General features: G+C 39.6%; 3 protein-coding genes and 2 non-coding genes across 6 annotated transcripts; 3 read left to right on the top strand and 2 right to left on the bottom strand.

The window, feature by feature from the left end:
- The first annotated feature begins 24,988 nt into the window (after positions 1–24,988).
- Positions 24,989–28,065, top strand: LOC121983618. The gene is made up of 6 exons (XM_042536354.1): positions 24,989–25,451; positions 25,669–25,914; positions 26,500–26,673; positions 26,749–26,855; positions 27,051–27,376; positions 27,664–28,065. The coding sequence occupies exons 1-6, from the start codon at positions 25,308–25,310 to the stop codon at positions 27,915–27,917; spliced, it is 1,251 nt and encodes a 416-aa protein (XP_042392288.1). The 5' UTR covers positions 24,989–25,307; the 3' UTR covers positions 27,918–28,065.
- Positions 27,905–34,029, bottom strand: LOC121983634 (calcineurin subunit B-like). 2 transcript variants are annotated; one of them, XM_042536355.1, is made up of 6 exons: positions 33,831–34,029; positions 33,597–33,721; positions 33,251–33,347; positions 33,058–33,167; positions 29,076–29,262; positions 27,905–28,200 (listed from the first exon to the last, which is right to left on the bottom strand). In XM_042536355.1, exons 1-5 carry the CDS (start codon positions 33,898–33,900, stop codon positions 29,119–29,121), a joined length of 546 nt encoding a protein of 181 aa, XP_042392289.1. In that variant the 5' UTR covers positions 33,901–34,029; the 3' UTR covers positions 27,905–28,200; positions 29,076–29,118. The 2 variants fall into 2 exon arrangements, with proteins under 2 accessions (XP_042392289.1, XP_042392290.1); XM_042536356.1 differs by having other exon boundaries at positions 29,188–29,262; positions 33,831–34,026.
- A 1,973-nt stretch (positions 34,030–36,002) lies between these two features.
- On the top strand, positions 36,003–36,075 carry TRNAR-ACG. Its single transcript has one exon. It is a non-coding gene; the product is annotated as a tRNA-Arg (tRNA).
- A 376-nt stretch (positions 36,076–36,451) lies between these two features.
- Positions 36,452–40,726, bottom strand: LOC121983602. Its single transcript, XM_042536353.1, has 5 exons — positions 40,513–40,726; positions 40,351–40,424; positions 37,925–38,060; positions 37,314–37,625; positions 36,452–36,926 (listed from the first exon to the last, which is right to left on the bottom strand). The coding sequence occupies exons 1-5, from the start codon at positions 40,630–40,632 to the stop codon at positions 36,654–36,656; spliced, it is 915 nt and encodes a 304-aa protein (XP_042392287.1). The 5' UTR covers positions 40,633–40,726; the 3' UTR covers positions 36,452–36,653.
- A 24,056-nt stretch (positions 40,727–64,782) lies between these two features.
- On the top strand, positions 64,783–64,888 carry LOC121994876. The gene has a single exon (XR_006115814.1). It is a non-coding gene; the product is annotated as a small nucleolar RNA R71 (small nucleolar RNA).
- The last annotated feature ends 7,201 nt before the right edge of the window (positions 64,889–72,089 follow it).

Genomic DNA, 72,089 nt, shown 5'->3' with positions numbered 1-72,089 from the left:
AGTGAAATATTTTATATCGTTGAAAATTGGCATCTATTAAAACAATCACTTATGCAATTGAGGAACCATTTTATGCCTGGGATGAACTAAGACAAAGAGGTGCCCTTTGCTTATATGCAATATGAGGCCAATGAACCTCATCATATTGTTAAACTAGTTAAATTAGTTAAATTGTTGATCCTGGAGAATCTGAGAACTCTCTACTCGTGTTCAAGCTTGCTTAGCTCCCTATTCAGGCTCAGGTGTTAATTCGAGCACGAGAGTGCCCACGTCTGTTCTTCTAGCATCGATGTATATGTGGGAAATCGCATTCTTTTGAATATTCCACCTGTCTCTATTTTTTTTCTTTTTTAATTAGCACCCGCTATTCAATTTATATCGATTGATCTTAAATTAGCAGCTCAATCTTATCAAAATTTCTTATTAATTATTAGGATAAATTCAGAAATATTCATAGTGGGTAGTCCATCAACCTATTATTTATAAGTAAACTATCTATTAAGAAAATATTTCACCTCATCTTATAATAAAAGATGATTGTGCACACCCTAAGTGTCCCTCATAGTTCATCTCTAGATCATGTGAAGGAAGATGAATTACAAGGTCAATTTATAATCGACCGTCAAGTTAATTAGGTGGCGAAAGAAGTTTTTTTTCTCAAAGACATGAGATAGTTAAAAATTAATCTCTTAGTCCTATTTTATAACAAGTACGCTACTTTTTAATGGGGCATCTTTACTCTCTTAAATTGCTTTTTGATATATAGTAACTAAGTTTAATATAATTGAACCAAATATCATTTAAATTAAATGATCTTAAAATGCAAAGATTATCTAGAAAAGAAAAGGAAGGAAAAGGAATGTTCAATTTACACTTGGAAGTATGAATATTTTTTTCCTTTCCCTCCCTTCTTTTCCTATTTTTCTTCTCCTCTCCTAGTGTCTTGGCTCGATCAGTCTCGCTTCTCCTTCTACGGAGTATATTTGGAGCCACTTCTTTCTTTCTCTCACCTTTTTCTTTCTCACATCTATGATCCACTTGCTTCTCCTTCTATTGAGTATATTTGGAGCCATTTCTTTCTCACACCCTTATGCTTTTTGTTAGAAATGTGAATGAAAATATGAGAGCAGATGGAAAAGCCTCTCACATGCATGGGAATTTAGTCGGGGAAAGAGTGGTTTTAGGATTGATTATAATGTATTATAATCATTAAAGTTGTGAACATGTATGGAGAGACTCCTCCTTACACGTAAGTCAGTAAGGATGTAAATTTAAGGCTTGAATTATTCTGAACCAAGATGACTCATGTGTGAGCGCAATCTGCGCGTGTCGAATATCAAATTGATTGGGGCAAAATTTGCTCAAGCAAATCAACCTATGTTTTGCCACTCAAATCAATTTTGCTATATGCTCAAGTGCGTAATGGATGTATTAATGTGTCAGATCTCAAACGGTCGAATGATAATGGCATATATGTAACCGTCTGAGTGAAACGATCGACCATTAATGGTATGCGGTAGATGTTTCGAGCTAGATGGGTAAAGACAACTGACCATTTAATACTGTCAAGGGTTGGTGCTCCTATATAAGGAGGGTGTGACCTTTCTTGGGACCTTGATGTCCGGCTAGAGGGGGTGAATAGCCGATCACCCACTTTAATCGCTTCCTACAACTTATTAGTACGCAGTGGAAATACAAACAATACTAACAAGAAGAAAGCTAATCTAAAAGACAATGAACAAGAGGAAAACACACAAACCTAACACGTTTTTATAATGTAGCTTAGAGATAACTTATTCCTACTCCACGACTTGTTCGTGAGGTGGACGATCCCGATCTGTCGGTGGATGACTCTCCGAAAAATCTCGGCTAGCTCAAACCTCCTTTTCGGTGAAGAAACCTCACCACACCTTGATCCAAAAATCCTTAGATCACAAGAAGAGCTTGGAGCACTTAGGAGACTTCTAATAGACTTTAACCAAGTTTATTTCGTCAACCCAAACCAAGCTCCAAAGCCTTCGTTATATAGGCTACAGGTTGAAAAATCCCGTCTACCAGTCAACTGCCCTCTATAGAATTAGACCGTTACATGCCAACGGCTCAATACCAATCTACTGCTATAGTAACTGCTATAGTACTTATTTAATTGCTAGAGTCCCAGTCGACTTCTACAGTACCGGTTGATTAGTTTTCACAGTTGTCGGGCACAGAAATATTCTGTGCCCTGACTCAGTCGACTAGCCCAGTTGCCAGTTAACTAGTAAAACTCTCATGTACTTGTCCTTGCTCGCACAACCTCGACCTTGTCTTTTAGCCTCCTCCATCAGTCTTGCATTCCTTAAATATCTCCCATCCTTCACGCCTCACCTTCAGGAGCTTCCTTTGGTCTTATCCTTGTTGTCGGTCTTCCATTGTCAAGAGACCCCTCATCTTCGGGACTTCAACCTTGCCAAACCACACTTGGACTTACGTTGCCAAGATTACATACTTGGACTTACATCATCAAGACTCCACTTGGACTTTCACCTTTGCCAAGATTCCACTTGGAGTTTGCCTTTGCCAAGATCACACTTAGACTTTGCCTTTGTTGAACTTGTATCCTGCATACTCACAACACATATCAAATACAACAATAATTTTAACTTAAACCTTTGCCCAAATATCAAAACCTAAGGTCACATAGGTTGCTACAACAACCTTAAGCAAAAAGACAGACACAGAATCTACCTTTATTCATTCCCTTCATTCTTTCTCTCTATCGTGCGCTGTGCTCGACAACTTTTTTTGTGATAATGTTGAGGTATCATGAGCAATCATTGTTTGGTTGTATATGTGGGCTTTTCATTGTATCATAGGAAACAAATAGAGCCAGATTTAACATAGGATCGGGGGTGGGGGAGGCCGAAGGAGCAGTGCGAGGTCGACTCCCTCGTGAGTTGATGCAGGTTCTCCACCACCAGTACGTCCAGGGACCAAGGTCGTCCCTCCTCACCTACGAGGCTACAAATCAAACGCAGACCTCGCCCCCATCTTTCGTTTCCTCCTTGATCCCGTGGAAATTCTCTTCCCCGATATTCTCAAGGTCGTCACACCTCGCTTGCTGCCCCCACCTTCTCATCTCTAGCATTCTCGACCGGCTCCTCCCCACACTCAACTTCCTCCGCCATCTGGGTTTCGTCGACCGCCACAGCATCACTTGTCGCACAACTATCCTCCTTGTGTCTAGCAGTGAGGATACCTTCATCCCCAAGCTTGAATACCTCCATGGCCTTGGATTCTCCCATTGGGAAATCTGAAGCATGGTGATTCGCTCGCCCGATTTGCTTACCTTCAACATCGAGAGCAATTTCCAGCCCAAGGTTGAGTTTTTGCGCCACGAAATGGGCAGAGATCTCTCCGAACTCAAGGACTTTCCACAGTGTTGGATCGTGAAACGTCGATAGAGGGGGGGTGAATATCGATTCGAAAAATAGTGTTAAAGAGAGTTAAACGCAGCGGAATTTAAAAACAATAGACACAGTAATTTTTACTTCGTTCGGAGCCTGTGACGACTCCTACTCGAAGGCCCGTACTCCGTGAGTACTTTCGTTGGGCAATTCACTAGAAATTCGAAATAATGATTACAAAAACAGTACAATGAATGCTAATGAAAGTTAAAACAAATACCGACAAGAATTTAATAAAAAAGGAAAGGAGCGTATTGTCGGAGCTTTGTTAGCGTCGCAGAAGCGCAGAGCAGTAGAGCAAGCAGTAGAAGACTTTCTTTTTGTTGTTGTTCTGAAGCTCCCCTATTGACCCTCCTTTTATATGAGGCTCGGGGCGCCCCGGATCCCTTCCGGGCACCCTGGTGGGATGTGGCAGGTCCAACCAGCAAGCTCCACGTGGCGACGCGCGAGTTTGGATAAAACTTACCTCCGGGCGCCCGGATCCCTTCTGGGCGCCCGGACCTCCTATTTCCAGGAACTCCTTCTCCTGCAAAATAGAGTTAGTCCGAGGCAAATATATATCCTGTAAAACAGATTGTTAGCACAGTTAAAGTTCAACAAAGTAATAGAAAAGAGTATGACTTAGATTCCGTCTTTCCGAGACCGGAATCTAGTCACGATCTCGACTTAGATATCCGAAATAGATCTAAGTCGGATCGACGCCTAATGTTTCCTTCCCGGGAACGTGTCCTCGCAGTCACTCCCCTCCAGTGACTTACCTCACTTACCTCCCAGACGTCCGGTCAGCCCGTCGACCCGTCTGGATTTCGTGCCAGCTATCCGGTCAGCCCGTCGACCTAGCTGGACTTCGTGCCTAAGCATCCGGTCAGCCCGTCGACCCGCTTGGACTTCGTGCCAGCTATCCGGTCAGCCCGTCGACCTAGCTGGGTTTCGTGCCAGACATCCGGTCAGCCCGTCGACCTGTCTGGACTTTTCCTGCACACTCGATCAAAGTGTCAGACAACAACAAACTAACTTAACCTGATTTGTCATTCATCAAAACCTGGGTTAAATCGTTAGTGCTAACCGCACCAACAATCTCCCCCTTTTTAATGGAATGGCAACCTGGTTAAGTTAGTGAAAACATATGCAAGAAACAACATGCATTTATGTGGTTTTAAAGTTAGTTTGTATTTTCAAATTGGTTTAGCTAACTTAACCACCTAACCCTCCCCCTTTGGCATTCATCAAAAGTAAGCATGGATAAAGCAAGCATAGATACAGACCTCAGACAAAGTAAGAAATAATGTCAAGTTAATCTGGGGGAGTTTAGAACATAGATTATTTAACTTTTATTTCTTAAAAAAACTAAATCTTGAAAGATAGCTGATTTTTCAAGTATAGTTTATAAGGTCAAAGTTTAAAAGTTCAAGGTTTCAAACATAAGTTTTCAAAAAATTCCAAAATTAAGTTTGAAAAATCTATTTTTCAAAACTGATTGAAATTTATTTTTCAACACTAAGTTGGTAAAAGATTCAATTTTCAAAATTAAGGAAAATGATTTTGAGAAGCTTAGTTTGTAAACTTAAGTTTTGAAAAATCTAATTTCCACAATCTTCAATAACAAAGCAATTTTTAAAACTAAATTTTGTAAAAGTTAACTTTCAAATCAAAATGTCAAAATTAAGTAAAATCAAATTTTAAGAACTAAAGTTTTAAATTCAATTTTCAAAACTAAGTTAAATCTAATTTTCAAAATCAATTTTCAATAAAAAGTAAAACTCAATTCTTAATAACAACTTAGTTTACTTAGTTTTATAAGAGTTAGTTTTCAAAAATAGGTTTAAGAAATTGTTAAGAAAACATTTTTCAAAACACAAATTTTAAAATATTTTAAATAAAGGAAAAATTTTAATTAATTCCTCCCCCTGAACCTGACATAAAATTTTGAAAATATTTGCTAAGAATATTCAAAGTAGATTTTTTTTTAAAAATGAGGTAGAATTTTCTAGAGAGATTTAAAAAAAAAAGATTAAAAAATAACACTTAATGAGATAATTAAAAAATAAACCTCCCCCTGAATTTGATACTCCTTTAATTTATTAATCCTCCTTATTTATTACTCCCCCTTAATATAATGCTAAGGTTTAAGTGTGTTAAATTTCAAGCCCTAACACATTTGTCTACCTAAGTGTTCTAGGGGATTTGGTAACACTTATATTATTTACATATTTATCTCTGTATCCTTGATATAATTGTTTATTTGAGTTTAATTAATCAATAATTAATATTAGATTCAGGCGCTTAAGCTTCAGTTTAAGGTTTAATAAGATAAACTTTATTAAATCAAAAATAGTTGGCCATTATCAATAATTTATTGATTAATTTTTACTTGATGTAATAATTAAATACTTAATAAAATAATTTAAATTTCATATTAATTGATTGAGTTGGTCAATGAAAGTGTTAGTTATAATTATTTTTTTATTTACTTCCTTTTAAGTGGGATTAATTTAGTTTGAAGTTAGCATGAAGTTAAAATTATTAGACATAGTTAAGTAAGGTTTAATTCAAGTCAATTTTAAGTTCTACTTATTAATTACATAATTAAGTTTAAAGTTAAAGTTAATGGAATTTAAGTTTTTAAGTTAGGTGTCTAAGTTTTAAATGAATTTAAAAGAATTATTATTATTATTATTTTTAAGGGATTTCTAATAGGATTTCTAAAACAGTGTTTAAAAGGATTTTAAAAGTTTTTAAAAGAATTTTTTTAAAAAAAATTTTAAATAATATTTAAAAGAATTTTTAAATTGATTTTTTTAAAAAAAAAATTAAATGATTTTTAAAATGAATTTTTTTTAAAAAAAATGTAAAATAATTTTTAAAATGATTTTTTAAAAGTTTTTAAAAGAATTTTTAAAATGTTTTTTTTTAAGTTTTTAAAAGAATTTTTAAAAGAATTTTTAAAATGATTTTTTAAATTTTTTTTTTAAAATAATTTTTAAAAGATTTTTAACATAGTTTTTTAAAGAATTTTTAAAATAGTCTTTTAAAGAATTTTTAAAATAGTTTTTTTTTAAAGTAATTGTTTAAAAAGTCTTTAAAAGAATTTTTTTAATTTTTAAAAATGATTTTTAAGAGAAATTTTAAAATAATTTTTAAAAGATTTTAAACTAATATTTAAAAGAATTTTTAAAGTTTTTAAAATGATTTTTAAAAGAGTTTTTAAAATAATTTTTAAAATGTTTTAAAAGAATTTTTAAATGAATTTTTTAAAAGAGTTTTTAAAATAGTTTTCAAAGAATTTTGAAAATAATTTTAAAATAATTTTTAAGTTTAGAATAAAATTTTTAAAATTAAATTTTTAGTTAAATTTTTAAAATAATTTTTAAGTTTAAAATAATTTTTAAAGTTAAAAAAAAATAATTTTTAAAGTTAATTTAATTTTAAAAGAATTGTTTAAAGTTAATTTAATTTTTAAAAAATTTTAAAATAATTTTTTAAAAGTTAATTTAATTTTTAAAATAATTTTTTTTTTAAAGTTGATTTAATTTTTAATGTTAATTTAATTTTAAAATAATTTTTAAAGTTAATTAAATTTTAAAAATAATTTTTAAAGTTAATTTAATTTTAAAAATAATTTTTAAAGTTAATTTAATTTTTTTATTTAAAGTTAAATAATTTTTTAAAGTTAAAATAATAATTTTTTTTTTAAAGTTAATTAAAAATAATTTTTAAAGTTAATTAAAAATAATTTTTAAAGTTAAAGTTAAAATAATTTTTAAAGTTAAAATAAATTTTTTTTAAAAAAATTAAAATAATTTTTTAAAGTTAAAATAATTTTTTAAAGTTAATATAATTTTTAAAGTTAAAATAATTTTTTAAAGTTAAAATAATTTTTAAAGTTAAAATAATTTTGTTTTAAAGTTAATTAAAAATAATTGTTAATTTTAATTTTAATTAATTTTAACTTAATTTGAACATTAATTAATTTAATCTTTATTTATCTCACCTGATCTAGATTATCAATCAGGGTATCTTATAATTTTGTGAGATGAAGTTAATTTGATTAATTATAGAGTTTGATTTAACTTGTGTTAGATTCAGGTTTAGCTTTGGTTTCAACAAATAGGCATTCTTCGGATAAACTTCTAAGCTTGGTGAGTCACTTGGACGTCATTAGAAGTAACCAGCCTTTCAAGGTTTTCCGAATAGTCATATCCACGGAGCTTAGTACTAAACCTTAGTCTACCTAGTTAGGATCCATTTAAGGGTAGCTTCGGTCAGTTCCACTTGGCCAAATGCACCAGATCGAAGCAATATCTTTCTAGACATGCGATGCCCAAGCTTCCCCAACGTACTATCATCTAAAAACTTCACCAGTACCATGATTCAAGTTAAACTGGGTCCCTTTTTAACTAATCTTAATTACCCTGCCGGGTTAGTTTATTTGGGTTACCTTGTCGGGTAGGTTAGTTTTGGAGGTGTCAGCTATTCTGGAGCCTCCCCATGATTTATTGGCCTTTAATTTAAATTTTTAGGTTTGTGTCTATTTCTTTTATAGTTATAATTAACTTGGTGATAATTTATATTTTGTTGAGTTTTAATATGTTTAAATTTTGAATTCTTTGATTTAGATTTGTATTTTGGTTTTTGATTTGGTTTATTTGAGTTTATATAATATATTTTTTTCTTTAGATATGTAATATTGGTTAAGTCCTACTTGCGTGGTCAAACACGCTTTCGGAACCCAAGCCTGATTAGTTGATTTGTATTGAGTTATTAGTGATTTAAAAGTTTTATTTGAGTTCGACCTGTATCCAAGTCCGGTTTTATTATAACATGCTTTTTGATTATTCAGGATTAAGTCTAGATTTTTTGATCTTGTAGTGAATCTTTCTAACATTTCTTTTAACTTATTAATTTCTGATTTTTAATGATGAATTCTCTTCAAGTATTAGATCTTGAGTCGGATTTGAATTTTTTATTTGTTCCTTGAGGTCTTGATTTTCCTCAAGGAGTGATTTGTTTTCATTTTCTATTTTAACTAACTTACTATTTAAGCAGAAAATAATTTTGAAATTTTTTTTGTTTAAATTAAAATATACCTTATCCGGGCCTTCGGAAACGAGTACGGACTCGTGGCTCGATTCGGGTTCGGACCCGTCTTCCGATTCATCTCCCGATTCGTCTTCCGTTTCAACTTCGCGGGCCATCAGCGCGAGGTGGCTCTGGTGCTTCTGCTCTTCTACCTCCGATTCATCCGAGGAGGAGTCGTCCCACGTTGCTTTGAGGGCCTTCTTTTTAGTTGGCTTCGATTTGTCGAATTTCAGTCTTGGGCATTCGTTCTTGTAGTGTCCCTTTTTGTTGCATCCGAAGCAAGTCACATTCTTTTGTTCCGCGGGAGAACTGATCTTTTGAAGGTCCTTTTTGCTGAAGCTCCTTTTTCTCCTGGTGAACATTTTTCTTACCAAGTTCACCAGGTATTCTTCGTCTTCGGAATCTTGACTGGAATCCTCTTCAGATTCAGACTTGCTCCTTTTCTTTGGATGAGCCTGCAAATAAAGCAATACTTTTCTCGGCTCCAGCATTAGTTTGTTCATGTAATTCTAACTCACAGAAAAGCTCGTCTAATTTTAACTTAGATAGATTTTTTTGAAATTTTGTAGGCATCTACAATTGATGCCCACAAGCTATTATGAGGAAAGGCATTTAGTGCGTACCTTATTAAATCTCTATTTTCCATCTGGTGGCCTATCGCGTGGAGTCCGTTGAGGATGTCCTTGATCCTCGCGTGCAGTTGACTTGCCGTTTCCCCTTCCTGTATTTTTATATTAAATATTTTATTTAAAAGTAAATCTCTTTTTGTTACCTTTGCGTCGCTCGTTCCTTCGTGCAGCTCGATCAATTTGTCCCATAATTCTTTAGCATTCTGATGCGGTCCGACCCGGTTCAGCTCTTCTCGTGTTAGGCCGGAGTGTAGCGTATTGATTGCTTTGTTTTCCGTCGACGCCTTTTTCCTCATGTCCGGAGTCCACTGTTCCGTGTCTAGTGGATTTCTGGAGTTGTCGGTTGGAGCTCGGTAGGCCTTTATAACGCTGAACCATTGATCGTAATCCGTCTTTAGGTACACCTCCATTCTTTTCTTCCAGTACGAGAAGTCATCCCCGTTGAATAGGGGAGGACGTACTGTGCTGAAGCCTTCTAGTTGAGACATTCTGCACACAAGTAAACAACGAAAAGAAATATCCCAAGACTTGGTCTTGGATTAGTAGTGCGGAAAAAATAATAGATGTATTTAAATTGGTGTTGCACCAATTTAGATTTAATTGCAACGAAAAAGGTTTCAAAATAAGTAATAATACCAGATTGGAATTAAGCGAAAAAAAATGAAACAAAAATAAAGGTTAATCTTTCACCCCCTTGTCTGATTGGTGGTTGCACCAAATCAGAGCGGTACCTGCTCTGATACCACTTGTTGGATTGTGAAACGTCGATAGAGGGGGGGTGAATATCGATTCGAAAAATAGTGTTAAAGAGAGTTAAACGCAGCGGAATTTAAAAACAATAGACACAGTAATTTTTACTTCGTTCGGAGCCTGTGACGACTCCTACTCGAAGGCCCGTACTCCGTGAGTACTTTCGTTGGGCAATTCACTAGCAATTCGAAATAATGATTACAAAAACAGTACAATGAATGCTAATGAAAGTTAAAACAAATACCGACAAGAATTTAATAAAAAAGGAAAGGAGCATATTGTCGGAGCTTTGTTAGCGTCGTAGAAGCGCAGAGCAGTAGAGCAAGCAGTAGAAGACTTTCTTTTTGTTGTTGTTATGAAGCTCCCCTATTGACCCTCCTTTTATATGAGGCTCGGGGCGCCCCGGATCCCTTCCGGGCGCCCTGGTGGGACATGGCAGGTCCAACCAGCAAGCTCCACGTGGCGACGCGCGAGTTTGGATAAAACTTACCTCCGGACGCCCGGATCCCTTCTGGGCGCCCGGACCTCCTATTTCCAGGAACTCCTTCTCCTGCAAAATAGAGTTAGTCCGAGGTAAATATATATCCTGTAAAACAGATTGTTAGCACAGTTAAAGTTCAACAAAGTAATAGAAAAAAGTATGACTTAGATTCCGTCTTTCCGAGACCGGAATCTAGTCACGATCTCGACTTAGATATCCGAAATGGATCTAAGTCGGATCGACGCCTAATGTTCCCTTCCCGGGAACGCGTCCTCGCAGTCACTCCCCTCCAGTGACTTACCTCACTTACCTCCCAGACGTCCGGTCAGCCCGTCGACCCGTCTGGACTTCGTGCCAGCTATCCGGTCAGCCCGTCGACCTAGCTGGACTTCGTGCCTAAGCGTCCGGTCAGCCCATCGACCCGCTTGGACTTCGTGCCAGCTATCCAGTCAGCCCGTCGACCTAGCCGGGCTTCGTGCCAGACATCCGGTCAGCCTGTCGACCTGTCTGGACTTCTCCTGCACACTCGATCAAAGTGTTAGACAACAACAAACTAACTTAACCTGATTTGTCATTCATCAAAACCTGGGTTAAATCGTTAGTGCTAACCGCACCAACACACAGTACTTCTCCTTTAATCTGGAGCGAAAGATCAAGCCACGACATTTGATGGAGAGCCGGGTGTGTATGCCACTCTCCCAAATGCTCAAGATCAGCGATGGTGATTTTTTGGCTCAGTTGCTTGAGATGAGACTAAGTTTTTTCGACAATTTACCAAATCACGCACCTAGATATCTTAATTGACCAAAAGGTGTATGCTACTTTGGTATTTACCAAAGGACGCACTTTTTCAAGTGCACTTCCCTTTTATCCTTCTGACAAATCAAACTTTTTTTTTGTTGTTTTTCTTTTCGCCCTCTTCTCTTTCCTATCTCCTCTTTCATCAACGACATTTAAAATTTAGTTAATTTTTTGATAATATTTTAATACATTTAGAGAAGCTAAAATAAACTATGAATAGCAAATTTGAACTCCTTACAACATCAGGAATCTGCAGGAACTGAAATGAGTGTAATCTGAGGTCTCTAGGTCCATCAGTGGATTTCGGTCAAAACTCACTGATGGACCTAGAGAGCTCCAATTACACCAATTTCAGTTTCTATGGATTTCTGGTATTGCAAGGAGTTCAAATTTGATATCCATTATTTATTTTAACTTTTAGAAGGTGTTAAAATATAAGAACAAAGAATCAGCAAAAAAAATTCATATCAGGCCCACGTGGAGCCCAACGTGATCAGGGGCACCCTCACACTTTGCACCCCCCCCCCCCTTTTTCACTCTTGCTAAGGCTCTTTCTGAGTTTTACCATGAGAGTGATAAATTTAAAATTTTATACTGCGATTATTTCGTTGCTACGAATCAACCGAGGTCGTCATCTCTAAAAATTCTCATCACGATGCCTCGGTAAAACCTTTCCTCCTAATTTATTTTTAAATATTTCATTGATTCATGCCTATTATAGCATTTTTAATTATTATTGTAGAAAACGTTCTAGATCTGGTGTTGGACCCTCAACTGCTAGTATAGACCCTAGGTTCCCTACTGAAGAACTTAGGATTAAGTTTGAGTCGACCATTTACATGGTTATTGGGACTAAGTGTTTAGATAGAGAGTTCTTCTTACGTTCTTGTTTTCCAGTTATAGAGGTTATTAGCCACTATAACTTACGGAACCTTGTTTACTGTACCAATTCAGTAAACATAGATTTATGTGCTGAATTTTATAATAACTTGGTTAGGGTAGATGATCTCACTTACGTTACTAGGGTAGCTGATACGGATATTACACTATCTCCTACCACTATCCAGGACTTCTTAGGGTTACAACCATCTGTGTGTCGTTTTCAGTGTTACCTCCTGGGGATCTACCATTTGGTGATCCTTACTCACACATCACTCTGGATACGATTTATTCATATTTTTTCGGAGGGGAGAGTGTACCCACCGTCACTATGTTTAGGTCAGTTGGCCTTCGAGTTCATGATTATGCACTCTATAGGGTCTTAGTTTAATGTATATTACCACTATCCACTCGCGACATAGGAATGATGCGTCCATTCCATTCCTTTCTTTTGTACGCACTTTCCCATAGATTAGATATAGATATTAGTCTACATATATTTCAGACCATTATCTACGCAGCTGGATATGTCACTAGCGCTCGAGTTCATATGTCTTATTGTCATATTTTGACGGCATATTTCACCCACCTACATATTGACGTCACCCGAGGTAATGTTCGGGCCATGACTGAGTTCGACGTCATAGGACCTAGGAGCTTCTCGTTAGCGAGTGTCCACATAGATGATGATGATGGTGTCATGTCTTGGCGGAGGGGGGCACAACACCAGCCAGACCTAGATGCCCAGGAGGCGGCAGAGCATGATGAGTTTATGGTTGCGTTATTTGGCGAGGACGCTCCAGCCCCGGCACCACCTCCACCTCCAGGCCGAGTACCTCGTCCCGCTGATCGCACTCTAGGCGATCGAGTTGTCGGACTCGAGCTATCCATGACGAGCCTTTGGCAGGAGGTCTCCGACTTGGGATGAGACGTGAGACAGGATATCTCGGACATTCGACATGATCTATCCAGTTCCTGAGAGGATGCTCGGACCCGTCACGCTGAGCTGATCGAGATGTTCCGTTCCTTGAGATCCGAACCACCCCCTCCTCCTCATCTTGATAGACATCCCTATGTATATTTTATCATGATCATTGTACCTTGACTTTGATATTGAAGTATGATATTCTCGACTACACCTACTTAGGTATATCTCAACTTTGAAAATGATTGACTCTGGTTTGTTTAATAGACTAGGATTACAAAAATTATTTTCAAATAGGCATTTTCAAATTCTAAGTAAAATGCTTTCAAAATTTCCTATTTTTAGAATTTCAAAATAGTTTTAGACTTAGACTAGAATAATTCCTTAGAAATCATGTACCCCTAGGGCTAGTACTTGAGCATCTCACCAACACCCTAGGATTCCCTTGTTTGTGACTGCCAAACATTGAACAGGGTGAGATGCATAGGCAAATTGTCTGGACTTAAGATGATTATGTCAGTACATCAATATGAGTCTGGGTGTTAAATACAAAATATATATTAATCAAATTAAGTCAATCAGTACAGTCAAACACTAACTGATGCTTAGACTTAACTTGACTAACCAAGTGAAAGTTGCTATCCTCTGAATAGTCAGTAAGTAGCTAACCGGTTAGACAGATTTAATAATGTCAGGTTCAGGGGGAGCAAGAACTACTTTCACATCTATTTTTTATTAAAAATATTTTTGAAATTAGGTTATGGAAAATATTCTTCTAAAAATGTTTTAGAAATGTGCTTATGAAACCTAACCTTTGTAAAACTAAGTTTTATGTTAATTTTTTTAAACTTGGTTTTGAAAATTGTATATTATAAACTTGGTTTGAAAACTGGTTTTGAAAATCGAATGTTACAAACTTAGTTTTGCAAATTAGATTTCACAAACTTAACTTTGAAAAATTAGATTTTGAACATTAAATTTACCTGGTTTTTGAAAATTTTACTTTTGTAAAATTATCTTTATAGAATTTATGTTTGAAAAATGTGTCAAGTTCAAATCCATTTTGAAAATTTTGGAGCATATAAACTTATGTTTGGAATTTTGGATTCTTCTTAACTTATCTTACAAAAGTTAATCTACAAGATATGTTACTAAATTAGTTATCTTTCTAACTTAGTCATTTTTCAAAACTTAAAAATTACTCTTTCCAAGTTATCTTTCTTATAACTTAGCCATTTTAAAAAAGGATAAGAGATACTTTTTAAAGTAAAACTTCTAATTATTTAACTCCCCTGAGTCAATTTGATTGGTGTTTGTACTCTTTTTGCAATGTTTTTGTATTTATGATTAGTTGCTCCATGTTTATATTTGATGAATGCCAAAGGGGGAGGGTTAGGTGGTTAAGTTAGCTAAAATAAATTAAAAATAAAAATTAATTTAAAAACCTGTTAATGTTTGTTTTACTTGCATTTTACACTAACTTAACCAAGTTGTCATTCCATCAAAAAGGGAGAAATTATTGGTGTGGTTAGTACTAACGGTCTACCTTAGGTTTTGATGAATGACAAATTAGGCTAAGTTAGTGTTGTTGTTGATCTAACACTCTGACCGAGTGTGCAGGAGAAGCCCAGACAGGTCGACGGGCTGACCTGATATCTAGCACGAAACCCAACTAGGTTGACGGGCCGACCGGATAGCTGACACGAAGTCCAAACGGGTCGATGGGCTGACCTGACGTTTGACACGAAGTCTAGCTAGGTCGACGGGCTGACCGAATAGTTGGCACGAAGTCCAGACGGGTCGAAGGGCTGACCTGACGTCTGGCAGGTAAGTAAAGGTAAGTCACTGGAGGGGAGTGACTGTGAGGACGCGTTCTCGGGAAGGGAACTTAGGCGCCGATCCGACTTAGAACCATTTCGGAACTCTAAGTCGAGATCCTGATTAGATTTCGGTCTTGGAGAGATGGAATCTAATTAATACTCTTTTTGTTAAACTATGAACTGTGCTAATTGTTGGTGCAAAATCCCTCAGGTCAAGGTTGACCTGATTAACCAAGCTGAGTCTTGGTTTAGGTTTAGATGTTTGACAATAAGATATTGATCGAAGAAGAGTCAAGTAGGTCAAGATTGACCGGATACTTGACTGGGAAGTCCTAACTGTCAAGTTAGGTAGAAGGAAGTCCTAGTGAGTGAAGCTAGGCAGATGGAAAACCCTAGTGAGTAAAGCTAGGTGAAAGTCCTGGTGAGTGAAGCCAGGCAAGGAAGGAAATCCAGATGGATCAAGGATGATCGGACATCTGGTATTGGGAAGTCCAAGTAGGTCAAAGGATTGACTGGATACTTGGCAAGGAAGGAAATCCAGATGGATCAAGGATGATCGGACATCTGGTGTTGGGAAGTCCAAGTAGGTCAAAGGATTGACTGGATACTTGGCAAGGAAGGAAGTTCAGATGGGTCAAGGTTGACCAGACATCTGGTGGAACTCCAAGTAGGTCAATGGAGTGACCGGATACTTGGCACGACGAGTAAAAGTCCAAGTGGGTCAAAGGGATTGACCGGACACTTGGTGGGGAGTCCTAGCAGGTCAAGGGAGTGACCGATGCGAGGCATGATGTACCAACAGTCAAGGTTGACCGGATGTTGGTTAGGAGGATTGGGACTTGGTTTTGGGCAAGAACCAGTTCGGATCGATCCGTGGATCGATTCAGCCGTGGATCGATCGGTGGATCGATCCGATTCTTCCAAATCAGAAGCTCGGATCGATCCGTGGATCGATTCAGAGGTCCCGATCGATCAGCCGATCGATCGCGGCTGCTTCGCGCGATAAGCGCCGGATCGATCCGTGGATCGATCCAGCGCTTTCGCGCGACAGGCGCCGGATCGATCCGTGGATCGATCCAAGCCTCCCTCGATCGCGAACATTCGAATCGATCGGGATCCCACCGCGTCGGGTTTAAAGCCGCAGGCGAGCGTGGTCTTCGGCATCTCTTCACGAGCTCTTCTCAGATTCATTCCAGCTCCTCCACAGCTCTCTACAAGCACGTGATCGCTAGTTCTTGAAGGTTCTTGGAGGCTTTCCAAGTCAAGAGGCGGATCTATTGCAAGAGGAAGAAGTTAGGGTTAGGGTTTTTACTGCACATCTTGTAAGCTTTTGCTTAACTTGTATTTCCCTTTCTTCTTCTTGTACTGAGAGTCTTGTAGGGCTTCTCCGCCCTTGGTAGTTACCGAAAAGGAGTGTTTCATAGTGGAGGGTGCGTGCGTGGTGTGGATCCTTGGATTAGTCACCTCCTTTGGAGGTGGATACCAAGTAAAATCCTAGTGTTAGCGTTTTGTGTTTGTTTCTGTATTTTCCGCTGCACATCCAAGAAGAAACAAGCAACGCCAAGCAACGAAGCGCACCGAGCGAACGCGACAAGCTATTCACCCCCCCTCTAGCTACTTTTGGTCCTAACAAGTGGTATCAGAGCAAGGCCGCTCTTCACCGGAATCATCGCCGGAAGGGTCAAGCATATCAAGAAAAGCTAGAGGGTGAAGAAGTTGGAGCAAATTCTTCAAGTTCAAGACTTTATCAAGCTCAACTCTAAGATGCAATTCCAAGATGGGCTTGGATTTGACACAAGGGTGGCTCCACCATACACTTCTACGAGTTTCGATTCTTGGAAATCAAGAATCGAAAATTTTCTTATGATGGAGATAGAGCAATGGTTTGCTCTAATGGAAGGCTTCAAGACTCCAAGAAATTCAAAGGGTAAAGTTCTCAAGAGGAGCAAGTGGAGCCAAGAGCAAGTCCAAAGGTGCGAGGCTAATGACAAAGTGACCAAGCTTTTGGTCAATTTATTGCCAAGCATCATCCTTTGCAAAATTGGAGAATTTGAAGATGCAAAGGAATTATGGAGCAAATTGGACAAACTTCATAAAGAGATCCCCTCCACTGTACAAGATCATGAAGAATCCAGAGAGGGTGACTCTTTGGAGCAAGATCAAGTGGAGGACTCCGAGGTTGAGAGATGCTCAACCTCCGAAGAAGAGGAAATCCAAGAAGCTTCATCCTCAAGGGAATGCAACGAAGGGAACAAGGAGGGAGCATACTCCTTGTTTCATGTTCAAGATGATGAAGCCTCCACCTCTAGGATTGAGGGGGAGCAATCCTTGGTGACGCCGGATCAAGAAGAAGGAGAAGCTTCTACATCCGGGTCAAGTGAAGAAGAAGAAGATGGTGCCACCTCCGAAATTCAAGAAATATCAAATGGAGGAGCAAGTGCCATCCCTACACAAGAAGGTATAAACATTTCAATTAATAATAAAAATCATATCATATGTTTTGAGTGTAGGGAAAGTGGGCACTACAAGAGCAAGTGTCCCAACTTGGCCAAGAAGAAGGGTCAAGTGACGCAAAAGGGCAAGGAGAAGCCCGAGGAGACCATTCCCGGAACAAAGAAGAGCAAGGAGCATATCATATGCTTCTCTTGCAATCAAAAGGGGCATTATCGGAGTCAATGCCCTAAGGGGAAGAAGATGGTCAAGGCTCAAGGAGGAAGCTCAAGTCAAGGGGGAGCCTCTAAGGTAAAAAGGAAGGTAACATTTATTGAGCCTACCCCTTTACATTATGGTAAAAAGCATGATAGTTCTAACTTTTATCATTTTAATGCAATTTACCATAAGAATAGGAAGCATGAGGGCTTTAAGGAAAAGCATGTGGCCCTACATGCCAAAACTACTACATCTAAGGCTAGGAATGTAGGTAAAAGTCTAGGCAAGAACTCTAAGGATTGTAGCTACAAGCCTAGAAACAAAAATGCTCATGAACTAAATGGAAAAACAAAAACTAAGGACTTAGTGATGGAAAATCAAGTCTTGAGGTCAAGACTTGATAAAATGGAAAAGACCCTAAAAAGGATGGAAAATATCCTATTAGGGCAAAAAGAGCATAACCTAGGTTTAGGGGTACAAAAGCCATCCAATGGCCATAGAGGTTTGGGATACAAACCAAAAGCTAAGAAGGATGTGCCCTCTTACCATAGAGTTCCATATAGTTATGGAACAAACCCTAGGTCTAGTGGTCAAGCCAAAAATACTAGGGAAGTCATCCCTAAGAGTATTTTTGCAATAAATGTGACTAAGGCTTCTAAGAAGTCTAAGAAAGTCACAAACAAGGTCACAAGGGAGGCTATCCCTAGAGTTGACCTAGAAAGTGTGACCAAGGTCTCCAAGAAGCCAAACAAGGTCACTAGGAAGGTATCTAGGGAAGTTATCCCTAGTGAGTATCTAGAGCATCCAAGGAGCACCAATAGGTGTTGGGTTCCTAGGAGCATCTTCTCTACCCCATAGATGGGTTAGAGAGTGTCAACTCTGATTAGAAGGGTAGTTAACCCAACTTTGAGGAAATTGACACTCAAGGAGCATTTTCAAAGTTTTTTTTAACCTTTGAAAATGAAATGGAATTATTATTTACTCCTTGAAAGAGTAAAATGTGCCTAATGATGGAAAATTGATTTAATCTTAAAAGGCACATATTGGGAAATTCATAAGAGCTACCAAGTTGGGATTTTGGTATGCTCTTAGAAAATTAAAGGAAATTGAAGCCTTATGTTGAAGTGCTACTCTTGTGGAAAAATGAAATATGCCAACATTTGAGGATATGCTTAATTTCGACTGGCATAAATTAATCAAGGGAATTAGAAATGTCAATTTAGGCTTTGACATTTTCTTGAAGCACTTTAGGGCAATCTAGGTTTAAGTTGTAAGTTTAGCTAAGGTTTTAAGGATACTTAGACAGTTAATCTAGGTATATTTTATTTATGCTAAATCTTGCCATGATTGTTTGCCCATCATATGTCATGACATCATGTCTATTTTTGCGTTCATGTTTTATTATGAAAAATCCAAAAATACCATGTCATGACATTCATACATCATGTAATTATAGGATATTTTCTTTTGAAAATTATTTCTTTTTTATGTATGTCATAACATTATCATGCATTAAGTTTAATTCCTTGTAATTAAGGACAAAAGGCATTTAACAACACTTATTAACAAGTGACATCCTAGGTGGGTGTCTAATATCTCCAAAATACCTAGATAGATATGCATGATCCCTAGATTAGGGCAAAACCAAAATCTACATCTCACAAAGACCTATAAGATGACTTGTATGTGTTTTAGTGCACATTAGATACAAGTGAGATGTTAGGATGATGAACAAAACTCAAGATGTTGATTTAGTGCATTCTTTTGAGTTTTAGGTTCATCAAAACACATAGATATGTGTTTTCCCATCATTGGGAAAGCTAATGTATAAGTCATGTGCATTATGCCCAAGGAACATGGTGGGATATTGGTTTTGAAAAAGTTTTCAAAATGATTTTGGAAAACCTTGGTGAAGGCTATCTTTTGATAGTAATCACCATTGAATAGTTAGACACAAACTTGAAGAAAACACTAAAGTTTTTACAAGTTTTCAAGTTTGTGTCAATCTTTGAAAAGATGATGTATTTTCATATAAAACTATTTTTCCTTGATAATATATGCCCTAAACAATGTCTACACGAAATTTCATAATTTTTGGATTTTTGTAGAATTTTCTAGGGGTTTCTGAAGTTGACTGAAATGGAATTTCAGCAACTATCAGAGCTCCGATCGATCCATGGATCGATTGGAGTGCCTGAATCGATCCATGGATCGATTCAGAAGGCAAATCTCGCGAGCAGTAGCTCGCTGGATCGATCAGCCGATCGATCCAGGTATTCTGAATCGATCAGTGAATCGATTCAGAAAGGTTCAATCGATTGGAACCCAACTCCAATCGATCCAAGTTGCTGATTTTGGCTGGGAAAGCCTGATTTCAGCACTTTGAACCTATTTTAGTCTAGGTAATCATTCCAAACCCTTAAAATACATTTGTATACATAAAAAGGGTGTGTTCGTGTTGAAAACAAGGATGGAATGGTTAAGGAAGACTTCATTGAAGTTTAGGTTGAGGTTTGTTTCAAATTTTGAACATTTGAACCTCAAAACTTCTAAATCTGGGTTTCCTAAAGGTTTAGGGATTCCAAGTCATTGTTGGTGCAATGACAGAAGTTACCACCATGTCTTTAGGGGGAGGGACTCTTTAAAGACATGAAAATTATTTTTCATAAACCTTGGAAGGTGGTTAACCTTCTGTTAAGAGAATGCTCATGGATGAGCAGTTGAACTGGAAATGGGGAGTGGATATCCTCATTATTTCAAGTGGGAACTCAAGATGTTAGAAAATGCTCAAGGTTGGGTATTTGTCTACATTGAGGAAGAAGTTAAGGATAAATGAAGGGTATGGGACCTTCATTATTGTGTTGATCACAATGAGTGAAGTTGTGATCACGATGAGCAACTCTTCAGGGGGAGAGTCTTCAACAGATGAAGTTGTTGAAGTGTGCCCAAAATTGGAGCATAGGTTGATGTGTGTCCAAAGACGGGTTGATGTGTTTTATTAGTAGGGGGTTGATGTGTGCCAATATGGGGAGAATGAATGGAAGTAAGTTAGGTTTTCATCCCCTAGAGGGAGTTTGCCCTCTTAGGGGGAGAGTGAAAAGCTTAACTTATGTGTTCATTACCTAGTGGCATGAAGAAGGAGGCTATAGGATTAGCCTAACTTACATGTGGGATTGTAAGTGTTATTGTGGTATTGTCAAACATCAAAAAGGGGGAGATTGTTGGTGCAAAATCCCTCAGGTCAAGGTTGACCTGATTAACCAAGCTGAGTCTTGGTTTGGGTTTAGATGTTTGACAATAAGATATTGATCGAAGAAGAGTCAAGTAGGTCAAGATTGACCGGATACTTGACTGGGAAGTCCTAACTGTCAAGTTAGGCAGAAGGAAGTCCTAGTGAGTGAAGCTAGGCAGATGGAAAACCCTAGTGAGTAGAGCTAGGTGAAAGTCCTGGTGAGTGAAGCCAGGCAAGGAAGGAAATCCAGATGGATCAAGGATGATCGGACATCTGGTGTTGGGAAGTCCAAGTAGGTCAAAGGATTGACTGGATACTTGGCAAGGAAGGAAATCCAGATGGATCAAGGATGATCGGACATCTGGTGTTGGGAAGTCCAAGTAGGTCAAAGGATTGACTGGATACTTGGCAAGGAAGGAAGTTCAGATGGGTCAAGGTTGACCAGACATCTGGTGGAACTCCAAGTAGGTCAATGGAGTGACCGGATACTTGGCACGACGAGTAAAAGTCCAAGTGGGTCAAAGGGATTGACCGGACACTTGGTGGGGAGTCCTAGCAGGTCAAGGGAGTGACCAGATGCGAGACATGATGTACCAACAGGTCAAGGTTGACCGGATGTTGGTTAGGGAGGATTGGGACTTGGTTTTGGGCAAGAACCAAGTTCTGGATCGATCCGTGGATCGATCCAGGCTGTGGATCGATCAGTGGATCGATCCAGATTCTTCCCAGCGAACAGAAAGCTTCTGGATCGATCCGTGGATCGATCCAGAGGTCCCGATCGATCGGGACGATGCTGCTTCGCGCGATAAGCGCTGGATCGATCCGTGGATCGATCCAGGCGCGTTTCCTGAGCACAGAGGCGCTCTGGATCGATCCGTGGATCGATCCAAAGCCTCCCCGATCGATTCAGAACATTCGAATCGATCGGGATCCGACCGTTGCGTCGGGTTTAAAGCCGCAGGCGAGCGTGGTCTTCGGCATCTCTTCACGAGCTCTTCTCAGATTCATTCCAGCTCCTCCACAGCTCTCTACAAGCACGTGATCGCCAGTTCTTGAAGGTTCTTGGAGGCTTTCCAAGTCAAGAGGCGGATCTATTGCAAGAGGAAGAAGTTAGGGTTAGGGTTTTTACTGCACATCTTGTAAGCTTTTGCTTAACTTGTATTTCCCTTTCTTCTTCTTGTACTGAGAGTCTTGTAGGGCTTCTCCGCCCTTGGTAGTTACCGAAAAGGAGTGTTTCATAGTGGAGGGTGCGTGCGTGGTGTGGATCCTTGGATTAGTCACCTCCTTTGGAGGTGGATACCAAGTAAAATCCTAGTGTTAGCGTTTTGTGTTTGTTTCTGTATTTTCCGCTGCACATCCAAGAAGAAACAAGCAACGCCAAGCAACGAAGCGCACCGAGCGAACGCGACAAGCTATTCACCCCCCCCTCTAGCTACTTTTGGTCCTAACACTAATAATCTATTTTTTAGGATATATATTTACCTCGGACTAACGTTTTCTTGCAGGAAGGAAGCTGCTGGAAATCAAGGTCCGAGCGCCTGGAGGTCCAGGTGCCCGGAGGCAAAAAGTTATCCCCAACGTCGTTGTGCCACGTGGAGTTCACTGGTTGGCTCGGCTACGTTACTCCAAGGCGCCCTGAAGGTTCCAGGTGCCCCAAACCTCCTTTATAAGGAGGGTCAAGGCTGGAGTCAGAACAACAACTCAGAATCCGCTCTCCTGTGCTCTTGCGACGCTGGGAAGCTCCAAAACGCGCTGCTCTTTTAGTTTCTTCCTTTGTCGGTATTGTTTTATTTTTCATTGGTATTCCTGTACTTAGTTTGTAATAATTTCCAAATTGCTAGTGAATTGCCCATCGAAAGTACTCTTGTGTGCGGGCCTTGGAGTAGGAGTCGCCAAAGGCTCCGAACCAGGTAAAAAGGTTCTTGTGTTAGCATTGTTTTGATTTCATCTTTTCCGCTGCGTACTCTCAATTTTTTTTAAATCGCTATTCCCCCCCCCCCCCCCCCCTCTCTAGCGAGACTCACGATCCAACAAATGATATTTTGTAAAAATAAATAAGTAACTTGAAAAATAATGCATGTTCATATAATACAAGTTTTAGAAAGTTCAATAACCTAAATTGCTATTTTAGATATCACAAAGGATAAATTAAAAATATTTCAAAGAAATATGTCCCTAAGAAATACCTAATCAATCCAGTTGGCTAGAACCTATATTAGGTTCCCAAGTCTTATCTAACTTGAACTTTATTTAGACTTAGAGCTTTCAGCAAGAAAATTAAACGTTTAATTTTCTTATGCGGCTTTGTCTAAAAGTGATTGATGATCCAATAACGAAAAAAGTCTAGTGTCTCGCCATAGCCTGGAAGTCAAATATTGAAATAAAATGTTTAATTAACTAACTGATAAAACATAAAAAATTAAAATTAGATAATGCTTTGAATAGTTATTTAATTTTTTTTTTAAATCTTTTTTTTTTTTTTTTTTTTTTGCAAATATGCTTCACTTCTTTAGATTTTTTTTTTAAACTTAGAAATTATTTAAAAAAATTTTACTTAAAATTTCTTTTAAGTTTTTTTTAAATGTATTTTACTTAAATTTTTTTTTGAAATTTTTTTTACCAAAAATTTTTAAAAATTAATTTTTGAAAATTTTCTTTAACCGAATAGATTTTTTCTTTATTAGAAAATGTTTCTAAAAAATTACATTTATATTTTTAGAGCCATCAAACTTGTTCTCAAAATTTCCAAAATCAGAGTTTAGTTAGATTTTTTTTGAAATTTTTTTTTCACTTCGATATTTTTTTTCTATTTAAAATTTTCTTACTTAGAAATTTTTCTGCAACACTTAAAGCTTCTAAAACTACTGAGATTTTTTTCCAACTTTCAAAACTTGATACCATTTTTTTTTTTAAATTAGGATTACCCTTAGATTTTTGTTGGTACTCCATCTGTTATGTGATCAAAGGGGAAGAAGAAAAAGATTAAGTCTAGAGGGAGGTAGCTAAATATTAAATTTTCTACTTTTTGTGCTTTATTGCAAAATTCATTTTTGCTTTAACTTTATTTGTTTTCCCTATCTTAACTTAGGTTGCTCAAATTAAAAAGGGAAAGATTATTGGAACCCCAAGGTTGTTTTGATGTAATCAAACAAGTTAAGTTAGGTCCTGTTGGTTTTTTATCCATGTGTCTAAGTGTGTAGACAGGAAGTCGAGCGGAAGACGCGGCTAGCGAGAAGGACGACACGAGAGAGAACCTACGAGCTCGGTGCGTCTGAGAGACGAGGCACCGCGGAAGAGTACACCGGTGGATGAGAAGAACATGTAAGACGTTCGAGGGACGAGAAGTCGGAGCAGAAGCTTGCTCGAGGATAAGGCCGAAATTGGGTTCGGATGAGCCTTATTTCGGTTGGCCGAAATCACCCAAGTGAGCAGAGCCGGAGTCGGAACGGAAGCCCCGGACCGAGTCAAGCAGCACTGGAACAGAGGGCTCGGATCGAAAAAGTCAACCATGCTGACTTTAACGGTTTGGGCACTCAGAACCCGATTATATTCAGATCGTGTTTGACCGCGATCCGTTACGGAGGGGATAAAGTTTTATCCTCCTCCAGGCGCCTGAAACCCTTCCAGGCGTCTCGACCAAAGCTATAAATATAACCTTGGTCCAAGAAGCTATAATCAACAAGCAATTTCATTTACAACACTTGTACACACTCTAGTTTACATTTAGCTTCTAATTTTTTTTGCTTACACTGCTGTAAAGAGACTTCTCCGTTTAAAGAAGAATTAGTGCATTTCACTTCCTTGGATTAACAACCTTTCCGGTTGTAACCAAGTAAATTCAGGTGTCTCTTTCTTTTTAGTTCATTTTCTATTCTATCTTTATGTAAGTGTTCATTTAAGTCCGAGAAAGATATTTTTTATTTTATGCAGAGCTATTCAACTTTCTTTCTAACCGGCCCAACGATCCCAACAAATTCATCTATAGGAAATTAATATATATTTTATTATAATAAATTTATCATCCTCTAATCAATGCGACATTTGAATAATTGAATTATTTAATATACATATAAAAAAAATGCATCCTTTTATTTCTATTTTTTGGTGAGGTAAAATGGAAAAGTGAATTAAATTTTATGCTTTACTCCCGAAAACTCTTTCTATAAATAAACACACCGTGCGGTGGAAGTTGCATTTGCCCACACAAATTCACGATCCGTTAAAGCAGCCAAAATGTCCTATAAATAAATTATCCTCGCGCATAAAGTCTGGATGAGAATGCCCTCGCACTGAGCGCTATGACGGCGCGTCTTATTTACCGCATAGAACAGTCCACACTGGCCGTACCATGATTGCCTAATTTGGAAAACTCAACCTCGGCTTGCCAGTTTTGGTTCAGTCTTCTTCCCCCTCGCAGTTTTTCTTCTTCCTCCTTCTCCACCTCCTCCTCCCCCTCCTCTCTCTGCCACTCCAACTTTGCTTCTCTTGCTCGACTTCTTACTCACCCTCCTGCTTTTCTCCCGAGATCGATTCGTAGGGGTCGGATTAGGGCTAGGGTTTCATCGCCCTCTCAAAAGTAAGAACAGAGAAAGCGGAAAGCGAAAGAGTGAATCCTGATGGCCCGTCTTCCGGCAGACTCAGACAAGCTCGGGCCTCGTTCCACGGAGACAGCAACGAAGTTGGAGATCGACGATGCATCGGACGATGACGAGCGCCCCCGCATCAAGAAGAGATCCAAGACCACAGTTCCCAATCTCAAGGTTCATGTTCGTTTCTTTCGTTTCCAAAAAGTAAAGTTTAGGGCTCGATTGCAGCAACTTTTCTTTATGGATTTGAAAAAGGGGTGATTTTTTATTCTCCACGAGTGTTAGTTCTGAAATTTTGATATTGTTTGAAGATCGCAGATTGATCTTTGGTATGAACTGAGTGCAGCTTGTGAAGCTCTGTATGCGATTCTAACATGTTGATTTCTTACAGTATGTGGTTGGTAGTGTGCTTGATGATCCCAGCCCTTTGGGACTTCGTCTCAGGAAGAGCCCTTCCTTGGTAGATTTGATTCAGATGAAACTTTCACAGGCAAATGCAGCAGCTGCATCAAGTTTTGGGAGCTTGCAAGCTGGAAATGAGAAAGAACTGAAGTCATCAGTCATCTCTGGTTCGACTCCAGATAAGATGAAAGCCTCCAACTTCCCTATGTCATTATTGAGAATTGGTTCATGGGAGGTGAGGGAGTACGCTGCTAATGATTTTGTTGCTGTTGTTGTCGTTGTTGTTTGTTTCTTAGGATCCGTATATGATTAAGGCTATGTGTTCACTTCACCTAGCATTCTTAGATAGCAATTCACTCGGACCCTAACAATAGAGCAATGCAATGTGTTTTCTTGGACAATTGGCTCAAGAATCACACAAGAGAAGAAAACGGAGAAAACTAGGATGAAGCCCCTTTCACCGAGTATTGGGTGAAAGGGGGCTCGAAAGCATAACACATGATCATGCAAATCTGCACAGATCTTAAAGCCGATTCAAACGAATGATCAACAAGACCTTTAACTTGTGCTTAAGCCTCAGATTAGTCAACTACACATGATTGCTTTTGTTGTATGGGTCATTGTCTATAATTTTTCTCATATTTCTACATGCTTAGATTCTTGACCTGACAACGAATTTAGCTGTTTCAATTTGTTTGGGTAAAAATGACCAATATCTAGTTTCTGGCCTAATGTCCTAGTGGAAGTTCTGCACTTCCTTCTTCTTCTTTAGTAGAAGGATAATAGCATGAAAAACTAAAGTCTAGCAATTTTTGAACAGCGTGTCTCAAAATACGAAGGCGATTTAGTGGCAAAGTGCTACTTTGCAAAACATAAACTTGTTTGGGAAGTTCTTGAAGGTAGCTTGAAGAGCAAGATTGAAATTCAGTGGACAGACATTACTTTTCTCAAGATGGCATGCGCAGAAGATGGGATTGAAAGTTTGGATATAGTGGTAGGATCTATTCAATTGAATTAGATTTGGTTTTTAACTTTTGTTTCTATATCAAACTAATGCATAAGTATTCAGTTGGCGAAGCCACCTCTTTTCTTTCGGGAGACGGATCCTCAACCTCGGAAACATACCTTGTGGCAACCAACACAAGATTTTACTAGTGGGCAGGCCAGCATGTTCAGGTGAAAGTTTTTTTTTTTTCATCAAAACATTTCTCTTCGTTCTTTGGCTGTGCCTCGTGTGGATTTATATGTACTTGTTTTTGATGGAGTTATATACTTTGACAAACTTCACCCTCTAAAATTGCTTCGGTTATCTGACAAAATATTCATGAAATATATGTTTAATTTCCTGACGACCTCAATTCCTTCCTGTAGGAGGCATTTTCTACAATGTTCTTATGGTTTTCTAAGAAAAAACATTGAGAAGATTGCTCATTGTGATCCACGTCTGAATTCTCTTTGGCTGCAACAAGATGTAACTTTAGATCCTCCAAACTTAGAAACACAGCTCTTGTTTTTTGAGGATCAAGATGATTCTGAAAGCCATGATCTCATCGAAAAAGAAGATTACAGAAACGGCTCAAGTTTATCTAATTCTTTCTTCACTGCCACTTCATTGATGTCTAGTAAGAATGAACCGAGGAATTTTGTTGAAAGGAGGCTTAACCATGCCTTGACGGATTCGCCTTTGCCACACTCAGGTATCATCAGTTCCCTTCAACGTTTTTTTTTTCTAGTGTCACAAAAAGGCTACTTAGTGGCTATTATTTTTAGTTCGTTTACATATTTGTTTATTGTGGATGGAATTAGATTGATTATACTGATTTTTTTAGCATGCATAATTGATCTGGTAGGCTTCTTAGGGCATTTTTAATCCAATGTCCGTCGATGCTCTATCAAACAAGAGGCATTCCAAGATGTTACTCTGCATCTTCTAAATGACTTGCAGATCATCGCCACCCCTAAATTGCTCCTTTTCCCATCTCAGGTGTTAACTCTCTTTGCTGTCAGTTCCAGAAAGATGCAGGCACAAACTCAATCCAGGCTTGGCACAAAAATGCCGGTGATGGCTTGCAACAAGATGCTGAGTTTCAAGATGAACTTGAGCACGATGAATTTGTTGATCAAAAGCCATTTATCTCAAGAATCGAATCGTTTGGGGAACTTCTAATGCTTCCTCGAGTAACATCCATTCCCCAGTTCTTTTTCAACATTTCAGAAGATAAGAATGACGATGGATAAATTGTATGATATCCTTCCAACTTGTGCATATTGTTTAGAATCTAGTAACATAAAGTTTGAAGCTGGGTTTGAAAACAAATACTAGGTTGGATTGATGACTGTTGTTTGTAATTATTGTACATAATACCATTATGTTTAAAGGAAAGCCTGTTCTAAAATTGTCAATTGATGACTGCATATCAAACAGAGGAATCCAGGCCAGATGCCAGGTTGAATTGAAGGCCTGTAAAGCTTAATCAATAGGAACCTCAACCTCCATCTTCAACTGAGAGCTGCCAAGAATCTGTATCGAGGAAAAAAAAATGTCATTGCTGCATTCTGCTTGGAATAAAATGACTATTTCTAAGAAACATAATGATAAAAAAGGAATATACTAGAAATAAGTATTTTGTTTACTTTAGTTCATAGAATTGAGTAGCAATAATGATTCTTACATTCTTGTACAAATGTTAATAAAGTTTTTACAATGATAAAATATTTTCAATGAAATATTTTATCAAACATGTGTAGCTTGGACTGTTGCACAATTTCCTTCAGATGCAGCCAATCTGCATTGCCACTCGGCCAATGGAGCCACCAGCCTGTACCTTTCAATTCGACTAGCTCATTTGACCCACTAGATCCACTTGGCTTTATCGGCATGATCAATCCATTTGACTTGCTTGAGTCACCATACTAGATCCGTGCAACCCAACCCCTTTAACTCAACTAGTCTGATCAACCCAAGTGGTACATTCAAGTTGTTCAGCTTGAATTGTCTGACTTGTCTGCCCTGTTAGTTTATCCAACTTGCCAAGCTCTACTAAACCATCTGACTATCTATCTGGCCACTTGGCCCATTTGGTGTCAAACTTGATTGATTTGTGACTAACTCATCCAACCCAACTTGCGCTTCGGGTCAATTTGACCTTATTGGCACACCTAATCCAACTTGCCAAATCAGTGTGCTCCCAGCTCAATTAGCTTGCCTAGCCCTCTTGACTTACTCAGATTGTTCAACCTAAACAACCTGCTCAACTCATTTGACTCATCCAACCCACCCGATTGCCCAGTCCGCCAAAACCACAAAGAATAATGAGAAACTTAATGTAAACAGAAGAAACAGTGTATAACAGTCAAATAACATTAGTTGAATGGCTATCAAGTAACTGATCATACCAACGCAGATTAGTACTACTATTTTACCCAGCTCAATGCACCTTCAATCTGTAAACAGAGACCTAAAGCTCAATTTGTAGTAGAGATACTGAAAGCAGTAGTACATTCGTACCCGCATGAAGTCAGATAGGACAAGAGAGGAGTCCCTTCTATAGCCAGCTTCTTCAAGGACACGCGTTATAACTTCCTGAAATGATATATGGATATATGAGTGAAAAAAAAAAGAATGGAAGAGTAATGGAAGAGTAGGTAACACTTCAGCTTTAAACCGTAAACTACAGCCTATAGAGTGGTATCTATGAGAAAAGAAAAAAATGGAAGAGTATATAACACTTTAGCTTTAGCCCATAAACTACAGCCTAGAGTGATATCCACAATGCATTATGTCAGGACAGAAGTAAAATTAACCGTGCAAAACTATGTTTTTCAACATAAATCTTGTTAAATGCATTATTAGCCAAGATTTCAAGCTAAAGTTTCAATCCCGGACCCAAATGATATTGTATCATGTCAGACAGCAATGATCACAACATATTATTCTAATAAATTATCAAAACTTCTATTTGATAAAGGAAATGTATCCTATATTATTCTGTCAATTATGTTGATAAATATCATATTATGCCGACACTCGACATCTCTTACAATGCTACAACACAAATAAAAACAAATTGAGATAATATTATTTTTTTAGATTGCCTCCATACAATATAATGCTAAAATCATAGTATTTCAGATGAAACACAAAGTCCAAATTTTAATTATGTTTATCTTCTTTTTCTTTTTCATCTCCTTCCTCCTACCTCAAATTCACTTCTGATACCATAAATTGAAACGTCAATATGATATTCAAGTCAAAAGGCTGAAACTACAACAGCGAGCTTGAACCTTGGTGGTTTCTGCAGTAGACAGTGTCAATGGCATCAATGAGGAAAGGAAAGGACTTGTGATGTGGAATTGAAAAAGGAGGGTGAGAAGAATGGGAATAGGGAGAGTCCATCATAGATGGAGTTGCAAAGCTACCATTTGCACCCATAGAAATCCCTTGTGGTCGCAGCTTGTGAAACTGTGTACGCTCACGGAAATGAGGAAGGCGGCTACAGCTTGCATGGCTCACAAAATTGAGGAACACACCTGTATCGTGTCTTGAAGTGTTTTGCGAGCCAATCAAAGGTCAAAACGATAAGTTTTGTCCATCTTGATCAGCACAAAATAAAACTTAAAACCATGTTAATAATTACTATTTGATATTTATCCAAACTGAATCAATTCCCAAATAACATATTACATTCCAGTACTTTGTTGCCTGTTGGAGCATTTATAAAGCAGAAAAGCAATTGTTACAAACAAAAAAAAAGTAAAAGATCAAATAGGCTGTTCTTTGGAGATGATATAGTCGAAGTAACTTATCAGTTCATCATGTGACAATATTTTCTGATTTCCAGAGCATAGTTGTAAAATCTATGTGTTCATCCTCTCAGTTTACTTGTCAACTCGAATGATTTTTCAAGAACCAAGAAGCATATTATCTCTAAATTCACTAAATTGAAGTTGTCCGATTGTCTATAAATAAAGCAACCCACTTTAGAGCATTATACAAAATAAGTTGTGAATAAAACGTATATTTGTTCTTTTTGTTTTGGCAGTGGGAAGATGCTATAAGGACGTCTGTGATCTGTCAGCCTCAAAATTTGACAGGCTGACTTAGTAAAACCAAAACAAACTGATATGAAGCGATAAATAGATTAACTCTACAATATTCATTGTGTTTTGCGAGAAAGGAAGTTTAAGGAATTACCAAAGATCCATATCCAATAACAGAAACAACTTATGTTCTGGACTGTCCAAAAAAAAACGAGTTTGCACATAGTAGAAGAAATTTGGAGGAAACCATAGAAGTGCAAATGCTGAACCACACTCTGTATTAGAGTTTGCAAGGAGTAGAAGAAGATTTGGGGATATCACAGAAGTGCAAATACTGCACCCTATCTATTATTATTAGATGTGTACTCTAAGAAAAAGGAACCTATCAAGTATGCATGCAATTAAGTGTTCCATATGGATCCTTCTCAATCAGCAATTGCTATCAGGATGATGCAGGCATGGGATTTCATGATATGAAAATGATGCACTATGCATAGAGGCTTCCAGGTGAAGGGCATGTCTGTTAGACAGGAACTCCTTCCAAATTCTATCATCATTTTGTTGGCAAGCCAAAGCCAGAAAACACATGTGATTCATTAAAAATTGGCATGTCTGTTACCCAGGAACTCATTCCAAACTTTATCATCATTTTATTGGTCAGTCAAAGCCAGGGAACACCTGTGATACACTAAAAGTTTAAGTATTCATAACGGTCTATTGTTGGGTAGTTTCTTTGTTTGATGGGCGGTTCCCTTGTCTCATGCTTATTAGAGCCAACTAAGATAACGTCCAGTGCAGCCAACAGTTACTAACTATTATTTTTCATTTCTCCCAATGCATTTTCTCATCTTTGCAGCAGTTTAGTATACAGCACATATGATCTCCTCCTATTCTTCCTATCCATCATAGTCTACTCTTTATGAGAAATGTAGCTCTCTGTAACCATTTAATTGGTGTTCTCCTTGAGAATCATTACCTAATTTTATAACAGAGCATCATTCTTCCAAGTGCCTTAAATGCATCTCTTGTCACCTTTAGTCAACATCTCAAGCAAGGCTCACGTCAGATAGTCCAGCAACTATAGTTGTAGTTGTTGGACTTCTTAATTTCTTTAGTTAGGCCAGCAAAATAGCCATGGTGATTAGAGCTTCTCCGTATTCCTTTCTCAGTCCGATTCTAAAACATCAGGTTCAGTCTCAAATTGCACAAGGAATCTCTCGAAATTGCTCAATGACTAATCTGGTAATGCCAATAACTTGAAGGCACACCTGAACCAACTTAGTACTGACTATATATTGGATTTGGAATAACCTTAACTGAATAAATGAAAGAAGCATCTTATAGAAGCACACTATGTCACAATATCTACAGAAACTAAAATCTCACTAAATCACCATTGCTCGGCGGAGAAATACACTACATTCAAGGTTACTGAACTTGCACAAAAATCTTGCTTGTTTCACTTGCCATGAAACTCTTCACGTGCTTGCTTCCTAGGTGCTTGAAGGGCCTCTATTAATTGAAGTGGAAGGAACTTTGATGAAGAGTCTTTAGTTACTTTTTACAAGTAAAGATAATTGTTAATGGTTATAAAAATTCTTATGCAGGAACAATGACAAGACAAATACTATGAGAAGAGAGATGGTGATGTCAACTCTCAGCATTTACTGAAAGGTGATGTCGACTATTAACATTAACCAGCTTACCGAAACTATTTGAAAATATTGCATGTGCAACAAGATGATGTCAAATTAGAACATGTCAAATTAGAACATAAAGCCACCAACTCTATGCACATATAAGGATATCCTAGATATCTATATTAGTATGGTCATTTTGTTGTCACCTGAATCACAGTAAAATAGTTGCAGGAACTTACATAATCTGAAATCACCCAACTCAGAGGTAACTTAAAAGGATGCAGTTTCAATCACTACTCACTGCTTGAATTGTCATAAACAAAATTCAGAGTTTCATGTATTTCAATCTTGATCCTCCAGTTCTTGATTTTGTCAACTCAGAAAACATGGATGTTATATGATATGAAATACTATTTATAATTTAACTGAACATAGCTCTTGAAAGTTAGCAGCTCTTGCCAAAACTAGTGATAGACACTTCTCTTAATTCTGTAGTCATCTTAGAGTGATCAAACTATGACTAAAGCAAACCTACAATCCGTGTAGCAGCAAAGAGAAAGATATAACAAATGCACAAAATTTGTTTAATGCAATAGCTTATTTCAATTCTCATAGAAGACCACATCTAACAGATGAACAAGTATGTTCTCTAAAACAAAACAGGCAAATATAAGCAATAAACAATAAATCTCACCAACCTGCCTCTGCTGCTCGCTAATGAATGATCCTGTTAAGTCTCGTAATACACTCAATATATCATCGAATGTGACTTTCCCATTGGAGTTGAAATCATAGACCTTGAATAAAACTACCCAAAACAAAATGTGATGTTCAACAACAAAGAGAGGCAAAGTGAAAAAAAATGGGAAAGATAAAAAACATAGCGATCACATTCAATTTTTTGCTGGAGGCTAATCCGAGGGCTGAAAGCAGACAGGAACGCGACGAATTCTTTAAAATTTAAGCCATCAAGCATCCTTAACAGCCTCTGAGACAAGCAAAAACTCTAAAGATGAACTTTGCCCAACGAATGAAAGTACAAATCTCTGTAAATCGAATTTTTAATTTCAAATGACCAAATGCAGCTTCTTTTCTTTTCTTTCTTCTCTGAAATGTTTATGTGTTAGCTTAGTTTGTTTGCTAGATTTTATCAAGCTCGTTTTGACAAAGCATTAACCTGGTTGGTCTAAAAAAATAATAATAATATTTAAAGAATAAAAAAACAAATGCATCAAACCTGAGAGAGCGGATTAACTGCGAACTCCGGCACTGACAAGAACTCATCTCCAGTGATGAACCCGCTACTGTTACGATCGAGCTGGCAGAACCTGTGATACAAAGATACAATCTCCTGCTGCGAAACTAAGAATCAAGCAAATAAATAAACAAATATTAACATACTACAAGAAAAAACAACAGAGCGCGAAGCTTGACAGAGGAATCGATCAAAGGGGCACATCGGGAGACTCACAGGCGTGATTGCAATGCTCCTGGACCTCTTCGATGTCGTATTGGGTGAGCATGGAGGAAGTATTGCCCATCGGTAAGGCGAATTGTGTGAGATTGAATCGGGTACCAAAAATCTCGCAAACCCTTGTGGCCTTATCCCTCTCTCAATGGCGCTCTAGATCCAACCAAGAAGGTGGCGTTTTATATTTTGTTTGTTTAACTTTTATTTCCCTGAAAAAGGTTTCGATTTATCTTTCACCAATTTTATATTTATGAAAATATGTTATTTGTCCAAAATACCCCCTCAGCCAATTACCCATCCGAACCACTCCCAATAACCCGAACCACTTTCGCCGACCGCGATCTGAAGGTTTTCCACTCTACTATTTCTCACCCATCGAAAGCCTTCTGGATCACAACCCCTGACCTGTTCTTAAATTAAGGGTTATTCATAAGGAATGAAATCCTCTATACCATCTTTTTTAATCCATTCTTGGACTAAAAAAGATAGATTGGTGTAGATGAAATCCTCTGGTCCCGTCTATCTTAGTCCACTTTTGACCCAGAAATAGTAATTGAAGAGATTTAATGGTTATCATCTGTTTAGCAGGTGAGGATCATTGAATCCCTCCAATCACTATAATGGACCATGACCTAGTCCACTAAAAATGGGCCAAAGAATTCTTGTTCGGATTGGTGGGACGCAATGTCCCCCACATGTTAAACAAGTGGGGATCATTGCCTCCCACCAATACAAATACTGGACCAGGGGATGGTCCAGCATTTGCAGATCAGAGGATCCCTTCCCTATTCATAGGGGGCAGGGATCCTCTGGTCCAGGATCCTTGGATCAATGTTGGCCCCCTGCTTATTTATTGGTTGAGTGGGCTGGATCCCACCTGTTAAATAAATAGGGTCCAGTTCATCCGGCCTCTTCTAATCGAGAAAATTCTGGACCAAAAGATCTGACCTCATTTATAGATGGAATTCTATGGATCCTATCTATATAATAAGTAGAGTTCATAAAATCTTATCTATGATATGATCCATCTTCTAAATAGTATTTTACGGTCTAAAGAATCGGTACCCTTTAATCTTCCATTATTCAAAGCCTTGCGTCTTCAATACCCAGAACCCTAATCGTCCTTGCCTCTTGCTCTAACCCTGTCGTCCTTTACAAACCCTAGTCTCATGACAAGTCAAAACCCCTTTTGACTCGGTGAATTTTAATCAAAATTCACTGAGCCAGCATCAACCTCAATGCATTCTTAGGAGCTTTTTGAAATAAATATGTTAAATGTTTCAAAATCTCACTCTCTTACAATTATGAGTTTTTATCAAAATTTATTTATGATCTTTGTCCAATCAGAATCCACTCAAATCAAATTCAATGCTTTCAAACTATGATTACGCACCTAGATATACATTTGTGAGTTTTTAAAAAAATGATTCAACCTTGTATTAATTTAATACAAATTATTATTGAAGTTAAATTATCCAATTCACTAGCCATACGGCAGGTCAAGTATATGGTTTACTACGGACTAATTTAATTTAAGTAAAAGAAATATCGTTCATCCAAAATGGTCTAATATCAGCGGCTCCGTAAAAAATAAAAATAGATAAATTACTAGACCAATTTAATAAACTTTGATAAGTTAGCTTTTTAGCAAACTTGGAAAGAGAAAATGATTAGGATAGGGGGAGTGAGAGTATATTAACTATTAATGAATGAATGTGATTGAATGAATTAGTAAATGAGGTGGGTCAGAATATGTAAGTAGGGCTAGTTTTATAGACTTATAAAATGAATGGAACAAGCATATCAGACAACATCTTGAAGGTTTAAATCACCCAATTGTTATGCTAGCGAGCTTGACTAGGTAAGTCAAATAAGCCGAGTGAATTAAAGATTTGAGTGATTAGAAAAGTTATGTATAACATTTTCAGGGAACCTATCGTTTGAGCAAATCTAAGAGTTTTAATAAGTTGAATCAATCTAGCAAATTAAGTTAATCAAAATTTTACTTATGATCAATTTACTCTTTCACTTTCTCTAAATTTATAATGGAACGAGAGAAAAAAAAAACAAAAGATACTCATTCTTCTTAAATAGTTTCCCATTTTCTATTGCTGCTTATGACCACTAAAGTATTTTTAAATAAATTGATTATATTTTTAGCATGTTTCATCGGACTCCATGGCCCAATGGATAAGGCGCTGGTCTACGGAACCAGAGATTCTGGGTTCGATCCCCAGTGGAGTCGTTTTTCATAGATTAAATGAGATTTTGTTGTTTTAGAAAAAGACCGACCTTGTTCTTCTTTATCAAGAAAATAAACTACTACCAATTTGATTAGTAATACATCAGAAAATAAAACTGCTTTTAATCCGTTAATCATTTTTTTTCATTCTACTCCCATCAATCTCATATAAGTATAATGATTCGTTTAAGTCTATATGGTTATTCTCCACTCTGATTCAACCTTAAACATGATCATTTAATTATGAAACTAAAAACTAATGTATTGTTAATAAATACTTTCAAATCACAACCATGCTTGAACTAGTTGCCTACTGTTGCAGTTTTTCCAATGGAACCAGCTGAAAACTAATTCGACTGGAAAGCTTCCATTCGTGCAGTTTATAAAACATGATCAGAATCCCAATCCACTAAACTAGTACCACTACAGAAGTTCTAAGTGATATCCGACAAGGTTCAGTCATTAGGGGCACACAACTTCAACATTATCACACACTAATCCTGCCATGTCTCAAATCCCTCCAGATAATAGAGTTTCAAATTTTAATGCCCAACTGTGGTAAAGAGTGGCGTTAGAATTAGCTAAACCAGAGCAATGCTGCTTTCACCACCAGGCGGCTTGCGGACTCCACCAAAATAGTCCCGTGAAGCAGCCTTTCCGTCGGCAAAGATGTCACTTCCACTCATTTCTTTAAGCTTTGCCTCACTCAGCGGCTTCTCAGCTGAACCTGGGGGTGCATCTTCTTTGAATATGTCATTGCCGGTCAACTCTTGAAACTTCTGTGTGTGGATCTTCTTGGTTTCTTTGATGACGCCTTCATCACTGAAGGTGATGTGGCTAGGGCCTCCTGCTGGCTATTAGTTCAAAAAAAAAAGCAAGGATTATTTTGCATAGCTAGGATAAGTAATTTGCATTACTATATATAATATCCATTAATGCGATAAGAAGAAGCTTTCTAGTGAAAGATTCCCAGGCAAAGTTAAACTGTTAAAAACGTTGGCAGGAAAAAAAAAATCTGAATATGACCACGAGAAGTGGAAAAGAACGAGACATGAAATGCCTAAAGTAGAACAGAGCTAGCTGGTGCATAGGCCCCTACAGATGTGACGATAATATCGAATAATAGGTGAAAATGTTACTCTTTCCTACCCTTAAAAAATATGGAGCAGTTTTACAAGGTTTGTAAAACCAGATTTCTGCTGAAAAAGAAAAGGGGGATGAGTTGAAATGATTTCACTCACATTGGATACTTTAACAGATGTATGTAGGTTTCGAGGCTGTGGAAGCGCAAAATCCAAGTTCCCTTTGAGTTCCAGATTCCTAGCAGCTAAAGGCCTAGCTGGAACCTCAGGGGGCGGACCAAATATGTCATTTCCACTAAGTTCTTTAGACTTTGCTTCAGAGAGTTGCTTCTTGACTTTAGTATCTAATTCATTCTCAGTGGTTCCACTTAGCTCTCGCTGCTTTGCAACCTCGGCAATTGATGTAGGTTTCTTTGGAGAAACTTTCTCTTCAGTGCTAAATGAGATTTGGCTAATCGCATTAACTGCTTGCTGATAGACAATTAAAGAAGTTATTTGATATAACCGCCATAAACAACCTCAAAATCATGATCTAAACTAATGAAAGTATATTTGAGTTAGCAAAATTACTTAAAGCTTGGGGGAAACCAATTGTATTAGAATTGATGAATAAATGCAAACCAGGTATGTGATTGCACAGTCATAATTGCCCGATTAAGTAACTTTCTTTCAGTTCAGTGAAATGAGAAAAAGAAAATGAGTAAAGTGTGTCACCAACAATGGTTTATTGTCATGAAACTTTTGGATCCTAGTAAATCAAGAGTAGTTACCTGACAAATTCGAACAGTGGTCTTATTATTAGGATTTGGGACAGCATTACCAGATTCTATCACCTCGTTCTCATTGTCCACTGCAAATATGCCACTACCAGTCATTTCTCTCATTTTTGAGCTGGAACAGGGTTTCCTAAAAGAAATAAGGGTCATCAGCTTGCAGACAGACTAAAAAAAAGAGAGGAAAATTTCAAAATATTTCTGTTAGAACATGTGTACGCCAACATCCAAGGTAAAATCGTACTGAGAAGGATTCTATACTTGTTAAGGATCCAGCACTGATTCTATACTTTAGTACGTGCAAGAAAAAATTTGACTACAATTATGGACTTCTTTCTCAAGAGAATATTTTTTGAAGTTTGAATTCTATCATGATGTGATTTATATAGCATTTAAGAACCAGATGATAATTTTGATGTTAGTCCCAGCCATTTTTCTAAATTTCTCCATATTTCTTCAGTGTCATTGTTTTATTTAAGAATCTTTGATTTGTTACATCTACATCTCTTCACATAGAACCTTTCACAGAGGCTATCATATGTGTGGCCCAAAAGTTTGTCCCCCGACAGTTTCTTCACCTGCCCTGGAACAATTTGATTAAATTTAAACCGAAGTTGAAGCACATTTTGAAAGGTTAACTAAATTGGTGATATACTGAAAGGATAATATCAAATGAAATCTTGAAGCGATGCAATAACCAAGCAACAAATATATGTTAATAAAGGAAGACAAGTTGCATGGTTCTTAATTGGTCAAAGAACTTCGCAAGATCACACAATAGAGTACTTCTTTATGCATTGTTATCACAGTTCACAGGAATAAAGTGACGGAAGATATGGGGTAGTAAACAATCTCCGTCACAGACTACAAGCCGCACCAGAGACATGACTATGAATAATAAGATTTTATAAACTACCTAGCTCAAAATGTAGTTCTTCTTTGTAATTTGCATATTAGCCTAATCAGCGCTAACTCTTTACCTTATTGGCTCGATACTATTCCCAACCTCTTGTTGTTGTTACTTATCACAAGCCTATGTATTCCACTTGCATAAAATTAGGAATATAGCTCAATACTATTCCGCTGAAAATTCACGTGGTGTCAGAGTTATAAACTCTCTCGTCAATGCTCGAAGTCATCAGGCATCAAAGGTGGAGGTTGCAGCACAAATTGTGACCTCCCCTCTTTCCTCCCCTTGGATTGGCATTTTCGGTCACTATTTGAGTCCTTGACATTCCGCACCATCTCAATTTATCCTCCATAGCGTCCCTGCTTAGTAAAATTTCTTCTCAGCTGAATCTACCAACCTGTAGTCACATGTCTAGGCATGAAGTGTGGAGGTGAGTAGTCCAAATCATGTCAGGCATGCCAATTTTCTTATGAATCATTGACAATGAATGGATAGGCTACCCAATTTTCTTATGAATCATTGACAATGAAAGGATTGGCTACCCACTTTGAACATCCATCAGAGTGCAAAAATTTTTCTTTCTCGAACACATACAAAGTTAGTTGGCGCTATGCCTACAACATCACTAAATGTCAGGGATCTAAGGCTACTGGATAAGCTCGCAACAGCGTGGCTCTGTTCCAACAAGCTTGCTAACTTACCTCACTTGCAGATATATTGATATGGTCCAGCAAGCTTACTACTGCATTTGCACCTTCATGGTTTCTTCAATGAATCATTGCTGCACCTCCAGCAATCCGAGAGGCATGCTTAACCCACTTGATCTATGTTTCAACACCCTTGCAACTTCAGAAGCTACCGCATCTTCATTTTGAGGGAGGGAATTGGAAATATATTAATTTTTAATGCATTTCCTCAATAAGCTTGATTCATCCACATTCCTATTTTATTATCTTGATATTATTCATTACCATATATTGTTAATCGCTACAATAAGCCTATCAATGTGCTCTACTTATATAGAATACAAATATCCTTTGAAAATTTTATTCTTCACAGATTTATCCACTTATATGTTTATCCCTTGAAAATGTTTAAATCAACCAAAGAAATTGTATAACAAAATTCATTGGGAGATTTTTCAAAACGAAAGAAACCATTTTGAAAATCGGAAAAATAGTGGGAAGGAAAGGAACGGGGAGGAAAAGGTCGCGGCTGAGATTCAAAAACCAACCAAATCCCTAATGCAGCATAAAGAACAGTAAATACCACTCGACAAAAAGAAGGTGCCACCACTAAGAGCACATTTCGTGCTGAATCAATATCCCTAATGAAAAAAAAAAAAAATCAATCTTGCGATCAGATCCGAGGCGCATCGAAAGAAGAGAAACCAACATTTCTCTTTCGCTCAAAAGAGCAAAAGAAGCGACATTTTCGCAAGCGAGTAAAACGGTGTGGTCCACCTAGAAACAAAGATTCGCGAAAACCCTAGCCAACCATCAAGATCTCTCACCTCTTGTTCACGCTCTCCTCCTCCTCCGCGGACAACTGCGCCCCGAACATGACTGGGCTGATCCCTCCCGCCGGCTACGACAAGAATAATGAAGGTGAAATCCGATCCATCAAAGGCACCAAAACACAGACAGAGGGGCATTTTGGTTGGCTTTTTTTTTACCTTCAAAGTTCGCCGGTTAGCCGACATCGACTGATCGGCAGCTGGCACAGGCGTCTCCGACCACGTGAGAAGATCGGAAGTGGAGGTGTGTGACTTCCTCACCGGCGTGTTCTGATCCATTCCGATTCCACCGCTTCCCCTTCTCGATTGAACAAGGGAGCGTACTAGCAGCAGTTGAAAGAAGAAAAAGGAAGGCGGAAGCGAGCTCGATGCCTGCTTTTTTTAAAGGCATTTTGTTTTATCGATATGGATCGGGTCACCGGGAGGTGCTCTCTAAAGCACATGTGTGATCCCTACTGTCGTTAATTTTGAAAATTGGTAGCCAGCAAGTCTTGTCGGTAGACTCACTCAATGGTGACGGTATCGTAAAGGACAACAAAGTCGACTTTTCGGCACGTGACATCACATGGTAAGTTGGCATTCAGTAGACTGTCTCTCTCATGGCTTTTTTTTTTTTTCAAATTTTGTTCAGGAATTTTCAGTTTTGCCACTCTTGCAGTGTCCGTCAAATATTTTATTATTCAAATACGTATTAAATAACACCCAAAATATAAATGTGATTCGCTGTCATCATCCATCAGGGTCCAGCCTTTTTTTGTTAAGGTAACTATTATCTTAGAATAATATCTTTGGATTCATCTATTGATTTATAAATATATTTCAATATTTTTTGTACGGATCGTTAAGAATCAAACAAAATCAAATGATTTATGAAGAGAATAAATATCAGGGATAACAGAATACTTTTCACATCGATAAAAAAAATGTTGTCGAGCACGTTAAATGATAAATAGAAGGGTGCTTTTTTAATATTAAAATCATCAAAAGTTGCTTTTTGAATCTATAAAAAAATAATTAAAAATAAGAAACAAAAATGTATCTTTTAAGAAGAGCATGTTAATTCCAATTAAACTGTTGATTAATCATAAATAAAATAAAATTGTGAACTTCATACTCTTCCTTATCAAAGGTCTCTTGATTTTGAATATCATAAGCAGATCAGGTACAACGTGTGAAAGGTATCGAATAATTATTATACAATATAGAAATTATCAAATAGCTATTATAATATATAAAAATTAGTAATTAATTATTACTATACATTATAGTAACTATTGTTATATAATTAATTGTCATCAGATGATATTTATTGAAAATATAATAGATGTTATAGAGTCTTCCTAATTTATTTTACTTATTAAAATATTATTTTAATGACTATCCTTCTCTAATAAATAAAATTAATATAAAATAATAATATTGTTCTATAAACTAATAACAAATGGGACTTTTGATTATTATTTTTTATTATTTTAAAGTGGCTTTTTAACCTGAAAAGTGTTGTTATTCACAGACAAAATAAAAATAAAATAAAATTTTGAAACCAAACGTCTCTGATACTCTAGATCATTATGCATGAAATATAGTGTGTCCATTATTTATGTTACACCTAAAAGGAGTACGAATCTTTTGATCAGTAAAATATGGATAAAAGGATGGACAACTCTCCATTATATATTAGTAGAGAGTGATAATCCTGTTTATTTTACATATGGAATCATCATTCTTCACCAATAATGAAAAATGACTCATCCTCTTATCTTATCGTGATCTGTGTTTTATTAACTAGAGCATCTGAGCTGACCCATAGGATCATATGTCTTTTCTAAATTTTAAATATAATGGCTTAAGAAAAATAATAATAAATTCAACTAATCTTATTAATTAATAATGGAGATGATAATCCTCCATAAAAATTTTTTACCTATTGATCCGGTGGTAAGAGCCCGGGACCCCCTAACGAGGGGTCAACGCCCCGTGGAGGTCAAAGGAGGGGTCAACGTCCCATGGAGGTCAAAGGGCCAGGTGGTCCGTCGAAGAAGGGTGAGCCGACCGGACTCATGATAAAAGGACAGCCCGATCGGTCTGCCAGTAAACATCTGATAGTAAAAGGCGTCCTGACAGGGATCGGGGTTCCGACGCTCAATGAAACAGTAAATAATGACCGAGCGGAAGGCCTAAGAGAAGGCAGGACGTAATGGGTGCGCCGCCCGGCCGGCGCAGGGAATTAGGGCCGTCCGAACGGCGCTCTTCGTCTAGCCGGCCGGACGAACGTCCTGGCCTGCGGTGGGTAAATAGGGACAGGAACATCTGCTGACAGCCGTCAAGTCGTATGGCTAGGCCATACTCCTAGTCTGACAACGGGGTGTCCTATTGTCCCATCGAAGGCGCGGTGGGACTGTTGCAGTATGGCGTCAGGTAAGCTTTCTGACAAACCCATACCGAGGTATGGGCTGCGGACACGTACGCGCCTCGGTGGGCGTGTAGAAGCTCTTTCACCGCTCTATATAAAGAGCCGCAGACTTCGCCGGAGGTACGCGTTCTACAAGCTTTGGAGCTACTTTTTCCACCACTTGCTTACCTGACTTGAGCGTCGGAGGGTCGCCGCCGGGAACCCCTTCCCGGCCCGACTTCTGTGCAGGTTCGCCGGACTTTCGTGAGACTAGCCGGAGATCTACATCAGCAACCCGGAGAGCGCCACGTGCCCAGCGTCCGTTGATTCAGCATTCGGACAGGATCAATTTAGCGCCGTCTGTGGGAACACTCCTGCATCCGATCGGAAACAATGGACGAGGCTGGACGATAACACATGGTGACGCTTTCGAACGAGGAACTCGACGCTCTGATCGAGATAAGGGCCGCCAAGCTCGTGGAGCAAAAACAGAAAGCCACAGCCGAGCGGCCAGAGCAGCAAGTAACATCAGCGTCTGGTGGTCGAGCGGAAGCACCACCGGCCACCGTTGCATTTCATCGAGCCCTATTCCGCACCCCTGAAGCCGTACTAGCTCATAGAGATAGGGGATCTTCTTCGGATGAAATGCCTAGACGAGATGACAGAAAGGGGAAAGCCCCCCGAGCGGACGCATCACCCGAGAGGATTAATCGTCAATTTTCAGAGGCTATTCTGCGAGATCCTCTACCGAAGCACTACGTGCCTCCGACGATCGATGAGTATAATGGGACAACCGACCCAGATGATCATCTTGGTAAGTTCGATAACACAGCTACTCTCCATCAATACACAGATGGAGTAAAGTGCCGAGTTTTTCTTACCACTCTCTCGCACTACAACAAAATCGCTCATAGACATCGGTTTTCCATCGGTGTCTATTTGATTTTCGACCGATGTCTATGAAGCCGATGTTAAAAGTCTGCCATTTTAGACATCGGGTTAAAACCGGTGTAGTATCACTTAACGACACCGGTTTTCGAATCGGTTATTAACCGGTGTAGTATCACTTAACGACACCGTTTCATACACGGTGTAAAACCGATGTAATATTGTATGTTAATAACACCAGTTTTGGCAGCGGTAAATGACCGATGTAATATTACTTTATAACACCGGTTTTACATCGGTGGAAAACCGATGTAATATGTATTTTTTCTAACAGCACAAATTTGATTTTAAAACCGACAATAACAAAAAAAAATACACAAATATTCACAAATTGTACAAATATTCTTCATTCAATAATATCCATAAAATACACAAATATTCACAAATTATATAAATAATCTTCTTACAACAATATCCATAAAATACCCAAACATTCTTTTTACATCAAAAGCTAGCTAATAAATATCAAAATCAAGGTAGAACATTCTTTTAACACATCAAGGTAGAACCGCACTTCAAATGTAATCTAGCATGCATTCAGCCCACTCGAACCGCACTTCATCAATTTCAACTCTGGAGTACTTGAGATTTGTAAACTGTAAAAACACATAAATCCACCATATGTCAAATAACTAAAACAAATGTGTACATGTATCAAATAAAATAGAATACTGAGTTTTTAAAGGCTGCTGTGAAAGATAACGAATATAACATAGAATCTAAAACTTTCATATATGACACTTAGTATATGCTGCTTAGAATATAACATAGATAATTTGCTCCTTCTAATTCAAGTGTACAGATTGATAAGAACCGACAGCATCATACAACAACTTACTAGGCATGATAATGGTTGAACAAAGAAATATGACTACACAACAAATCTAGTGAAGCATAGAAGAACAAAGCTACCTCTGATGAAGAGATATACTATTTATTGTACTACCTCTGATGCCATCTTGGTATCCTGAATATCCTGCACTAAGCCCCCTATTTTCTGTGATTTCTGCTACCAACCACAGCAGCAAGGAATGCGGCAAGAAGGCAGCTGCCTCCTTAGTTCAACACCCAAAACAGCAAGTTAGAGCTTCCTTTTGGGTCCATTCAATCCTCTAGTAAGTAGAAACTATTTTCCCTTTGGTTTATGATGGATTTGGAGTGTCTTGACCTAAGATATAATCCTCTTGTAGCCCTCTATATTAAAGGCCAGCATACATGGAAAATTCAGCATGTTCTTCTGAAGTCATAACAGGGTAGGTAAACTTTACTTGTAGTTTTTATTCATTTGCTTCATGTAGGAGTAGATTCTAGTAAATTCCCACACATTTAATGTTTAATGATCGGCTAGGGATAAGATTAGGGATCAACATGATCATTTCCTCCCTATAGCCATGTGGTAGAGGTCGAGCTTGTAGCCTAAATAATGTAGTTAGGGGTCTCTATCTGATTAATGAAAAACATGAATATAGGTAAAAACAAAAGAGGTGAGTAAAATAATGAAGAGGGGTTAAATCATAAAAACAAAGAGTTCCCTATTCTTGAGGTACCCACAGACATATTGACACTCACTCTTACTTCTAGTTGAACATGAAATTCATTGGTATAGCTAAATATGGTAATGGGTACCCTTTAAGTTTGATTACCCATTTATCTTAATAGGTTAGGTTAAATTCGAGTATCAATGTGTTAGATATTTAGAGGAAGTTGAGCAGGTTAAAAATGTAATCAATACTTTAATCCTAAGGTTACCATTTAAAAATGTACCAACTAGTTTTCACTCTTGTGAAACAAAACATCTAATGCTTTTTGTAAACGTTTACATGCTATCAAATTAAGAGTGTCAAGTTTTGATTGGAAGTGTGGATGTTTCCAGTGGTATACAGCTTTCTGAAGAATCAAACATAATCAGATACACCGCTACAATGTGATAGTGTACATAAGCATATCACGCATAACAAGCCACAAGTCCTATCAATCTACCATTAATTATGTACTTACATTCATAGTATTGGTTCAAGTCATATCTAAGTTCATGTCGATCTCTTCACATTTATAAATTTTTCAAATAATTAATATTAGCTTCTGCAAATGATGTTGCCCCTACAGATAAAAACATTCATTGGACAATAAAGGTTGAGAAAAATAACCACCTCAAAGTTTCCTTTCAGTTCTGATTCGAGCTTTTTGGTGAGACTCTCGTTGTACAATTCCTCGTAAGCCAACTGAATCTGCTTTCTTTGGGTGACATTTCTATGCGCTAAAATGTTGATCAGTGTCTTCTTATTAGTTCCCCATCCTGACACATGTAGATGTCGCGGTAAGGCTATTTAGCTTATACAAATTTTGCTTCACTATTTCTTCATAAATTTATATATGCTATTCAAAACTAGTGTATCTGAGCAAGGTATCGAAATACACTGTAGAAGAACTTGCATCTCTCTTATGCACAATGACATTATATGAGGCCTTGATGAACCCATTGCTAGACATTAGGCTTCAAAGGGACAAGGCTTCAGGGATGGACAAATAGAACACTTTTGCAAACTCTTACAAGGAGATTTCCAAAGAACATAACAATACTAGGAAACATAAATAACACATGGAAATGAAGACTATAATCTCTGTGCTCCTCTTTTATGAGTTTCATTATGGAATATCACATTATCAAAGGTTTGAAAAATCAATCTTCTATCAATTATTAAAAGAAGAAAAAATCTATGTAAATCAATTGGACAAGAAGAAAACAATTTCAGATATCAAAACAATTATTTGCATGATCCATTAAATAAAAAAAAAACTCATTTCCTGAAGATTTCTTCCTTGGTCTATGTTATGATCACAAAAACTATCAGAGATAACAAGTTCATATCACTTAGAAAGATGAAACCTCTCTATTTTCTGGGAAATATGTAGATTTATTTCTGATCGGTGTTAAAAAAAAGTAATCTTGAACTCATAGAGGAATGATCTAAGCATTAGATCTGCATACAACTATGTGCTATTGCTACAGATTGCTGATCGGCATAAAAAAAAGTCATCTTGAACTCACAGACAAATGATCAAGCATTAGATCTGCAGATACCTCATTAGATCTAATGATCAAGCATTAGATCTACACTCATTAAGATAAGATCCATATAGTTAAGCCCAAATAATTAAGACAAACACATCACGATTAACATGATAAAGGTTAATTATATTAAAATTAACAACCCCGACAATAGAGGCGATGGAAGATTGCAGTGATGCTTATTTCACCAAAAAAAAAATGCCTTTAGTGTTGGGCATGAATGGCATCATCACATGTACAGAAGACGAGTGTGGTCCTCTATTGTCTTTAAAGACTCGCTTCAAAAAAATATATGGGAAAATGACTTTCCATAACCTTCATTATAGATAAACAAATACCTTCATAATCCCATATATTGAGGAAGCCATCCTCAGCAGCTCTTCTAAAAATTGATGCTTTGTCAAGAAACCACTGGAATAAAGTTAAAAGGACAGTAAGTTATAGCAGCACTTAACAGAAGTATTCCAATGCTAATAATATAGTAATATAGCATGCCTGAACATAGAGAACAGCAACCTTGTGACCATAAAGTTTGTGTACTGGTGCACCAACACCACCAGAAGTTAGGTTACGTTGATCAAACATATGCACAGACTTATCAACAAACCTGAGAAAAAAATATGATCATAGATAAAGAAATGCTAAGGCTGCATATAATCACTGACTCACAAACTCAAGACATCATGTTTATAGGAGAAAGTAACAAAATATTGCCTAAGAACCGGCAGAGGTTATAGAATGGGAACAAATAAACATCAAGAATATACGTAGTCACCAGCTCTCCTCATTGCAGCGATAACTCGTTGATAAAGATCAATTTTTAGCACAGAAAGGTCTTCCACCCACCAGTCCTGACAATGCATCATTAATTTTCCTGATCTGCTATCACATTCTAAGTGAGCTAAACTAGAAACCAAATCAAAAGAAATCCGTAAACGATGCTGCAGGGGAAAATTCATTGAGTGGAAATTACCCAAAGATTTCAAATCAACTTCTCACGAAGACACAAATTCGACTCTAAATCATTCCGAAACCCTCCAATTAGGAACCAAAACTTCAAGGAAAGCTCGAATCACTTCTGACCTCTCTGTGACCCATTCTAACAAACAGGTAACGTGCAACTCTCTACAACTTGTTCATCATGGAAAACACAACACAACTCAACCTCAAATCATCGAACACCAGCCAAAATCTCTAGAAAAACCTACTGTGAACACATCAGAAATCACTGTCAAACAATTTTAGGTAACATACGCAAACCAAGCAGTAACCTTCAACCGAAACCTCCAACAAGAACACATCCCACCGAGAAGAATCCAACCCGAATCGTATACAAAGAAAAACCAATCAAACACATCCACAAAAGAGGAAAACATATCGAAAGCGTCTACAAAAGAAGTAAATCAAAACATCTCCAGGAAGAACAATCAAAGCCTTTACCAGAAGAAAACTAGTCGAAATCCATACCAAATCCTCACTTTCTATAGGTTTTCCACCCCACTATACCTCATGGATTTCGAGTTATCACAGGTAGATACACTTGCCTCTTTCTTCTTCGTCTCGCCTCCACTCGTCCTCGCGTTGTGCCCCGTCAGCTGTGGCGCCGCCTGCGAAGCTCAGCTAGGCAGCAAAATGGCGCGACGAGTGGCTCTGTCGACTCGGGAAAAATGGAAAGAAGAGAAAGGTCGGCGGAATCGGGCAGGGAGATGTGACGAGGAAATGAACCCACTGTTCAAAGGGGACGGTGACGGCGAGAAATCGAGGGAGCGGAAGTTGAGGCGGCGCCAGCAGCTAGGGTCGAGGGAGGCGCGGTACCAGGACTTGCAGACGAAGGGGACGGCGACGGCGAGATCTCTGAGGGCGAGACGGCGGAAGGGGAAGAGGGAGATGAGGCTGAGGTTTAGGTTTAGGTTTATGTTGAGAGAAGGGGCACGATATTGGTTTAGGTTTGGAGGGAATTTTGTGAAGTCTTGTAAATTTTGGCCGGTGAAAAAATTAAATTATTTAAGAAGGGGTTTATTAACATCGGATTTTAAAAACCGATGTTAAAATCGGTGTCTATTAACCAAAAAAAGGGCGCTCATAGACATCGCCTAAAAAACCGATGTCTATGAGCTAAAATCTGCGCTCATAGACACCGGTTTTTAGAAAAACCGGTGTAAAATACTCAAAGACTTCGGTTTTAGCCTAAAACCGATGTTGTTCCACTAATGTCTATGAGCGATTTTGTTGTAGTGTCGGGCTCGGCTCAATGGTGGTTTCGGAGGTTGCCGGACGGATCCATCACAAGCTTCAAGGACTTCCGAACGACCTTCCTCCACCATTTTGCAAGCAGCCGACGCTACCAGAAAACGAGCGTGAGCCTGTTCGCCATCAAGCAAGAAGCCCGTGAATCGCTCCGAGCTTACATCCAGCGGTTCAACAAAGTGGCAATGGATATTCCAACGGCCACTTCGGAAACCATGATGAACGCCTTCACATAAGGCCTAGTGGATGGGGATTTTTTCCGATCACTCATCCGAAAGCCGCCCCGAGATTACGATCACATGCTACACCGGGCTAACGAATACATCAACGTGGAAGAAGCGCAAGCGGCCAGGAAAAAAGAAACTCCAACCGAGCGGGCTCCCCCTGCCGAGCGGAAACAGCACGCCGCTCATCAGCCGCCTAGAGGACCAAGGGCCTAAGCAATCCGATCCCCCCACGCCAAGTCCCATGTGCAAGAGGTAGCTGCCGCCCGACCCAAGCCAAAGAAGAGATGGACCCCGATGTTCTGCTCCTTGTTGGAGTGTATACTGAAAGCCTAAGCTTTTGTAAACATTTGTTTTGAATAAAGAATCACATTTGGTCAAATTATCTACATTTGTTTGTAGTTGTTCAATTAATTTATATTGTAGATAACATAGTATATGGTGTCACATACAGAAGATGATGTTATCAGTACCTTATAAATTATAAACAGTGGCTCACGACCAAAATGGAAAGGAACAAACCATTAGAAGGTCGTAGTGTAATTAAGTATCAGTTTATCTTGATTGTATAATTACACTAGTATACTCAGAGTGTATTGAGTAGGACCATTTGAGGTCGTTTCTTTTATACTGACTTTATAAAGAAACAAAGACCTCAGTTATTATGGAAGTGTGTGCTCTTAATCCTAATGTAATAACAAGCACATATATTTGATATTTATTTCTTTAATTTATCAATGGGTGAGATTTAGTTCGTTGAATCAATAAACCCGATAAGTTGGGAAATGGTATCACTTATAGTGTGTGTTGTTGATTATAGAAGGAAACTGTGTCCTAGAGATACTAGGTTGATAATGTCCTCAAGAGGAGCTCATAAAGATTGCCATGTTAAACCCTGCAGGTGGACTTAGTCCGACATGACGATAAGGTTGAGTGGTACTACTCTTGGACTTAGATATTAATTAAATGAGTTGTCAGTAACTCACTTAATTAGTGGACATTCGATATCTTAAACACAGGGAGAATAACACGCTCATAATAAGAAGGAGCCCAAAAATGTAATTTGGGATTGGTGCGGTAGTTCAATAATAGTTCTCTAGTGGAATGAATTATTATTGATAAAATTAAGTTGTGTGTTCGGGGCGAACACGGGATGCTTAATTTTATCGGGAGACCAAAACCAATTCCTCCTCTCGGTCCCTATCGTAGCCTCTTATTTATAGAGTACTATACCCACCTATACCCACCTTCATATCCATGATAAGGGGGCCGGCCAAGCTAGCTTGTGGTTCAAGCTAGGGTCGGCCCTAGCTTGAACCCAAGCTAGTGGGGGCCGGCCAAATTAAATTAAAAAGGAATTTTAATTTTAATTTTTATTATGTGGAAGAAATAATTTATTAAAGAGAATTTAAATTAAAATATCTCTCTTATAAAAGATCTACAAAAGATTAAAGAAAGAGATTAGATCTCTTTCCTTATTTGTAGATTGGTGAGATATTTTATTTTCTCTTTAAAATTATTCACATGTTGATAAAATTAAAATTATAGAAATTTCCTTTTATCAACCATGAAGAGATTTTTGAAGAGAAATTTTATTTTTTAAAATTTCCGGAAACAAATTAGGAAGTTTTAATTGTTGATTGAAACTTGTCCAATTTGTTCTTCATGATGTGGCCGGCCACTTGAATTCAATTGGGGAAATTTTATTTTATTTTTCTCAATTAAATCATGTCAAGGAAATTAAGGAAATTTTATTGTAATTAAATTTCCTAATTTGCCTAGGCCAAGGAATATAAAAGAAGGGGTGAGGGTGCCTTCATGAGATACAACCTCTATTATTTTCTCTCCCTCTTTTGTTCCTTGGTGTGGCCGGCCATCCTTTCCCTCTCTTCCTCTTGTGGTGGCCGAACCCCTCTATTCCCTTGGAGCTCTTGTGGTGGCCGGATACTACTTGGAGAAGAAGAAGAAGAAGGAGAGGAAGCTAGCATCTCTTGGAGCTTGGTTGGTGTTTTGATTTTCTTCCTTGGTGAAGCTTCTTTCTTTGTGGCCGAACCTAGCTAGGAGGAGAAGAAGGTGGTTGGTGGTTTCTCATCCCGGAAGATCGTTGCCCACACAACGTCCGAGGTTAGAAGAGGAATACGGTAGAAGATCAAGAGGTTTTTCTACAAGGTATAACTAGTAATTTTTCTTTCCGCATCATACTAGTTATTTATGGAAATAATACCAAATACAAGAGGCTTACGTTCTAGAATTTCGAATATGTTTTTCGATGTTGTGTTCTTTTGTTTTTTCTTTTCCTTATGATTTGATTGTTCTCATTGGTTAACCTAAAGTTATTTTAGGAAATTAAATATTAGATTTCTATAAAAGGTTTTGTCTAGTCGGTGGTGGTTGCTCCCATATCCAAGAAGGCCATGTGCCTCGCCACGTCAGTACTGGGAACCAATTATGGAAATTAATATTTAATGGAATTAATAACTTAAGGAGACTTGGGTCGAACGTGTTAAGTTCCGCAGGAGATCCAAGTCAAAACCTAAAAGAACAAATAGATTAAGTTTTGGATCAAACGTGTTAAGTTCCGCAGGCGATCCAAAATTTAATTTAAAAGAACACATGGTAGCTAGGAAAAGGTTCAGACCTTTGTACAAAATTTTTGTACAGTGGAACCTATAGGTTTTCCGAGTAGCAACCAACACTCCTTCCACCGGACGGATACGCACAACACAAGGGATTGTCGAAGTCTTCCCTTCGTGACTCATCCTGTGCCCCGGAATGCCGGACGACGGTCTCCCTCAGTCGACAGGCGACAGAGAACTCATGAAGCCGATCGGACGCGAGCTGATAGGCCACAGCAGCAACAGACTCCCGATCGGCATCGTTCTCCAAGGCAGGAGAATCGCCGAGCGTCCAGAGAACGGTCCCGACCGTCCGCTCGGGAAGAGGAAAATAGAAGCAATACTTCCCGAGGCGAGATCAACGTTATTGCTGGCGGGCCGACCGGAGGAGACTCCAACCGAGCTAGAAAGGCGAGCGTCCGGCAGCTCCAGATTCATGCAGTCGGTTGTAGCCGAGAGCGGAAGGACCCGAAATTAGTTTCGGGCCCGGGGACTTGGAAGGAGTTGAAGTACCCCACGACGATGCTCTGCTCATCAAAGCGGTAATAGCCAATTACACTATTCACCGCGTATTTGTTGACACAGGGAGCTCAGTCAACATCATATTCAAGAAGGCGTTCGATCAGCTGCAAATTGATCGAGCCGAGCTGTTACCCATGACAACTCCGCTCTACGGGTTTACGGGTAACGAAGTTCAGCCGGTCGGACAGATCCGGCTGGCTACCTCGCTGGGAGAAGAGCCGCTCAGGAGGACAAGGACAATAAACTTCGTGGTGGTCGACTCTCCCTCGTCCTACAACGTCATTTTGGGACGACCGGCGCTCAACGAATTCCGAGCGGTCGTCTCAACCTTCCATCAGAAGATCAAGTTCCCCGTGGAGGACAAAGTGGGAGAAGTACGGGGAGATCAGCTAGCAGCTCGGCGATGCTACATCGAGATGGTTCGAGCAGAAGCCAATTCCGCTCGGAAGGCGCCCCGGATCGAGGTAAACGCCATCACTGAAAAGCCACCCTCTTTAATTTATGAAGAAAAAGAGGAAGTGCAGATTCACCCAACCCGATCGGAGGCCACGACTTTTATTGCGTTCGATCTAGAGGAGAAGCAGAAAGAGGAGCTGATCCAATGCCTCCGAAGAAATCATGATGTCTTCGTCTGGTCGACACATGAGCTGCCCAGAATTTCGCCGAGCAGAATGCCATCATCCGGGCGGAGGTGGAGAAGCTTCTGGAAGCTGGCCATATACGCGAAGTGCAATTCCCGAGCTGGCTGGCGAACGTAGTATTAGTCTCCAAGCCGGACAACAAATGGAGAGTATGCATAGATTTCAGGGATCTCAACAAAGCTTGCCCGAAAGACTTTTATCCCCTGCCCCGGATACACTACTACAAATTGAGGCTAAGACATCACCCCTAAAGTGTTGTTTTTAGCCATATAAATGTTGCATTATACCTAAGGTAACGCTTTTCATTCTATCTTATCAGGTCCTGTCATGTTAGATATAACACAACGCTTTTGCCATTTTATGCAATACTTTTTTGAACTGTCACGATATATAGCAAAGACAACGCTTCTTTATATGCAACACTTTTTTCTTTCACCAGCAACACTTATTCTTTTGTTACTCTTAAAAAATTGCAACACTTTTAACTATTAATAGCAACAATTTTTTAACCCAATAATGCAACACTTTTTCCATTAAATGCATCACTTTTTATTAAAATTTTCACCTAACACTTTTACCCATTAATAGTAACACTTATTTTTCACCAATATATTATTGATAATGCAATTTTATTATCCAATCAAACACATTTGTATAAAAATAGATTATTCAAAATATGATCATTATATTGCAAAAATTGTACCACAAGAATTTTATAAAAATCCAACAATTGACATCTACAATATATCACCAACTAAAGCACTATACAAAAGCCACCAATTAATACCTTCATGAATCTCCCCAAAAAGGCAACCATACATTTACAAAAAGCCAACTATACAAACTATTTGCTTGCCTCAAAAAAATCACATAGGTATCCAAAATGTAACACTCATTCTCATTCCCAACTATAACAGCTGCTTAGCTATCCAAAATGCTTGCTGCCTACAAGAAAAGCATCACAATATGGATAATAAAAGTAAGAATAGAGATTTGATCAAGTAGCAAAAGTAATAACCTTTGTACTCAACTGACAATATATCTAAATACACTTTATCCAACCACCATCCTTCAGCTGGAAAATAACATCTACTAAATTTAGTATGAGAATACTCAAATTTGGTGAGACACACTGCAATGAGAGTTAAAAATGATAGCATATCAAAATAAGCAACTGCAAAGAAGTACCAAACCTCATAGCACAACTAGGTACCAACCATATAAAGAATGATAAACTAAGTACTATTAAATGAGAAAAATGCATGCAAAAGCACATTGGTCTTAGAAACTCTGGAAAAAAAAGGAAATAGTAGTGAAATGGGTGTTAGCGAAGAGCAAGAGGTAAAACATATACAAACACAATGAAAGACTCACATGTTACTAATCCAAGTAATCTCTCATGCTACAAATTTGCAATTGGATGATAAACTTAGCATAATTCAGAGCAAAAAATTATATAATTGAACATCAAACTTGCAAAATCAATTATATAATTGAGCATCAAACTTGCAAAGTCAATAGCAATAATAAATAGCTATCAACAAAACCACATCAGGAAGAACTAAACCTCAAGCATCAAATTGTAGCAAGTTGGTAAGTTCCATAGTCAAAATGAAATGCTTTTCTATGATTAATGGAAATAAGGACCGGGGATTTAGTTAATTTAAACTTACATGGCAAACATTCACAACCACTTCCAAGTGAACATGCAAAGTTCAAAGTGTCTTTTCAAATAATTTTATTGCCCATGTAATTCATACATAAATGAAAATAAGTTAATTTAAACTTACATGGCAAACATTCAACCACTTCCAACCATTAAGAGTTCAACCAGTGAAAAAAAATAAAAATAAGTCTTATACATAACAGGTGGATAAAAGAAAGGGATAGTTCAAAATTTTAGAGCTACTCATATTGTTGAAGGATAAAATTTAGTTCATAGATGGATTGAAAAGTAGCAGGTGATGACAATTCCAAGAGAACATTAGTTAAAGCTACCTTCAAGCAACTAAATCATAGCATTCTTTCATGATGAAAACATACCGAATTCATCAACATAGCCACTGCTATCCAAACAATCACCTCAAATCAGTAATGTATCCATATCCATATATCCGAGAAATAAGAATTCCCTGAATCAAATACTAAGCACAACCTAACCACATTCATAATCAAATAACCAATCTCATATAGAGATGAGAAACAACCTCTGTTCGTTACATCCACGCCAAGGCACAAAGCTTCGTTCTGCCCAGCTGCCCTCACCATCATAGGGAATCGTTGGCCAGCAAAGAGTGGACAAGACCCAATACAGAATGGGAATTCATCGCAATTATTGATCTGCTATCCAGAACACATAGCTCTGGTTACAATATACCAGTGATCGGACAAGTAAAGAAACACCCTTAAACGTTACCACCTACCTTCTTGTGGTCGGAACCATGCTATTCGGCCATTATAGGGCAGTTGGGGGATCTTGGCCGGGAGCTTCATGACGGCAGCAAGGGGAGAGGAAGGGCTCGACACTGGACGGTGGTCGGAGAGGGTGGCGGCGTCAGGTGGTGGTGCGCGGCTTGGGAGGGAAGAGGAGATCGGGGCGGCGATGAGAAGGTGGCGATCGCACTAGGGTAGAGGCACGCAGAGGCTGGTGTTGCTCCTTCCTTCCGGCGACGGCTGCACTGGGCGACGACTGTACTCGGCGACGGCGGAGACCACAGAGGAAGAGGGTCGGCGATGAAGAGATTGGGAGAGCTCGTCAGTTGGCATCGCGTGGGAGGAGACGATGCTACAGCTCCGAGGTCACAAGAACATTGCCGGCTGAGGACTTCACCGGCGACGATCGGGTTGGGAGATAGAGGTCGGCGGCCGCGCGAAGAGGAGAGGGGAGGAGCGGCGTCGGGTTAGGGCAAGGGAGAAACGAAGGAAAAGAAAAAAAAGAAAAGAAATAAAACATACGAGCGACGTCTGGTTAGGGCAAGGGAAATTAATCATTTCCACGTTTAAATATGATAGTTTAAATAGATTTTTCCATATCCCAATAATTAATCTCCTTAATCTACATCATATACGAGATTTATTTAAATCTTAGAAAATTTCTAAAAATTCTTAAAAATTCACTATTTCTCAAATAATTTTATTATTTAATTATTATTTGAGCATTGTATCTTACATAATTATTATCCAAACAAGATTTCTCTCCTTGTAATTGAAACATATCTTATGAACTTTATTTAAATCTCTAAAAATTTCTAAAAAATTTTAAAAAATTCTATAAGTTTATTTCTTTAATAACACTTATTATTTAATTATTATATAGTGTTGGCAAAAGTGTTGTGGGCAATTTATGAAAAATAAACATGTCATTTCTTCCGATTACAACAAATATTACTACTACCGCAACACATTTAAAAAGTGTCACATATTCCTACACTATTACAACACTTTTACAAAAGTGTTACCTTTTCTAATATCAACTGCAACACTTCTAAAAAATGTGTTGCATTTTAGTTATAATGCAACACTTATTTGAAAGTGTTGCGTGTTTTTTCCAAAACTTGATATATGACAACAATTTACTAAAGTGTTGCTCCCAAAGTGATACCTTAGGCTGATTTTGTAGTAGTGATAGATCAGCTGGTGGACTCTACGGCCGGCTGCGAATTAATATGTATGCTCGACGCTTACCAATGCTATCATCAAGTGCCGCTCGCCCGTGAAGATCAAGAAAAAGTCAGCTTCGTCACGGCCGATGGCACCTATTGCTATAATGTGATGTCGTTCGGATTGAAGAATGCGGGAGCCACATATCAGTGCTTGATGAATAAAGTATTCAGAGAGCAGATTGGGCGAAATCTGGAAGTGTATGTGGACGACATTCTCATCAAATCCGTCCGAGCGGCCAATCTCTTCAAAGACATGGAGGAAACCTTCCGAACACTGCGCAAATATGGAGTCAAGCTAAATCCCCAGAAGTGCTTGTTCGGAGCGAAAGGAGAGCGTTTTCTGGGGTACATAGTGACCGAGCGGGGAATCGAAGCAAATCCTAGCAAGGTGAAAGCTCTCCAAGACATGCCGCCTCCAAGAAATACAAGGGAAGTGCAGCGTTTGACCGGTCGGATAACTGCTTTGTCCAGATTCATCTCCAAAACTGCCGATCGGAGCCTCCCTTTCTTCAAAATCTTGCGCAACGCCACTAAGTTTCACTGGGATGAAGAATGCGATCGGGCGTTCGAAGACTTGAAGGCATATCTGAACTCTCTCCCGGTATTGGCCAAGCCGACTGCGGGTGAGCCACTTTATATGTACTTGTCTTTAACCGAGCATGCAATCGGCTCGGCTTTAGTGAGGGCGAGCGGAGAAGAGCCTGTGTATTTCCTTAGTCACATTTTAAAAGATGCTGAATCTCGCTACACTGGGCTCGAGAAGCTGGCTTTCGCTCTGGTCCTTGCAGCTCGGCGCCTTCGTCCATACTTCCTGGCGCATACCATCATTATTAAAACAAATAGCCCGCTCGGTCGTGTGTTACTAAACCCAGAAGCGTCCGGGCGGCTCATCAAGTGGACGACAGAGTTAAGTGAATTCGACATCCAATACCATCCCCGCTCGGCGATCAAAGCGCAATCCTTGGCCGATTTTGTGACTGAGGTGCAAAGGCCAGAGCCGGAAGCTATGTGGAGAATATATGTGGATGGGTCGTCCACTCGGCTCAGAAGCGGGATTGGAATATTGTTGCTCTCCCCTCAAGAAGAAAAGATGCACTTATCCGTCCGGCTGGATTATAAGGCTACCAACAATGAAGCAGAGTATGAGGCCCTCATAGCTGGCTTGCAGGCTGCCCGGCATGTGGGAGCCGGTTGGGTAACGCTCCACTCGGATTCGCAGCTGGCTGCTCAGCAGCTCTCTGGTACCTTCAAAATCAATAGTGCTCGGCTCAAGCTCTACGCTGAAGCCTTCGAGAAGCTCAAAGCCGATTTTAGAGAAGTTATTGTCCAGAAGATACCCAGAGCAGAAAATCAAGCAGCTGATGAGTTAGCCAAACTCACGAGCTCAATAACGCCGGTCGCCATTCTACAGCCAATTGAAAAAGTACTGTTGGTGGCGCACGTCGACCGGATGGAAGGCCTCACATTTCCAAGCGATTGGCTGTCACGCTCAGCAAGTGTACGGAAATGTCGCAAGTAATATAAAAGATTATCGTATCCACAGGGACTGGAATAAGCACTAGAAATGTCTCAATGCGAATTAGCTAAACAACTATCCAATCGTTTCAAATGCAAAGTGAAGGTAAACAAATCTAATATTATAGATCTACAAACAAGAGTTTAGTGTTTTGGGTTATGATAAGGGAGATTCTAGGAGTTTCGGTTTCTTTGTAAGATTTCTTGAATGTAAATGGTTCACCAATTCTTATCCCTCAATTGCCAAGCACTTGTAGAAAGTTGCCGGTTCTCTCTTGCAATAGACAACCGGCTAAGGACTGAGAAATGTATCTAAATATGATTAATTAGACGTGAACCTATGTTGTCCTTACACAGAAGCGCACCTATTACTATGCCTTCCTCGGATATCAACATAGAAGCCCACAACTTATTAATCTATCAAGATACAAGAAACTAATCACAAAATCCATCCTACTCTCTTGAATATTCCTATTTCCTCTTCAAGATTATCTCTCGAACGCCCTTACACGGGCTTGCACCTATCACGTGGATCCCTCGGATGATCGAGTGAGAGTTTATCTTTACAAAGTCCACAAGAAATCCAAACAATCAATCAAGAATGAGAATTAAGCACAAACCACCATTAATCATTCAAGATCTAATTGATACAAGCAAGACAATGTCATTGAAACAAGAAAATGGCAAATCCATAAGAGATTACATCAATCCATCATACAAATACTCCCTTAATCCTAGAATACAAGATCTACTCCATGAATCGAGGAAGAATATCCGAAGAAATGAAGATTACAAGCATTTCTTAAATCCCCAATCCAAGAAACCAAGAAAAAGGGGGGAAAGAGAAAACTTATCTACGAAGAAGCCTCGTCTTCGGATCCAATCCTCGCTCCGGAGTCTAAATCGTCAAGAACTCCCTTAGAATCGCCCAGAAATCCTCCCAAGAATGGGAGAAAACCACCAAATCTTGCCTTCTCCCAAAGGGGGAGAGATCCCCTTTCAATTCATGAAGGAGGGTTTAAATAGAGGAGGGAATCGGGCGCCACACGGCCCCGTGACACGGTCGTGTGAGATTCACACGGCCATGTCCAGTTCCTTCTCTGCCAAAGCTGCACGGCCGTGTGACTCACACGGCCAGGACCCTTCTGCTCTCTGGAAATGCTACACGGTCGTGTGGTGCACACGGCCACAGCCTGCTTGGTTTCTGGAAACCTCACACGGCCGTGTAGATCCACACGGCCATGTAAGGCTTCTGCTCTGGTTGGCTTCAAATCTTGACACGGCCGTGTGAGGTTCACACGGCCATGTCATCTTCCTCTTCTGTTGGTGCCAAACTTCACACGGCCCGAGCTCCATACCAGTGCAGGGCCGTGTGAGATACACGGCCTGGTGCTTTCTCCCTTTGTTTCCTCCAAGGCTTGCCCAAAGATGTAGATTCTTCACCAAATCAACTCCTGTGTACAGAAAATGCACAAAAAGCAGATCTCCGAACCAAAAGAGTAAATATGCTAAAAGGAAAGCTAAAAGTATAAAAATGCATAGATCAAGCATGCTCAAAGTATGTAAATGTGTGTAAAAACATGCAAAAAGAGTATATAATCTACGCACATCACACCCCCAGACTTAAACCTTTGCTTGTCCTCAAGCAAAATGCCGCAGTCTAAATTCATATGTTCTACAACACATTCATAAAACCTAGTGCACTTTCCTAATTTTATCAAAAAGTTTCATTAACAAGCATGATCATGGAAACAAGTAAAGTATGGTTCAAGCATAAGAATCTTGTGCACAGTGTAAAAGTAACTCAACACCCTTCAAGTTTCAATCCATGTCCTAGTCAAGTCGTCATCAAATTTGAATTCCTAGTGTTTCCAGTGAAAGACAAGTAACCAGTGATAGGCACTTACTCACCATTCACTTGGTTCATATTTCTCAACTAACCCAAAGTCTCAAAGGTGTGCTCAATCTCAAGGGAAGCTAAGCAGTCATTTCCCCAGTAACCTAACTCGGTCTCAAAGGGGTGACTTGCTAGATTCCACTCATGACAACTATTTTTTATATCCTTTTTTTTTTTTTTTTAAATGTTTGCATTGTGCAAAACTTATTCACAAATGTACTTTTAGCACACATGTTGGGATATTTTGATTTTTCCAAATGAGCTTTAATGATTTGAGCCTCATCCAGTAACCAAAATGAAAGTTGAGAAATCACCATGGAAACCAAGTACTAAGCAAACAAGATGAATCATGACTATTTCAATGACATCAACTATTCAAGCATCAAGCACAAGTGTAGTGAAGATAAAATCCTTAAGGTTGAACCAAAACTAAAACTCATCACCATAAGATTCTCAGCTTATTAATGCTTCCCAAGATAGAAAAAAGAACTACACAAAATTTACTACTAGCATCATTTGAACACCATGAATCAAGACAATAATCGTGCTAACATTTCACTTGAATCCAAGAAAGCATATAAGTGAAGATTTGATGTTCTCAAAAATTTTTTTGCCATGATTATTTCAAAAGAAAGCAAAATAAAGCAACAAGAACCAACATGAAAAACTAACAAAAACTAAAAACTGAAAATGAAAACCAAACTAAACAGTACATGACACCCCCCCAAACTTAAATTTTTCATCGTCCCGATGAAATCAATATGGTGGAGGAGGTGGAGGTGGACGAGGGAAAGGAGGTCTACGACGTGGTTGGCCAATAGGAAAACTAGGAAAATCTGGAATCTCACCCAAAGATCTATGATACTCATATAAAGCATCTACTTGTTGGCTAGTAAGCATCATGCTCTGCATAAAATCTCTCATCCTAGCCTGATCAGTATCATAATCCTGCACAAACTCAGCCACTTGACCTTGAAAATTCTTCGTAAACTGAAAATGATTTTGTACCTCCCTAAACTGATCATCAGATAAAGAGAAGCGCCCCTCCAACATTTTTCGTTGGGAATCTTGCTTCTCATGAAGTGATTCTAGATACGTACGAAAATCTGAAAAATCAAACCTAGAAGATCCCGTGCCATATGCAAAAGAATGCCTAGCGGGCTCCATAAAACTAGAAGGCTGCGGGTGTCCATATGACGAGGGCTCATGATGTGGCTCAGTGTTTCTAGGTATAGAAGGGTTATCCTCAAAATCTAACTCAGAAATTACCCAATTAGCCGGGTTACGAATAGTAGTTCGTTCAGGAAAAGGAAGGGGTAAAGGAGAACCACTCCTCCTAGGAAACGCGAAACCATTCTCATCCCGAACGATCATTTTCATAGCAAGACATGCATCAATGTTAATCATGTCATTACCATGAATTATTTCCAACCCATCAATATCAAGATTTAAATTATAAGCTATTCGGGTAATCAAACCACCAAAAACAATTGATCCCGATGATGCCCTAGCAGATCTTAATAAGGTTTGAACAAAATGAAAATCAGAATCAAATTCAACCTTATAAAGCATAGCCCATAAAGCATAAAGCTCTATCTTTTTAACCACCCCATCACTCTCTCCCCTACCAAAAATAGTTTTACCCATGACTCTATGTAGATACCTAAAGATGGGGTTTTGCATATGGGAGGCCTTAGCTCTTGAAGGCTCGTAAGGTTGATCTAACCCAGTTATTGCATTCCAAAAATGATTCCAATTAAACCTTGGATCAAACCTACGAGGGCTACCGGTGGTTAATCCAAAACAAGAATTAAAGTCACTAAATGCCCATAGAAATTCTTGATTCATTAGTCTAAAAGAGATTTTTCCAAAATAATCATCTTCATTAGTAAAATGGACATCCAATGAACTCAAAAATTCCAAAACAAGACGAGGATATGTAGGCAAATGTGTGTACATAATATCACTCCAATCCAAAAGCCCAATCATCAAATCTATATCTTCCCTAATTCCAAGCATATCAAGAACAGTTGGGTCCATATATCTAGTACACACCATCTTTCTATTGACAAGAATTGCAAATCTAGTTACTTGATCATCATTTCTAAACACAATATTGAATTCATTGTCATTACCTTCGTTGCGTGAAGTCCTTTTGCCTTTGCCCTTCACTGGTTGTTTTCCTTTGTCCCTTGATGGCTCCTTCTCTTTGTCTCCACTGGATCCACCACCTCCTTTGCGAAGTTTCTTCAAAATATTGGACATCTTGATGAGTTTAGATAGGGGAAGAATTATCTAGAGTTGGAAAAATGGAACTCAAAGAACAAAGATCTTAGGTTAGGAGAACAAAAAGTCCAAGTCTTAGAAAGGAGGAGAATCGGATCTAAGAGATCTTGAGAGATTAGAGAGGAGTTTTTAAGAGATCGGGAGAGAAAGATATGTTTTGGAGAGTTGGGGGTGTGCGGAACACGGCCAAGATCTGGCCGTGTAAGGTAGAAAGAAGACTTTAATAACTCTCCTACACGGGCCGTGCAGATCCACAAGGCCTCCCCCTCTCCCCTCTCTGGATTCTTCGCACGGTCGTGTCTGGGACACGACCTCTCCATCCTTCTTCTCGGGATTCTTTACACGGTCGTGTCTGGGACACGGCCTATACCTTTTTCTCCTCGGGAGATCCCACACGGCCGTGTCTGGATGACACGACCCTAACACTTCCTTTTGCCTGGCCGTGTATAGCACACGGCCGGGCTCTGTTTTGCACCTAACCTGAAAACAAAATCAAAAGAGTGCATCAAACTAAAAGAAATTAAAATACAAATCAAAACTAACTAAAAGAACCCTTGGGTTGCCTCCCAAGAAGCGCTTGTTTAAGGTCTTTAGCTCGACCAAACTTGATCATTCACTTCTTTTCCTCGCCCTTGGAGGACAGATATACTTTTCGTTTTTGTTGGGAGATCTTCTCCCAACATCTTCCACCACATTGTCTCCTTCGTTTGGTGGCCTTCCATGAGGATGGAAATTCCATTCCTCAAGTTTATAAATGCTTGTCCTGCTACAAGCATTTAAAAGAGACGAGACATGGTTAGAGATATTAGATAGATCATATTCCAACCTTTCCTTACCAATTACCAAAGAAAGTTTATGATTTTTGACATCAATTATAGCTCCAGCTGTAGCAAGGAAAGGTCTTCCTAATATGATAGGAATCCTGGGGTCCTCTTCCATGTCCAACACTACAAAATCTGTGGGAATAACATTCTCATCCACCTCTACTGGCACATCTTCTAAAATACCCAAAGGGTACCTGCAGGAATGATCGGCAAGTTGAAGTGCCATAGTAGTAAGTTTAATATTTTTGAGACCTAATTTATTACAAATTGAATAGGGAATGAGGCTAACACTTGCCCCCAAATCACAAAAAGCTTTTTCAAAAAATTCTTTTCCTATGTTGCAAGGAATATAAAAGCTCCCTGGGTCCTTTAGTTTTGGGGAAGTGTTCTTCTCCAAAATAGCACTACATTCGTCACTAAGCGCAATTGTCTCAACCTCTCCCCTTCTTCTCTTGTTTGACATGAGATCCTTCAGGAATTTGACAAATCTAGGCATTTGAAGAATAGCATCAATAAGAGGTACCTCTACACAAATTTCCTTATCTTTTTCTAAAAACTTGCCAAATTCTTCATCTTTCTTGAGCATTGTAAGTCTCTGAGGAAAAGGGACATCTTTGCTCTGATGGTTCAGTGGAAGAGTCTCTTCAACCTCAATGGTACTCTCCTCATTAGCTTGAATCTGATTTGGTATAAGAGGAGAGAGCTCTTCTTCTTTTTGTATCCCTTTTGAAGCGGTCACTTGGGAGTCTCCCAAGATCCGTCCGCTCCTAAGCTCAATTCTATTGCAATGCTCCATAGGATTCACATCAGGTTTTCCAGGAAGTTGTCCTGGTGCTCTGGATGATGAGGAAGCTAGTTGGGCAATTTGACTATCCTGGATCTTTTGATGCTTATCAGAATTATCCATTCTCTGAATGAGCTTTGCTAAATCTTGCTTCATTTCATTCTGACTTGAGATAATTTCTTCAAGCATCTTTTCAATATTTGACTTTGGTAAGCCTTGAGAAGATAGATGTTGAAAATTTTGTTGCCCAGCTTGAAAATTTGGTCTTACCCCCATAGATGGTCCTTGATCTTGATTATTTCTGTAAAAAAAATTGGGATGGCTCTTCCATCCAGGGTTATAAGTATTTGAGTATGGGTTATTCTGCCTTTGATTGTAACTCACGATTGCATCACATTGTTCCAGTTGATTGATTTGTGTAGTGATAGCTCCCAATGGACATGAGTCATTTGAGTGCTCTGAACTCCCACATACTTCACAAGATGTACTAATAGCATTGACCATATTAGCACTAGTCCCCATATTTTCAAATTTCTTTGTAAGAGCGTCCAATTTTGCAGACAAAAGAGTGACTGCATCTACATCAAACTTCCCTGATGCTTTAATTGTTGGGTTTACAAAAGAATAGCCACCACTTCTTTCATTTGCCCATTGATGATGATTTTGTGCTACACTGTCAATAATTTCTTCAGCTTCATCTAAACTTTTATTCATAAGTGCCCCTCCAGCAGCTGAATCGAGGGACACTTTGGTATGATAGTTGATACCATTGTAAAAAGTGTGCAACACTAACCATCTTTCCAACCCATGATGTGGGCATTGTCTGAGAATACTATTATATCTATCCCATGCTTCGAAAAGAGATTCTGAGTCAGTTTGCTTGAAGCTTGCAATTAAATTCCTCATATGAGCTGTTTTGCTTGGTGGATAGAATTTATCAAGAAATTGTTGCTCACGCTGCTCCCAAGTGGTGATGCTATTAGGGGCCAAAGAATTCAGCCATTGCTTTGCCCTATCTCTTAAGGAAAACCCAAATAATAACAATCTAACTGCTTCTGAAGGAACTCCATTCATTTTCATGGTACCACATATTTCATAAAAGACCTCTAAGTGTTGATTGGGGTCTTCATGAGGTCCTCCACCAAATTGGTTCTGCTGCACCATAGATATAATTACGGGTTTGATCTCAAAGTTATTAGCTTCCACTGGAGGTCTTGAAATACTAGATCGAAAACCTCTTGCATAAGGTGCTGCATAATCCTTGAGTGGTCTATTCGCCATGTTCAAATGTTCCTGTTCTTCAATTTGCCTTTGTAGAATTCTTCTTTTATGGAAAGTTCTGTCAATCTCAGGGTCAAAAGGAAAGAATTCCCCTGCAAAGTTAGATCTTCGCATACACAAGAACAAGATAGCAAATGACAATTCAACAGAAAAAGAAAAATAAAAAAATAAAAAATGCAGAATTGAATTTGTACAAAAAGAATTAACAAGAAGTAAAAGTTATACAAGAAAATAAAAACAGAAATCTAATGATTAGTTACAACTATGCAATATGAAAGGAAAACAAATGTTAAGTTTAGTCTAACTCAATCGATAATTCCTAATGTTATAGCGCAGTCCCCGGCAATGGCGCCAAAAACTTATCACGCTCCGTAAGTGTACGGAAATGTTGCAAGTAATATAAAAGATTATCGTATCCACAAGGACTGGAATAAGCACTAGAAATGTCTCAATGCGAATTAGCTAAACAACTATCCAATCGTTTGAAATGCAAAGTGAAGGTAAACAAATCTAATATTATAGATCTACAAACAAGAGTTTAGTGTTTTGGGTTATGATAAGGGAGATTCTAGGAGTTTCGGTTTCTTTGTAAGATTTCTTGAATGTAAATGGTTCACCAATTCTTATCCCTCAATTGCCAAGCACTTGTAGAAAGTTGCCGGTTCTCTCTTGCAATAGACAACCGGCTAAGGACTGAGAAATGTATCTAAATATGATCAATTAGACGTGAACCTATGTTGTCCTTACACAGAAGCGCACCTATTACTATGCCTTCCTCGGATATCAACATAGAAGCCCACAACTTATTAATCTATCAAGATACAAGAAACTAATCACAAAATCCATCCTACTCTCTTGAATATTCCTATTTCCTCTTCAAGATTATCTCTCGAACGCCCTTACACGGGCTTGCACCTGTCACGTGGATCCCTCGGATGATCGAGTGAGAGTTTATCTTTACAAAGTCCACAAGAAATCCAAACAATTAATCAAGAATGAGAATTAAGCACAAACCACCATTAATCATTCAAGATCTAATTGATACAAGCAAGACAATGTCATTGAAACAAGAAAATGGCAAATCCATAAGAGATTACATCAATCCATCATACAAATACTCCCTTAATCCTAGAATACAAGATCTACTCCATGAATCGAGGAAGAATATCCGAAGAAATGAAGATTACAAGCATTTCTTAAATCCCCAATCCAAGAAACCAAGAAAAAGGGGGGAAAGAGAAAACTTATCTACGAAGAAGCCTCGTCTTCAGATCCAATCCTCGCTCCGGAGTCGAAATCGTCAAGAACTCCCTTAAAATCGCCGAGAAATCCTCCCAAGAATGGGAGAAAACCACCAAATCTTGCCTTCTCCCAAAGGGGGAGAGATCCCCTTTTAATTCATGAAGGAGGGTTTAAATAGAGGAGGGAATCGGGCGCCACACGGCCCCGTGACACGGCCGTGTGAGATTCACACGGCCATGTCCAGTTCCTTCTCTGCCAAAGCTGCACGGCCGTGTGACTCACACGGCCAGGACGCTTCTGCTCTCTGGAAATGCTACACGGCCGTGTGGTGCACACGGCCACAGCCTGCTTGGTTTCTGGAAACCTCACACGACCGTGTAGATCCACACGACCATGTAAGGCTTCTGCTCTGGTTGGCTTCAAATCTTGACACGGCCGTGTGAGGTTCACACGGCCATGTCATCTTCCTCTTCTGTTGGTGCCAAACTTCACACGACCCGAGCTCCATACCAGTGCAGGGCCGTGTAAGATACACGGCCTGGTGCTTTCTCCCTTTGTTTCCTCCAAGGCTTGCCCAAAGATGTAGATTCTTCACCAAATCGACTCCTGTGTACAGAAAATGCACAAAAAGCATATCTCCGAACCAAAAGAGTAAATATGCTAAAAGGAAAGCTGGAAGTATAAAAATGCATAGATCAAGCATGCTCAAAGTATGTAAATGTGCGTAAAAACATGAATAAAAGAGTATATAATCTACGCACATCATTGGCGGACACCCATCATAGAGTTCCTCCGCTCGGGCGCCACACCATCCAAGGAGTATGAAGCCCGGCTGCTAAGGAGGAGAGCCGGTCGGTTCACACTCATCGGCGATCAGCTTTACAAAAAGGCTTTCTCACGCCCGTTGTTGAAATGCGTGAGCTCGGAGGACTCGGCTTACATCCTCCAAGAAGTACATCAAGGATCATGCGGAGGACATCCGGGCGGACGAGCACTAGCTAAGAAGATCCTGCTAGTTGGATACTTTTGGCCGACTTTACAAGCAGACGCCGCTCGGACCGTGTCGACGTGCCTTTCATGCCAGAAGTACCATAACTTCAACCACCGACCGGCAGAGAAAATGAAGGCATCAACAGTTTCATGTCCGTTCGATCAATGGGGAATGGATATTGTTGGTCCATTTTCGATGGCGACCGGGCAGCGGAAATTTTTGCTAGTGGCGGTTGATTATTTTTCCAAGTGGGTGGAGGCCGAGCCGCTAGCCAAGATCACCGAACAGATGGTCAAAAAATTTATCTGGCAACACATCATCTGTCGGTTCGGCATCCCTCGCCGATTGGTTTCCGACAACGGGCGGCAGTTCACAGGGAAGATGCTAGAGGATTGGTGCAAAAGCTACGGCATCGAGCAACACTTCACGTCCGTGGCTTATCCCCAGAGCAACGGTCAAGCCGAAGTAGCCAATCGAGAAATTCTTCGCATTCTACGCACTCGGCTCGACCATTTGGGAGGGAGTTGGGTAGATGAAGTGCCGGGCGTCTTATGGGTCATCCGAACGGCTCCAAAGGAAGGGACGGACGTCACGTCTTTCCACCTGGTGTATGGCGGCGAAGCGGTCATTCCTGTTGAAGTTGGAGTCGAATCCACTCGGATCCAAAGCTATGATGAGGGCAACGCCGAGCGGAGGAACATGGAGCTGGATCTGGTCGAAGAAGAAAGAGCCAAGGCGTCCGTCCGGCTGATGGCGTACCGGCAACGGATGAAGCAAAATTACAACCGCCGCGTAATCCCCAGATCATTCCAAGTCGGCAATCTTGTCTGGAAGAAAGTCAAGCCGTTCGGCGACGTCGGCAAACTGGAGGCACCGTGGGCGGGCCCCTTTAAGGTGATTGAAAAGCTCCGCTCGGGCGCATATTATTTGGAGGATGAAGACGGGCGGCAGCTGGATCGACCGTGGAGTGAAAATCATCTCCAGCCTTATCGAGCTGGATGAAAGGTGCACGAATGTAACTCATTTTTGTGTATATGCTAGTCGCCCGTGTCCTTGTAATGCAGGAAGCGAAATTAATTCAAAGGATGGCCAAGGGTTCCGCCGATCGGCAGTATCGAAGTTAGCCGTAAAGACCGTCGAGCTCCGACGTTAAATATCGAGAGACGAGCCGGCGCCTATAAACGTCCGAGCGGAAGACCGTCGAGCTCCGACGTTAAATATTGAGAGACGAGCCAGCGTCTATAAACGTCCGAGCGGAAGACCGTCGAGCTCCGATGTTAAATATCGAGAGACAAGCCGGCGTCTATAAACGTCCGAGCGGAAGAGTCATCCATGTAATATATTCTGGCGGCAAGAAGTCGATCGACGACAAAGCTCGTTCTTTAAGACCCCTGAGCAGCCGAGCGGCTCGCATAGCAAAATCTGTGGAAAACCCCTTTGAGGTAAGGCGCACAGCAAAAGATGGTTAATTAGAATTAAAGACGTGAGCACGTGAACGAGTGACATTCGCGCGCCGAGCGGCTGCGCAATCGCATGGAGAAAGAAAAAGGTCTTGCCAAAACAAAAATTGCAAGGAAGGGAAGATGATATATTTACGCCAAGCACTGGGCAAACGAAAAAAGTTACAGCAAAAAATAAGTTTGGCCGAGCGGCGAAGATACAAAAAAAAAAAAGTTGGTAAAAAACCCTCCTCACGCATCAAATTCAAAAAGAGCATAAGGAATGTCGCCCATCACGGTTGCCAGGTCCTCTGATGGGATGGTCAGCTCGGCGGGAAGGTGACCTTTGGTCTTCAAGTAATCCACAGCCGCCTTAATCGCCTCTTCGAAAGTGAGGGAAATTTTGTTGGTAAATTTCTCTCCGAATTCGTCCGAGCGGACAAACGCCTTCCTCACTTCGTCAGAACGAGCCGACTCCCCGTCCTGATACTCTTTAAGCGTGGCCTGGGCAGCATCATTGGCAGCCTGGAGATCCTTTAAATCCCCTTCGAATTTGAGCAAATCAGCCGAGCGGCTCTCCTTCTCGGTGGCCAGAAGAGCATCCAGGTCCTTGATGCGTTGCTCCAGCCCTCTGATCTCCACCTTCATTCGGTCCATGTCATCGATGGCCTGGCGCTTCCGAGTGGTCGCCGTCTTGATCTCCTTATCTCGTTGTTTGACCATCGCTTCGAGCCGAACGACCTTGCTCGCCAGATCGGAAGCTCGTTTCCGTTCGGCTTCCAGTAATTTTTTGGCCTTCTCTAGCTGTCTCCCGCGGCCTTGAGTTTTTTCAATTCATCCTCCAGCTCGGCCAACCGATTGCTAACGGCAATCTGCTCCACCCAGTTCTACGAGCAAAAGTGAACAGGTTAAAAACTTAATTCAAATACACGAACAGAGAAAAAGAGCATACCCCGGTGGCCTGTTGAAGGTTGCTGTCGCCGAGCTGCCCGGGAGTCATCGCTTTTATTCGGCGCCGAGTGTCCTCCCAAGCTTTTGCAAGAGGGCCCGTTAAGGTGATCTGCTGCTCGGGGACCACTGGCCGATCAGCAGCAGCCATGTATTCCTCTGAGGGGAGGCGTAGGACGGTTTTAATTAAATTCGGGCCGCTCGGCTCGCTCTGAGAAGCATCGGCCTTACCGGATGGCCCACCGGTGGACGAGGCAGGAAGCTCGCCCAAACGCCTGATACGGCGCAGAGTTCTTGAAGGGCTGGACGGCGACACCTCAGAGCTTGCCCTCGGAGAGCCATGTGGGGTCGGGGTACTCTCTAGGGAAACCGTCCCGGACAACACCGGAGCATCCGCGCCCCGCTCGGGCTGTGGCTCATCAAGTGGAGTTGAGGCAGATGCGGATTCCGGTCGTCAACGCTTCCGAGTGAGTAGCGGAACATCATCGGCCGAACGACCCTCCACCTCGGCTTGGGTAGAAGGTTCTGTGCCGCCCGCTGCCTCGTCGTGAGAGGTAGTAGCTGCTAAGGCTTCAGGGGCATCCTGAGTCCCCTCGCCTAATTCGCCGGTCGGATCGGCTAGATCAAGGCCCCGCTCAGCGACCTCCTTGTTCTTCACCGCCTCAATCTGAGCGGCTTTCAATTTGAGCTTCTCGGTCGCTTTAGCACGCCACATAACTTCAGCTGCAGAAACAAAGATTAAATCAATTAGAACAAAAGAAAAAGGAGGGATGAGAATCGCTTACTCATGCTGCAGGGCAGATCGGCTGGGGTAGAAGACAGGCCGAATATGTGCATTACTCCCGGGAGGAGCAGCTTGTCAATATGATAGCGTTGACCGACCAGCCGTTCGGCTGCATGAAGGTATGTCGCGTCGCCTCTAAATTTGCCGAGCTCCGGTTGCGCCGGCATCGCCGTCTGCCACTTGGTACGAAAAGTTGGCAGCTCGGGAAAACGCACATAGAAAAAGTGCTCCTTCCAATGTTTGTTGGAGCTCGACATGTTATCGAAGAAGACGAAACCTATCCTACACTGGAAAACAAAGGTGCCCCACTCGGCTTGCTTGGGATAAAAAAAAGTAGTGAAAAATCTTAGGGTCGAGGAGAACGTTGTTCAGTTTAAAAAGGACTATCACTCCGCTCAGCAGCCTAATGGAGTTAGGGACTACCTGGCCGAGCGGAATGCGAAAATAATTGCAGACTTGTAAGAAGAACTTGTGAGGTGGAAAACGCAGCCCGGCCAAAAATTGGTCTCGGAAGAAAAGAACGGTCCCGGGCGGTGGTTCATGTGGCCGATCGGCCGGTGTGGCTAACACTATGTGATGGTCAGGAGGAATATCATAGGTTCGAGTGAGGCGCAAGGCGTCCTCCTCATCGAACCGACTTTCCATGGTCGAATACCAAAGACCAGGAGCACCGCCGGTCGGCTGTAAAGTACTGGTCATGGTATAAGGCCAGGGATGGGCGCGTGATGGAAGAAAGGAGAAATAAAGCTAGGAAAGAGTGCGGGATGATAAAAGAAATAGCTAATAGAGAGAAGAAAGGAGAGGCAGCAAGGAAAAGGAAGCCTTACGGGCAAGGGAGATGATCGGAAGAAGCTGTAGGGTCGCCGGAGAGCCGGAACGCAAGGTCGCCGGAGAAGAAAGGAGCAACGAAACGTCGGGAGGAGATGAGGCCGAAATGCGGCGGAAAGCGGAAGTCAGAGCTTTATAAGGGCGGCCGCTATTAATTTCAGCCGTCCGATCCATGTCGCCGATATCAAGGTCGTCATCTAGCCGCTCATTTCAAACGGCGACTGTCCCATCGGAAGTGACGCCACCGCCATACGCTGACAAACGCATGATCGCCACGTGTCAGCAGGATACTGGCCGCATTTAATGAGCTCCCCTTACCGTGCGAAGCGCACGTGATGGGTAGTAGGGGAAAGCATCGGACATGGATTCCAAGAGAACACAAGGCACGGACAAGATACCGCCGAACGGATGAGTATCCCTATACCTGGCCGAGCGGCCTAATGCAGTGATCATTGCTCAGTCAGATCGATAGTCCAGTCAGTCGGACTTCGCCTCCTTTGACTAGACTCGAGGGGAAGGCAAGTGATCCGGTGGTAAGAGCCCGGGACCCCCTAACGAGGGGTCAACGCCCCGTGGAGGTCAAAGGAGGGGTCAAC

Source organism: Zingiber officinale, chromosome 1B (genome assembly GCF_018446385.1).
Source record: "Zingiber officinale cultivar Zhangliang chromosome 1B, Zo_v1.1, whole genome shotgun sequence".
Taxonomy (NCBI): domain Eukaryota; kingdom Viridiplantae; phylum Streptophyta; class Magnoliopsida; order Zingiberales; family Zingiberaceae; genus Zingiber; species Zingiber officinale.
Note: the sequence above shows the minus strand (reverse complement) of the source record. Positions and strands in the feature narration are given on the sequence as shown.

Coding starts and splice junctions, on each gene's coding strand:
- LOC121983602 (XM_042536353.1), bottom strand. CDS start 40,632: ATGGATCAGAACACGCCGGTGAGGAAGTCACACACCTCCACTTCCGAT. Junction 37,626..37,924: donor CCACTGTTCGAATTTGTCAG/GTAACTACTCTT, acceptor ATTGTCTATCAG/CAAGCAGTTAATGCGATTAG. Junction 36,927..37,313: donor CATCTGTTAAAGTATCCAAT/GTGAGTGAAATC, acceptor TTGAACTAATAG/CCAGCAGGAGGCCCTAGCCA.
- LOC121983634 (XM_042536355.1), bottom strand. CDS start 33,900: ATGGGCAATACTTCCTCCATGCTCACCCAATACGACATCGAAGAGGTC. Junction 33,722..33,830: donor GGAGCATTGCAATCACGCCT/GTGAGTCTCCCG, acceptor CTTGATTCTTAG/TTTCGCAGCAGGAGATTGTA. Junction 33,348..33,596: donor CAGTTAATCCGCTCTCTCAG/GTTTGATGCATT, acceptor TGCTTGTCTCAG/AGGCTGTTAAGGATGCTTGA.
- LOC121983618 (XM_042536354.1), top strand. CDS start 25,308: ATGGCCCGTCTTCCGGCAGACTCAGACAAGCTCGGGCCTCGTTCCACG. Junction 25,452..25,668: donor CCACAGTTCCCAATCTCAAG/GTTCATGTTCGT, acceptor GATTTCTTACAG/TATGTGGTTGGTAGTGTGCT. Junction 27,377..27,663: donor TTCGCCTTTGCCACACTCAG/GTATCATCAGTT, acceptor TTCCCATCTCAG/GTGTTAACTCTCTTTGCTGT.